Below are 72,089 nucleotides of genomic sequence, written 5' to 3'. Positions count from 1 at the left end.
TATTTTGTGAGTCACTGACTCACAAAATAGCATTTTCAACTTCCGCTATCAGGAGGGGGTCTCCCTTCCTAATAGCGAGTCACCATGCCATGTACAATTGTTTTGCGACCACATTTGCGGCTGCAAAACACTCGCAGTTTACCACCTACTTCAAGTAGGCAGTACACCATTCGCAAACGGTGTGAGTATGTGAGAAATATTTTTAAGAGCAGGCAGTGGTTCCAGGGTCCACTGCCTGCCCTTAAAAAATGAAACAGAAAAGTTTCATTTTTCTTTTTTAAATGCATCCTGTTTTCCTTTAGGAAAAATGGGCTGCATTTTAAAAAAACTGCTTTATTTAAAAGCAGTCGCAGACATGGTGGTCCGCTGACCCCAGCAGGCCACCATCCCTGGGAGTGCTAGCTATTCCTAATAGGGTCGCAAATTGCGCCTGCCTCATAGCTATTCATGAGGCATTCAATTTGCGACCCCATTAGGAATCGCAGACGGTGTCTGAGACACCTTTATACATCCCAATTTGCGAGTCCCAAATTGTGAGTCGCAAATGTGAAGCAATGTGCAGGTCGCAAATTGGTGGGTCGTACATCTGGCCCTTGGTTTTCAGCAGGCATGAGGAGATAATCACAAAGGTATACATGCTACATCAGGTGAGTGACCTGTAAGTACTACAGTAACCAATAGAGCACAGATAGCAAAAGATAAGATGAGGCAGCCCAAATGTCATACAGAGGTGGGGTGACTATTCTCTTGGCAGGCAGAAGCACCAGAGGCTGGCCCGCAGTAGCACACAGAGTGCCTAAACACAGCAATTGCTCTCAAACTCCATTTTGAATCGACCCAAAGAGCTGAACTAACTTAAAGGTATATAGAAGAGATGGCTTAAAAGGGACAACAATGTGTGGACATGGAAACAAATAGTACCAAAAGCTACACTGGGAGTCTGACACTAAAGAGACAAGTAGAATATCAAAGTAACACAACAAGAGGTCTTTACTATAGTACATTCTGTGCAGTTTATATCTATAAGAAAAGGGTTGGAAGTGGAGGTCCTTATCGCTTACCGCCGCCACCAAATGCTGGAGGCGGAAGTTCCCGATCCCTCTCTTCAACGTTAGGCTAAGTAAGGACACCATCTGAGATAGCCCTGCTCACCCCCTTAGTAGCTTGGCACGAGCAGCCTGGCTTATCTCCAAGGCACAAGTGTACAGTATGTACAACCACGCTCACAGTAACCCAATGATATCACCACAAATAGACTCCACACAAGTTTTTATAAAATGAGTATAAACTTTATATAAGAAGTTATACGATATGACCACATGATACAAAATCAACATATAAGAATGGGTAGTATTCTTTCCGGTAGGTTGGTAGGTTCTAATCCAAACCACTGCTTTAAACCAACAGTTAAGTTCACTTCTAACCGGTTCCTACACAGGTTACGCGAGTTGTATTGCTAGAATCGCACTTGTTGCAAAAGAAAACAAATACTGCAATGCGTAACAATATTCTCTTGTACTGTGCAACATAGAAACAATGCCATACGTAGTGCCACAGTCATGTACTTTGCAATTGAAGAAATAATGCAATGCGTATCACTACCAGCATACCTTATACCAGGAAGAAACAAAGCAATGCGTCACACTACAATCCAGTACGGTGCAATGAAGAAATAATGCACTGCACCACGTTATAATCAGATACTGTGCACTGAAGAAATAATGCAAGGCGCCACGTTACAATCAGGTAATCTGCAAGGAAAAAATAATGCAGTGCGTAACGCACCAAGTATGTAGTTCGTCAGGCACAAATGAGGTCAGGCATCATACGACAGTTCGATAGTTTGTTAGCAGCAATAATGCAAAGTGTAATACAACAGTTTTAGGTGCTCTGTTAACAGTGCCCCTGTTATGAGTCAAATGATGACACAAAAGTACTGTTTCCCACTCCGGCCCCAGTATTGCCCCTCCTTGGGTCAGCACGGGCCGAGATCTGAGCCGAAGCAACAGGCTCGCACCACTGACAGAAGCGAGAGGCAGAGAGAGTGTCCCTCCGGGCCCACTCCCCACCGCAGGTGGTGATCCACATTACCTGGGGGCGTGCGACTCCACTCTCCTCTCTGACTTCAGCGACTTGGGCCTTGATCCAGAACTCCGTCATGGGGTGCGGCTGACTAGGGCCGGCGGTTCTGCTCCTCCGGGGCTGCCGGTCCAGGCCGCTGCTGGTCTACTCCAAGGGCCCAATGACTTGGCCCTCCTTCCGGCGGTCTTAGTCAACACCAAGATCTGCCCTCAGCACTTTGGAGACTTTACTTCAAATTCAGTGCACACCCTACCCTGGCACTCCTCACCAGTGCCTCAGGTAGCACCTCGACATGCACACCGCGCGTCAGAGACTCGCCTCTTCTCTGGTGCTCACGATGACCTGGCGTTCTACACCAAAGCCCCGCTTGCACCTCGATACGCACCCTGCGCATCCGAGTCTCTCCTCTTCTCCCGGTGCACACGTTGTCCAGGACCTCTTCACCAACGCCCTGGCACCACAACACGTACTCTGCGCATCCAAGTCTCACCTCTTCTCTCGGTGCACATGATGACCAGGTGCTCCTCACCAAGGCCCTGGCAGCACCACGACACGCACTCTGTGCATCCGAGACTCACTTCTTCTTTCGGTGCACACGATATCCAGACGCTCCTCACCAACACCCTGGCTGCAGCACGACACGCACTCTGCGCATCTGAGTGTCACTTCTTCTCCCGATGCACACAATGACCAGGCGCTCCTCACCAATGCTCTGACTGTACCACGACACACACGCTGCGCGTCTGAGACACACTTCTTCTTTTGGTGCACACAACGACCAGGCGCTCCTCACCAACGCCCTGGCCTGAACCACGACATGCAGCCAGTGTGTCCGAGTCTCACTTCGTCTCCCCGTTCACACCACGACCAACCAGGCGCTCATCACCAACGTCTTGGCCTGCACCACGACACGCACCCAGCACAGTAAGGTAGAAAATGTATAATCATAAAAATCAAGTTTGAGGGTACAATACAGTCTTTATATAAACAAAAATAACAGAGATTGATAGTCTTTCAAATGAAAAACATCTACAAATCAATTGAGTACAATACCCATTTCTGATGGGTAAACCGTGCCAGGACCCTGAATGACTACGGCACCTTTTACTGCTTACAACGATTCATATGCCAAACTTTGATGGCGTTAAGGTTTATGGAAGATGGTTGTTCCAACGTGCTAGGTTTTAAGTAGTCTTCATTGATTGACTGGTGATACAAGTTTTGAAATTTGTTTTTTATCATTTACCTGTAAATCCAACCTAGATAAGATACATTTCCCGATAAAGGGTCTTCTCTCTACATAATAATGTTTCTGTCCTGAAGATTGTCTCTTAGATGCATAACGTAAGAAGACCGAAATGTCGACCAACATACCCATTTTCTTTTATGAAACAATAAAGTTGTATGTAATTCTTTACCTAATATGCAGGAAGAATCCCTTTTTGGAAATAAGTATCAGAAATGGGTATTGCTCTCAAGTGACTTGTAGATGTTTTTCCTTTGAAGGAGTGTCAATCTCTGTCACTTTTGTTTACGTAAAGACTGTATTGTATGCTCAAACTTGGTTTATATGATTATACAGTTTCTATTCAAAAAGAATACACTGTTTGTATATGATTTCCTCATTTATGATTACACAAAAGTTATTTACATTCGTATGTTGGAATCCACTATCCGGGGGATTCATAAGTGACATTCAAATTTATTTTTTAGAAAATTTGCATTTTCTTGAGCTAATCATTTGGTGCCTGCACCTTGCTCCTGGGTCACATGACTAGTTGTAGTTGGCAGTTGGCATTTGTGTATTCCTCCGAGAGAGGGTTTGGGTGTTGGCAGGATGGGGGTGTGGCTGTCACCTACCAAACTTGAACTTCGAATGTACTGGCTCAGTTCACATACAAAGGACACACCAGCCTATTGTACCCACATACAGATTGGGACCATGGCAATATGGCAGGGAATTACAGACACCTCTGTAGGGGAAACTCCAGAAGCTTCTCCCACTTTAAAGTGGGCACCAGGTATAGAAACAGGACTCTCAGATCCACTCTTCAATACACTCCTGGACCTATTGATACTGTAGAAGAAGGACGCTCTGCTGCTTGAGGCCTGCCCTGCTTGCTGTGAAGCAAGATTGAAACTGCTCCCTTCATCTCTGGCTGTGAAACTCCAAAGGACAGCTTACTGACCTTCTGATCTGCTCTACAGAGACACAACAAGCTCTAGAGGCCTCCCTGCAACTGTGCCCTGATGACCTGCTGCACTGTACTTGTAACCTGACCTGCCTGAGCCCCGCTGGCCTCAGTAAATGCGAGTTCCTGATCCACCAAGTGGTGCCTGCCTAGGTCGTGGCCCTTGGCTTGCATCAAAGAGAGCTCTTCCTAGCGTAACTGAAGGTTCCAGCACATCTGACAAAAAGTAACTCAAAGCACTGTAAAGTATCACTGCACAGCTGCAAGCGTCTTTGGACCTGACAGAAAAGGACACAAAGCCTTGCCACACAGCAGCAAACTTCCTCAGAACCAACGCCAAGTGACAGGAAGCCCCACGAATCCTTACCGCACAGCTGCCAGCCTCACCGGAATCGCAACAGGGAAATGCAAAGCCCCACAAAGCCTCGCCGCATGGCTGCCACCCTCATCAGAACTGTTGTAGAGTCACGCAAAGTCTGACTGAAACCAATGCTGGACAGCGTGAGTTGTGTAGGTGTCAAATTATTTATTGAATTTTACTTGGTATAGGATTTTTCGGGTGTTGTGTTCTAACTTTTCTATTGTTTTCTACTGTTTGTGTCCTGCATAAATACTGTACACATTGCCTTTAAGTTAAGCTTGACTGCATTTGTGCCAGCCTACCAAAGGGTTAAGCATAGGATTTACTGACTTTTGTGGTTCACCCTGACAAGGATTGTGGCTGTTTGGTTGAATAGGGCTCACATCCTGATCTCAACCAACAACACGATTTCTCACAAACCTCTATTATATCCACTTCATTACTGCATTATCTCATCTTCACCCAATATCTCTCCCCAAGTGTCTTTCATTCTCTTGCTGATTCTGCCACTCTTACATCAATCTTTCCCTGTAGTCTTTACCTCTCATCTTTCTCTCATCTTTCCACGCAGCTTTTCTCTTTCTCTTGTTGGTCTTGACCGTCTTGCATCCATGTATCCCTTCCCTGTCCTCCACTTCACCTTCTACCTCTCCACTCAGCCTTTTATCTTCTCTGATGGTTCTGCCATCATAAATTCACCTATCCGTTTTCTTTCTTCCCTTTCCTTTTATCTTCTCTCGCTGGTTCTGCCCCTGTTAAACAGACCACTCCCTTTCTCCTCCCTATCTCCTCTTACTTTCTCTCTGACTCTGCTCCTCTTACAGTGACTTCTACTTCCTTGATTTCCTTTTCATCTCTTGCTAAGCCTTTAACTTTCTCTTATTTTTCTGCCCATGTAAGATCCTCTTCTCCTCTCACCCCTCTCCCCTCTAACCTTGTACAATCTCTTGATCTTTCAGCCCTCTTCAATCCACATCTCATCATTCTCTCTTTCTCTCTCCACTCTGCATGTGTTCCCTTGCTGTTCTGCCTCTCTTATATCCATGCATTTTATCCATGCACTAGCTTTACCTCTCATCTTCTCCCCAACCTCTGAAGTCTTTCACTGGTTCTGGCCCATTTACATGCACCTCCCCATTTTTATCCTCCCTAAGCCTCTTATCTTTTTTCTCTGATTCTGTCCCTCCTTCACTTATCCCCCCCTTCTACGCTGCAGTCTTCTCATTTGTTCCCAGTCTCTAACCTTATCTTGGGGATTAAGCCACTTTTATACCTGTCTCTCTTCTAGCTTTGTCCTTTCTCCTTCTGGTTATACCACTCTTATATCGACCTCTCTCATCCATGCTTTATGCTTCACAGTATCTCTCCCTCTGCCACTTACCCTTTTCATCCATTCTGTCCTTCTACATCTACCTTTCCACATTCACCACACTCTCTCACTTTCACTTGTGCCCTCCTGCTGGTTCTGCCTCCCGTATATCTACTTCTACCATGTATGCACTGCCCTTCACCTCTCATCTATCCCTCTGGTTTCCTAACATTTGTTTGTTGGCCTGTCCCCATTACACCAACCTCTCCTCTTTTACACCCTCCAATCTCTTATCTTGTCTCACTGTTTCTGCTTCTCCTACATCCACCACTCCATTTCATGCACTACACTACACCTGCTATCTCCCCCATCTTTTACCTTTATCACTATTTCAGCCCCTATTACAACCACCCCATACCTCTCCTTCCTCCCCAGTGTGGAACTGTCTCTCACTGGTTCTATCCCTCTGCCATCCACTTCTCTGCTGCCACTTCCCCAGCCTCTTACCTGCTCTTAGTGGCCATGCCCTCTTACATCCACCTCTCAGCATTCCCTCTCCCAACACTTATGTTCTTCTGATGGTTCGGCCTCTCTTATATCTACCTCTTCTATCCATACACTACTTTGACCTCTCATCTTTCCCTCTAGCCTCATATTTTGTTCACTAGTTCCTCCCCCTTTATATCAACCTCTCCCTTTTCCCCAACTTCTTACTGATTCTGCCCCCTTATATCCACAACTCCCCTGCATGATCTACTCTCCATGTTTCATCCCATTCCTGCTTTTACCCTCCTTTTGCATGTTCTGCCCCTCTAACATCTGCCTCTTCCCTCCATGCTTTGCTTTTCACCACTATTTTGCATGGAGCCTCTTACCTTGCTTTAACTGTTTTCTTCCTTTACATCCACCTAACCTCTCCCACTGTCCGAAAGCCTCTTATATTTTTGCATGGATTCTACCCCTTGTGACAACACAGAGCTAGATTTATTCTTCAAAATCTGTTTATTATCAGCACACTGGAGTGGCTCCTGCTCTCCTCCTGAGCTTCAGCTGTTTAACCTCTTGTTTATTTTCAAACCCCTAACATTCTATATGTGGGCATGACTGCATGCCACATTCTAAACTCTACATGAGAACATGGCATCACTACATCATCTCCCTTTCTAACAAAACAAGGAAGTAATCTCTAATCAAAACAATCAAAATAAATAAAATGAATAATTAATTTAACATTGTTCAATGTCTGTGGTTTCTCAAGTGTCATTTTGAAAGAAACATAGGGACATATTCTCAAGGAGTTATCGCCATGTTATCAGCACTTTATCGCAGCCAACGTTGTGATAAATTAATCCCCCCATTCACAAGCTGGTGCTAACAGCCCATAGCACCAGTTTACCTGCAATAGCACAGCAAAAAACATCGCCACAGATGACCCCCGCAACTATCGTTAATGGGATGCAGAGTAGGCGTTCCCATGCAAAAAGCCGCAACAACACCACGTCGCAGCATTCTCAACGACCAGCCAGTTCAACGATAAGACCACAAAACATGAGATGAGGCGCGTTAGCAGCAGGAAATGAACACCTTCTCTGACCTGGTGTGAATTTTTTTTTATTTTTTTATTCCTCATATACCAGTAATGGGTATTCTGGATAGGGTATCTCCACCTCTCCAAGTTACGATGTGCCAACCTCAAGAAACAAATCCAGAGAATTTGATCTAGAGTAGGAGAGGAAAATAAAGTCCCCCTCCAGACTCAACTGTTTGCTAGGTCCACTCCATGCCCATTAATCTGATCCGCCCTCGGTTAGGTTTGTGTTGGAGACCGAGCACCTACAGTACCCAGGTGAAATCATAGGAATATTTCTCACCGGTTCCGCCAAGCCACTAGGGCCGCCCAGGTCTTAACAAGGCTACAAATATCACATGCGATGTCGGACTCACTGATATATATAATATATCTAAGGCAGTCAGCAAAGATTGGAGCATTCTCTTAATTCCAGGACTTACATATTTCCCGTCTAGCTAAGATCATAACATAAACTATGAATTTAGTCCTCATCTCCTTAAGCTGGTACCCTATCTCTAGGCCAAAAAGAATAGTCATGGGAGTTATAACAAAATGTATATCCAATACCTCCGTTATAAATTCTTCAATCTTAGACCAAAAAAGAGATAGTCTTGGACACCCGACAAACATGTGCAGATCATCCGCAGCGGGAGACTTACAACGTGGGCAACAATATTCAAGGTTTGTAATCTTAACCAATTTCTTGGGGGATATGTATACTCTATATAAGGTGAACAAATGATTTCGCTTTAAAGGGGCTGGTTTCACCACTGTATACAATAATTTAAAAGAATCTCCCCAAAGAGTTAGTATATTGTCAGATTGCCCAATTGCTGCTTCCCCCCATAGTTTATTGAGTTCTAATTCTGTGACTTCATCTTTCTCGTTTAGTGCCTCATACCAAAAGGACCTGGTGTGAAGTCGGACCACAGCCTAAACCACAAAAGCGAGCCTAGCCCAGAGCTCCACCTGAAGGGCAACAGATGCCATGGAGCCACTGATCATGTAGATTATGCATCCCGGACACCCATGAGGGCCAAAATACCCACCACCATCACCCCTTGGACACCCCCTCCCTGCCCCCCGGTCAAAGACATGCCACATCATTTACACGGAATCATGTACCAAATAATCCACCTCATGTCGCACAATCACATTTGGTGACATGCATCTGTCGTCCCAAAAATAGGATTCACACATTCACCTTCAAATTAACAAATGAAAATGTATTCAAATAAACACAGAACAGAAATAAAGACACATGGCTGCTCTCCTCAGGACAATCAGTAGGTCACAGCCTGCAAGACACAAATCATGATGAGAAGGTGTGTCTTGTGCACATCAAAGGACAGAGAGAGCACAAAGGAGAGAAAGAGATACAGAGGGGGAGGGAGAGTAAAAGCGGAAAGAGAGGGGGAGAGAGAAAGACTGAAAGAGAGAGGAGAGAGAAAGACGGAAAGAGAGGGGGAGAGAGAGAAAGATGGAAAGAGAGAGGGAGAGAGAAAGACGGAAAGAGAGGGGAGAGAGAGAAAGATGTACAGAGAGGGAGAAAGAGAAAGACTGAAAGAGAGAGGGAGAGAGAAAGACGGAAAGAGAGGGAGAGAGAGAGAAAGAAGGAAAGTGAGGGGGAGAGAGAGAAAGACGCACAGAGTGGGAAAGAGAGAGATAGACGTACAGAGAGGGGGGAGAGAGATAGATGGACAGAGAGGGGGAGAGAGACACAGAGAAAAGAAGAGAGGGACATGGAGAGAGAGTGTCGACACTGCACATCCAGGCCTCTTTGCTCACCTGCTGATGTCTGTGTGTCTCTAAGCATGTGCTGGTATGTAGTGCAGTGCCCCATGTCCCACATCTGAAACAGGTCCGTCATCTGGAACAGAGTCCAGATACATGAATGGCAAAGTACATACAATTGCACACAACGCCATCACCAGTACTCCCCTGCGCACCCAGGCAGCTGCACCCCAGTCCCTCCTGCCGCAGAGCATAGCATGCCTGCCCCTGTGCACCCAGGCCTCACTGCTCACCTAGCACCACCGGTGTGTCGCAATGAGGGCCCACCACGTGCCGGTGCAAGCCTGTGGCCCCCGGACATGGCACCCTCCACATCATGCAGCCCTGCTCCACATTTGATTCTGGGTCTTGATTTCGCCATGGCAGAGGACATACCAGTGCACAGGGCATCATCACAGGCTGCACACCCGCTCAGCCCTTGAGGTGCCACTAACTCTGTGATCCGGGATGCAACGCCATGTGGCGGTAGGCCAGCACTGCCTGCTGGCTCTGGCCTACACTGCGGTCCAGCAGGGCACACAAATCCTGAGCAGTCCACAACGTTTGGACGGGGCATCATCCCAGGCTGCACACCCGCTCAGCACTTAAAGTGCCCCTACCTCAGTGCACCGGAAATCACTGCCCCATGGCGGTGTGCCTGTGCCGGCCGCAATGTATCCGGTGCCACCAAGTCTGTGCCCCCAAAGTCATGGACCCTGTATGATTGGGTATCGTGTTGTGGACAACAGCATCTTCCGGCCCTGGTAATGTGACGTTGCCGGGCCCTAGGCCCTCATGCCTACATGTACCGCACATGAGGGCACCCAGATAGGGAGTGGAAATGGCGTCCACCACGTGCGCCCGGCCCTTTTTATTGTCAAGGTCACATGGCCTGTGACGAGTGTGCTGGATGGGTGTGGTGTGGGTGTAAACCAGCCGTGAGGGAGTGGCTTTGGCATGGTGACAACTAGACCTGTGATCTGCAGATCACTACCGGGAAGACCTCGGACATGTAGCGTTGCCATCCCCGCCTGTGAGCATAAGCGTAAGCAGAGTGGGCTGGCCTGGCGTGTGCCAGTCCACCGTAAGGGTGTGAACAATGACCCCGGGCCCTGGGCGTGGTTCCTTACTGGGCTGGACAAGGAAGAAACTCATGTGTGTGTACCTGCTGTTGTGTCAGCCCCACCCGGACCGTATTCGGCAATGTGTCACCATGTGACCCCTGTTCTATGACATGAGCCACATAGACATAAGGAAAGTTCAGTGAGCCTACATTCATCCATACTTCTACACTTGAAAGACCATAGACATGACACATCTGTGTGATTATGAATGTTTAATGCACACTCAGTGGAAAGTTGCATCTGGAGCAGTACAGGGCCATGCAAACCCCACATGACGATGTTGGCCTGTAGAAGGCCAGCCAGAGCCCTTCAGGGAATGAAAATCCGTGTAGGGTTTTGTAGTATACAAGAAAAAGTGGCGCCTATACTGGTAGCGGTTAGTGTGGATAAACAGATAGTAAATGCAAGAATGAAAAGTAAGTTGAACGGTGCAACATGGACAGAGGAGACCCCAAGAACCTCTGTAAGAGTTGGGAAGGGCCCAACCAAATAAACACAAAACAATTCTAGTGCACATGTTATAGTCAGTTAATCATATAGGTTTTGTTTCTTTCTTTGAGCAAACGAACAAGCAGCGTAAAACTTGAGTAATAAGACAAGATGGACACACGTAGGTCAAATCATTTAGGATGTATTAAGCCATTCTGTTCTAGAAGGGTGACATCAAGACAAAAAAATATAGTATATGACCAGCCGACACGTGTTTCGTCTAGCGAGCTGAGGCGCTCGTGACTCTTCAGGGCTGGGGGAGAAACGAGATAACATTGTATAGTAATTTTTTATAATACATATGTTGAAACCTAACAAGTTAGGATTGTGAAAAGCGCAAGAAAAACACCTCAAAGTGAGTGTAAAAACCCCTATATAAGTGTAAAAGGAACATCCAAATAAATGTGACTTCACATCGGTCATAGAGCGAACCCTAGTGAGAAAAAAAGTGAGCAAGAAACACAAATCATACAAAAAAGACTCCAGAAGGTATGTTTTTAGCCAGAGCCAAACAAAACAATTACAGTCATTGTGAGAGCCACAATGGATGTGTCATACAACAAATGGAACTAAACAAAAACAGAGTTTTGGTATAGTGGCGCGTGGGTGACCAAGTTGTAACAGCACAAGCAGTACATGAAGCGAAACAATCACTGCGATACACCTTGACTTACGGTGAAATAGGATCCAAAATAGTTTATGGTAAAGCCTTAGTTAGCTACATTAGGGCAATAGAGTAAAAATGGACTACAAACAAAATTTTGTGGCAACGCTCCTAAGATTCATGGCCATCGGTAAACTCTTTTGACAATACACTTCAAATGACGAAAGAGATAATGGAAACGAGTAGCTCAGCACATCCACAAAAGCATGCCCATGTGCCCCAAATACACACACACTTCCGATGGTTAGGAGGTAATAGTAATTCTGAAGAACATTAGAGAGCGACTATCTCAGTCGGGTCATACATGTAGAAAAAGAAGAGTATATAGGAGAAAACAGAGATAAAAAGAAATGCCGTTGGAGAACCGCAGCCTTAAGGCCCGGCGGCGCAGGGTACGCCTGAAATCCCGGGGATTCACCTGCCTTGTCAGAAACAGAGACACGGACTCTTCGTCAGGCATAGAAGATGGTATTTATTAGCTGCAGCTAGTACAGTGGTCTTAGAAGTCGTTGGTTTAACGAGGTTCAAAAGAGACTGCCACTTAACTCCATGGCGCACAGGTTTATATACGATACTTGTATGCAACACAGACCCCCACTTGTAACGGACACTACTTGCAAATCGTCAGGTAGTCAATCTGGAGGCCAACAAACAGTTTTTGATATCGACCAACAGTTACCCTCGATAACTGCGAGGAACAGGGACTATACAGATACCGCTGAAGTCGATTGCGGCCTTGAACAAAAGAAAATTTTAATTATTTCCAATTCAACTTTGGATACATATATGAAGTGGGATGACTATAATTCGTGCACACCATAACAGGATAGATAACAGGAGACACCTATTAATTGAGTTCCTAGTCGAAGTCTGCGTCTCAATCAAGAACAGATCTTTAGTCATATGAAGTGAATGATACCTGGAATTTAGGGGCGATTTGATATACCCCCTGGTTGTGAGAGATAATTGTATGTCTTGATAAAGGTGGTTAATATAATGAGAACCCACCGAAACGCGTTGACGCCACTGCTGGTATAATTCAAGTCTCCAACACCAAAGTTTATATGCTGATGTTATAGCGATACAATACCGGTGTAACTACAACGGAGCCAGAATATACAATTTGTACTCAACAATTTTATGTTGTACCTGTCCTGTCCTTTTTTCAATTGTGCAGGTCGCAATTGATTGTATTGTTTTATTTTATGTTTTTAGACGAGGGATATAGATTAGTCAGCCCTATAATTGACTTTTTTAAGGTATATTCAAAACAAAATGAATTTTTAAACGTAACATTTTTTTTGTTGTATGTACTTGTGACATTGTAAGGTTTGTTTATGTACACCTGTTCTTAGTTTTGCTTCAAGGGAATCTTTTATACTTTGGTTGGATAACCTCATTTCCCTTGATCTGTTTAAGGGGTACCTCTCTGTTCTTACAAACTTATATACGATACAATACAATGCAAAATAAAATCACACAAGAGCATGAGCTATAGGCAAACGTTATAAACAATGTTTTAGGTCCAAAGCAACTCAAGTTCCCGGTTATGTTTGTCACTCGACCCCTTAAGCAAATTACAAATGAATCCACACAATTCGATTTACAAGTATAGAAAACACAGCTGCATGTTTTAGAAAGACAGTCGTGACACAGGAGAATGCATGAGACATGTAGCGAAGGACAGCAGATAAGATAACTTAGAGGAAAGAATGGTATGAACCAACAAATAGTCCGGACGGGGATTAATCAGCTCAGACAGGAATTAGTGTACTCCGCCAGACCCTGACACTCGTTCGTAAACATAGGCAAAGAAGCCACCTGACACGTAAATGCAGAAACAACAAAAACATCGCGTTCGCCGCGCTGCCTGAGTGAGGGCAACACAAAATGGCGCGACTACAAAAATGGAGGCTGAGCACGAACGAATTCGTAATTTACAGAACCTCACCGTGCAAAATGACAACTGCTAGAAATACCCGAAGGCGATAAAGTTAGTGAGTTTCTGTAGGGAAAAAGAAAAAGGAATACCGGTGTAAGGAGGGGTGGAGGGAACATAAGGAAAAAGTATTAGCCGGATGCAGGGAACACAACGTCATTACGTCCCTACCCCACATTGGAGGGCAGGACAGTGAGAAAAGGCTTACCGGATAGCCGCTGATACTTCCAACCCGGCGTATGTCGGGTGAGTGAACAGGTTCGTTAAGTAGAATCCAGTATTCGAAATATAGTATCATAAGGCAACGTAGCGACGGGCGGGGTTCATCTGTCGTAGTGATGGTTCTCTAAAGGTAAATGGCGAGACCCAAAAGACATGAATTAATCAAGTGTCTTCTGCCAATTCACTGTTCTAGGAAGGGCATAAAAATGAAACGCCAAAGACACGGAATTATATGTGTCTTGTGGCATCCCACTGCTCAGGAGCAGGGTGGAACCAGGAGGGGGGCATAGCGCTTACCTGTGAAGCAGAGTGCCAACACGCGTATCCTCCGACAGCAGCTCTTCTAGTGTAGTGGAGAACGCTAATTGTTCGTCGGGGGAGGGATAAAGTAGCTGGGTTTGGGTGGGAGAAAAATCAAGGAGAACAGGGAGGACTAGTGCGTATAACACGCTCCACCAACGAAAACCGGAAGTGAGTGGAATACGGGGATGGAAATGGAGGAAGGACTGAGTGTGTAATCAACAAACGGTAGGACTCTGGTTACCATGGCAAGGGAAAGTGAAGAAAGCTCGGGAGGAGTCCCAATGCTGACAGGCAAGGAGTGGGTCATCATGTGATTAGTTTGCATAATTAGACGCAGATCCGCATCAGAAATGGAAATGATCACTTGCGGGGCCAAAGCCCTGCATAATCGTAAAAGCCAAGGAGTCAATCGCAAAGGAGCAAAGCACTGTATAGTGGAGCAAGAGTGAGTATAGAAATAGCATAGAAAGCATAGAGGAAGGAGGCACAAACACAAATATGTCCTACAACCATACATATCAAAGAGCGAAAAACGTAACATTCAGGAGAAGTCTTAGAATGAAATAAGAGAAAACTCCATTAGAGAAAAATCCATTACCCAAGAAGTATTGAAGTTCATGATCTGAGTTCTGTCCTTGTCGTACTGTATGTAAGCGCATTATCCTGCTTGGTTCCTGACGTCTGAGTCTCAGTTCGTGATTACCTCCTCTTATGTTCGCCTCAGTGACGTCTATTCCATAGAATTTAAATCTTTTGTAGAGATCTTGTGAGGGACATGAAGCAATATGTAGAGCCATTGGGTAGCGCACATCCTGTTGGTGGACTGCTCTCGCATGCTCACTGATGCGTTCTTTCAGTGCTCGTATGGTGCTTCCCACATACTGGCTTTTGCAGGTGCATTCTAGCACATAGATGACATACTTTGTGTTGTTATGAAGACTGTTCTATTTCTTTTTGTTGTGAACATAGAAATTCTTAGTGCCATGACAAGCCCATTTACACACTCCGCAGCAACCACATTTAAAAAATCCCTTAGAATGTGGCATGAGCTATGTAGTAACCTTGGTCGTCCGTGGTACAGTGGGGCTTAGCCTGCTTCTCAGATTCTTGCCGGTCCTGTAGGTGATTGAGGGTCTTGGGCTTAGTACCTCTCTCAGGGAAATGTCACCAAGCAGTATTTTCCAATGTTTGTGGTGACTTTTTTTCACATTCTGACTAGCCTCATTGTAATCCATTATTAGTCTAACTTGGTCATTGTTGCAGTTGTTCGATTTCTTCTTTGTCAGTGTTGTGGTTCTGTCGAGTTTGTGCACTCTTCTGGAAGCATTATTGGTCACCTGTGCTTTGTAGCCTCTGTTGGTGAATCTCTTCTCCATGTCCTGAATGCATTTCAGGAATTCCGAGTCCTCACTGCAGTTACGTCTGGCGCGAACAAATTCTCCGAAGGGTATGTTATCAGTTTGGTATAGAGGATGAGAAACTTCAGCATGCAATACTGCGTTGCAGGAGGTTTCTTTGCGGAAAAGGTGACTATGTAGGTGGTTATCCTTAGTGTATAGTTCTATGTCCAGGAAAGTGACCCTGGTGGTGCTGGATTCACATGTAAACCTCATGTCCATGTCATTGCTATTCAAGTGTTTGCAGAAATCATCAAGACTATCCTGTGTGCCAGACCAAAGGAGGAGACAATCATCAATGTATCTCCCCCAATAGATAATTGAATTAGTCCAGTGTAAGTAAGTTCTTTATTGTTTAGGTTAATTAAAACCATTACAAAAAAAGCATTAAACAAGTCTCCACAAGAAAATTAAAAGAAGAATATAAAATGACAGTACTTAAAACCAATCTAAAACGAGGGGGGCATATTGTTCATAGCAGCTGGTTGCAGCCTGTGAATTCCTCTTAGCAAGCTACCTGGCATGTTTGTTTCCGTTCTGCTAGTTTCAAGAATTTCACCAGCTTTCCATTTAACGGCGGAAGACCAGGATCGAAACAAGCAAGGACTGCTTGTCTGCATGAGAGGATGCTCAGTTCGTTAAAGGCTGTTTTTAACAGAGCTACTCTCTCCTCGTTCAGCTTCGAGCAAGTACATAGTAGATGCTCTAAATCTTCGACCCCTGTTCCGCACAGCCGGCATCTGTTCCCATGGTTTGTTCTAAGCCCCGGTGGTAAGTGTGGAATGGCAGGTAGGATCCCTGGCCTATTTTTAAAACATAGGATTGCCTTATTTTTCCACACTAAAATATTGGATATCCACCTAGCCCTTGAGAAACAAAGAGATTGCATTAGTGTGCCTACTGCCCTGGTTCAGTCGAATGTGTCCACCTTCGATGCTTCCCCATTGGGCACTCTGGACTCCTTCCCACCCCTAGAACCGCAGGATCTTGAAGTCCTGCTTAATAAGATCAAATTCGGTTCCCCTTTGGATACTTGCCCTCTGAAAATCATCAAGCAGTGCAGGGAGTCCTTCCTACCACCACTGCTAGAAATTATGAATCTAGCTATAAGAGATGGTGTCTTCCCTTTGGAATGGAAGAAAGCAGTAGTAAAACCCCTGCTAAAGAAGGCCTCCCTCGACCCGGAAGTCCTGAAAAACTTCCGTCCAATCTCGCTGCTTCCCGCCCCTGCGAAGATGCTTGAGGCACACCTGAACAAGCATCTCGCCGCTTTTGTGCAAAGCTTGGGTTGTCTTGACTCCTCCCAGCATGGATTCAGGAGGGAACATAGCACCGAGTTGGCCCTCACTGTCGTGCTCGACAACATCCGCACGACAGTGGATAGAGGCCAGACCACCCTCCTGGTCCTGTTAGACCTAACTGCGGCCTTTGATACCCTCTCCCCCTCAGTTCTTTCATCTCGCCTGAGGGATGTGGGGGTGAAGGGCGCAGCTCTAGATCTCCTGACCTCCTTCCTCACTGGGAGGGAACAACGAGTCAAGATGGGTGAGTTTCTATCTCCATCCCGGCCTGTGCTATGTGGGGTCCCACAAGAGTCGGCTCTTAGCCCGACCCTATTCAACATCTATGTGACCCCACTAGCCAATCTAATAAGAGCTTTCGTGATGGAGGTAGTCTCCTATGCTGATGACACCCAAATACTCGTCTCTCTCTCCCATTCAGATGTGCAGACCGCCTCCAAATTTAGATCTTGTATGGAGGCGGTTGGTCACTGGATGATTCAGAACTCTCTCAAACTGAATGGGGAGAAGACTGAGGTGATGGTGTTTGGTGGGAACGAAAACATCTGGTCTTCTAGCTGGTAGCCTGACTCGCTCGGAGTGTGCCCCTCCCCCACTATATCTGCAAAAAATCTTGGGGTGATGATAGATCCCGCCCTGGATATGGGCAGACAGGTGAGTAGGACCATCTCCACCTGTTGGGGCCTTATCCATACCCTGCGAAGGATCAGGAAATATCTTTCTGTGCAGTCCAGAAAGCAAATAGCTGTCGCGCTCATTGGTTCACGTCTGGACTACTGTAATGCGCTGTATGCGGGGCTAAACAAGACCCTCCTGCAGCGCTTGCAGGTAGTCCAGAATGCCACAGCCAGATTTGTCCTGGATGCTCCTAGACGCTCTTCGGCCACGCTGGCCAGAAAAGCGTTGCACTGGCTCCCTGTAGAATACCGAGTACGGTTTAAGGTCCTGTGCATGACATATAGAGCCATTGCAAGAAACAGTGACTCTGGAGTGGGTTCTATCATCTCCCACTACATCCCTGGAAGGAATTTGCGTTCCTCTGGGAAATTGCTTCTGTCAGTCCCTCGTGTACGAAGAGCTAAATGGGGTGGCAGGGCTTTTTCCACTCTAGCTCCCAAATGGTGGAATGATCTCCCTTTGGATCTTAGGTCCTTACCCTCCCTGCAGACATTTCGCAGTGCCTTAAAAACCCGCCTCTTCTTGCAGGCCTATGTGTAATGATGAATGATTCAGACTTTTGATATTATAGTTAGGCGCCTTGATACCTGCGGGTTATTGTTTTTGCGCATTATAAATTTTTATCAATCAATCAATCAATCTAGTCCAGTGTGAGCCTCTTCTCCCCCATATCCAATCTGATTCCAATGCGCCCATGTACAAATTAGCAAAAGAAGGGGAGAATTTGTATCCCATGGCTACGCCCCTTGTCTTCAGGGGATGACCAGTCCAAAGGAAGAGGAAGAGTGCAGTCCACAGTCTGATTGCTGTGTCATTGGCGATCAAATAGCATATGGCAGTGCACGTCGAGACCTAAGGTGAGTGTCGCAGAGTGCATTGGGGACAGTGGAAGGTGATGATGTAGAGGGCAGAACCAAGCTGAAGCCGGCCCTATGGCAGAGATGCATGCTACTATGTCCTTCTTACCACAAGGGCAGATTCATCTGCATCTTTGTCCTCTGCTGTTTCATGTGCCTCACGTGTGGGTGGTGTTGTTCTGTCTCCAGCACTGTGTGGCAGTGACACATCAGTGGCTGGAGGTGGATGGTCTGCTGCACTGTGTAGCACTGACACTTTGGGGGGCGGAAATGTGGATGTAGTGGTAGCAGCAGCATGCATCAGCGCCAGGCCTTGTGGCAGCAATGCCATGAGGATGGTCCTTAGGTCATTGAGGAACCCAGCTATAACTCGCTGGTGTGCAGCCGTGGCAGCCGCTCTTTCCGCATTCGCCCACTCCATGATCACCATTAACCTCTGCATGTTTCCCAACTCCTGTGTGACATCACTAGAGCCACTCAGACCGGACAGTTGTTCTAGTCTCTGAGTCAGGGATCCAGCGATATCAGCCATGGTCCATTGGGAAGCATGGAACGGACTGTGGGTGTCAGTTGGGACTGTGAGCGGTCGCTGATGGGACTTAGACACCCACGTATGGCATCTAGTTTGTCTGCCATTCGGTTGAAGCCCACCCGCACCTGTTCAGCCAGCTGCTCCTGGCACCCCAACACACGGCATTGGAAGGCCATGTGTTTGTCGTGGGCGTCCTGGGAGGCAGCTGTTGTGGTGGGTGCTGCCTGCTGTGTGGTCTGTGCAGGGGGTGGGGTCTCCTTGTAGCTCTGGGCTGCCCAGCTCCTGGAAGTGGGCTGCTTAGGCTCTCCACGAGGTGTTGGAGGGCATCTGAGTCGAAGCTGTGGTGGTCCTCTTCGTCATCAAAGAAGAGAGGGTCGGGCTGCTCTGCAGGAGGTGTTTATTCTCCCACTGCAAAGTGAAGGGGAGATGCCTTTAACAATGTGTCCACATGAATGTTGTCACATTGTACATGTTTTCATACAGACTGCATAACTGTGTACATTGTGGCTGTTTGGGCAAAACTGCCTATTTGATGGGGACAGTTGACATTTCGACGACAGACGAGTGTGTGTGTTTGTACTTGCACATTCTTGACTCACATTTCCCTGCAATGCCAAATGTGATTGGCCAGTGTCTATACCCAAGCGGCCCCAGTTGTGTCCTGTGTTCTGTTGTACATGTTTTTAGGTTTGTACCACATCGTTGTCAGTGTTGGTGTGCTCTGCATGTTATGTGTGTGTGCTGCATTTTGAGGGAGACGCCCGCAGCTCTTTATTTGCTGCACCTTATCCCTTTCATGTGGTGTGCCTTTAACTTCTGTGCTTGTACATTGCTGAGATGTAGCATACTTGGGTACATTGGTCTCTTGCTGGGAGTTGGTGGTCTGAGGCATTGTTTGTCCGCAGATGTGCTCTACTTAATTGTGCATGCGTGCCATTGTGCCCATCTCCCCCAGTCCCTGGTCGTTACTCACCCCGGTGCTGTTGTGTCCGGTCATGTTGAACAGTGTCCAGTCCCCCGACTCCTGCCACCATCTCCCCACTGATGACTGTGAGCAGCATTTCCTTCATATCGTCCAGCTCCTCCTGTGGCGCAGGACTCCCACCTCCAGTCTGCATTGCTGCCTTCCGGTTGTTGGCGAGTTTCAGCTTGGTTTTGCACTTGACATCATTCCAGAGCCTCTTGACCTCTTCCATTGTCCTCTTTAGCACTCCAACTGCACTCACCTTGTCCACAATGGACTGCCATAGTCCATTTTTGGTTATCAATGACACCGGGGAGGTGACAACTAGTTGTTGATGGTGTTCTACCACCTCCATTATCAGGATGCTGTTTTCTTGCGGACTGAACCGGTTCTTCCTATTCTTCTTCTCCTTGGCCTTCCCTCACCCCGAGGTCCCAGGCTGGTCCTCCGGGGGGCTTGTGGGGTTCTGGTTCTCTTCCGTACTTGCTCCGTGCTTCGCTGCTGTTTGGCATTTGTTTGTCTGTTTTTTTTCTACTTTTATGGTGAATGTTCTTGCCTGACGCGTGTGAATTGCAGGCCTGTCGCTGGTTTTCACTGATTTTTGTACTGCGATTGGCGTCTTTGCAGCTTTTCTTACGTTCGTGTTTCACATTTTTGTGGCGTGGCATTGATTTTAACGCCGTCATTTGTCGCGTTATCTGGTGACTATCGCATGGTACCGCCGTGTTCTGAATACTTAGTTAACACTGCGTAATTTTCACTCGATAGACTGCCATGTTGAGAGTTGCGTTAAGTTACTTTTGCGATGGTTATCGCACTTTCTTGAGAATATACCCCATAATCGCTTCCTTTTATATTCTGTTGTTCTTGTATTGGAGTAACACACTTTTTAAAATGTGGTTTATTTCTTACTACTGTTTGGTGTTGATTTTGTGCAGTGAATGCTGACTTTTTTACTTTTATTATTTCCAGTGGAGATGAGTGAAACCTGCTCATGGATTTTCGTGCCTAGTTCTGTCTCACTAAAACAAGATCTGCAAACTGATCATGTCCTGCTTGATCCTGTTTTGTTTGATTTGCATATTGTTTCATTTTTCCTTTCATTATCCCATCTCTCTTTGTTCATGTCCCTTGGGGGGTTTCAGAGGCACTTGGAGCAAACGTGTTTGTCTGGCGTGTCCAAATAACAACTCTGATGGACATTTTACTGTCCACCCATAAGATGTATTTCAGTAATCACGTAGAACCTGACATAACACTTGATTAACTAAACTTTGTGACAATTTGTCTCTTTAATTTGTTTAATTTGTTCATTGATTACAGTAAAATGGTTATATATAAGTGTATGTATACAAATCACATGTAAAATATAGCACCAAAAGAATCAAAATTTGATTTTCTATGAATGAAGTAAAATCTTTTTGCAAAAGAATATTTGAAAGTAGTTAATCAGGCTGTGTTGATTTTTGTCGTAAAGACATAAAAAAGAGGTGGTATCTATCTATCTTATATGTTAAAATAATTAAAATTACAGTTTTCATTTATTGAAATTGACGTAGGTAAAGCAATAATACCAACGCCTCCAGTAAAATTGAGAATTGACGGTCCCAGAGGTACTCTTCCTTCGCTTCTTAGCTCAGACCATACAGCATCTGGCACGAACAGAGATAAGTATTGTATTAACAACCTGGGGCATGACACCGATAACAGGACACTACCCCTGCGGATCATGCACAGTCTGTCACCTCATTAAAACAACAAAAGTTCTAAAACTTATAGACAGCTACAATTGGACCCTTAAAAGACACACAAATTGCAACACCACACATGTGATTTACATGATTACCTGTCCCTGTAATCTGTAGTACATTGGCATGACTTGTCCCAAAATAAAGTTACGCATTGGAGAACACAGAAGCAACATTAGATGTGGTAAGGCAACCACACATATGAGCAATCATTTCCTGACATCCAACCATACCACCAATGACATGAGCTGGGTGGTTCTAGAAACCCTGGACACAGAGAATAACAAGGCAGAACACCAACATTTTGTAAAAGAAGAGCACTGGGTGTACCGTCTCAAACCGTACAACCAAGGCCTCAACAACAATATACCCTGGCTTTCTTTTAGTTATTGAAACATGACAGAGTCACCATATGAACGTCTAAATATTACCGCAGCAAGAGACCAGACAGAGCAAACCAACATGGTATATTCACCTCAATATGCCAGATAATACCTCTAGCAGTTTCATCAAAACTATATAAACCTAAATATATCACATTACACTTCAGAAATGACAACTCATCATACAAAAAAACTTCAAGCCCCACTAGTTCGCAAAAAATTACAAAAAACCCACACTGTTTGAGATATTTCACTAGGCCACATTCCAACCTAAGTTTCATACTCAAAACAGGACCAAAATCACAAAATAATCAATCATACCCACTATTTTGTATTATACCCTGTTTCCAAACAAATTTCACATATACACATTTTAAGCTACATTTGCACACCTAGAATTTATAATTCCTATAACGTTTAAATGTAACTTCCACCTTGTATGTTTTTTATCATAACATGACATTGCCACTGTAAAAAGTTCAGTGATCAATACATATTCCAAGTAAAATATATCCTTTTGAAAGTTAAGCTCACTTACTAATCAACCACTATGTATTTACATATATTTTTCCAAAGTATTTCTTCTTTTGGGGTCTTTTTTCCCTTGATAACAAAGATGACGGAGAGGACGCACTGATCTTGTTAATTTGTCGGACCTAATTGTTTTCAATTAAGGTAAACTCCTGACTATCTAAGTACGCCTCAACCCCTCCCATTTACTGTTTGGGATCGAGGGAAACCGCAGCAATGTCTGACGAGCCTGCCCCTAACAAAAGTAAGAATTTTGGCTCCCTTGTAGAACTTAGCCTTTACTAAACTTCCTGTTTAGAAACTTCAACCGTAATTGAAGGTTACTTTTCAAAACTCTATGTAGGACTACCAACTTCTCCTGCATCCTAGGAGGACTGAAGCCTACTTCATAAGGTAATTTTGATTCACACCAAGGGGTATCTCGAAAGTGCATATATACACTTCTTCTAGGGGCACTTGTTGTCAGGCTAGAATATGGTTTTCAGAATTTGTCAGGAAACATGAAGCATTTACCAAAAAACGATCATCATAAATTAATCTTAACCTTTTCGATGCGTCGGTCACAGTGGGCGTTTGGTCGGACGGCCGCCATTGCAAAGCGGTTAAAAATGATTATTATCTATCCTCCTTTTCACCCTTTTACTTAAAATAACAGACAACAAGGTATAAATGTAATACAGTAATGTCTAAACTTTCCACATTTTGCTAAAGACAGAGCATCATGGAAATTGCAACAACTGCCATTATCAAAGACCATACCTGCTATATTTTAACTGTGACATTAAAAACTAGTGAAGAACTAGCTACATTTTACTACTATCAAGGTAGTAAGACTTTTCCTTCACACCCAAAACAGGAAACTTATGTTTGAAATGTGGTGAACACACATGTATATAATATTCCCTGACCTATCTGCATGTGCCATAACCACACATATTTCTAAAATTTTAATAATTTTTGATAATTTGGAACAGACCTGTAAATAGCTATACCATATGCAATTGTGTGCGTCCACCTAGGATCTTTTTGGAAGGAACTCTAACACTGTATAATACACTGTGCAAATCACCATGTTATGTACCCCATTATGATTTTTCTTCCTTTTTCCTTGTCAAGTCATAGGTAAAGACTGCACATATGACAACATAAATTGGGAGCCATTGTGCTCACTTACAAAGAAGGGTAAGTGAATGTTCTCACCCCCTTTGTAACAAGGTGTTCCAAAATTTGAAGACCACCTAACACTCTACAGTCCTGAAGAAGGCCACCTGACTCGTAAGAGCAATCTTTAGGCTGAAACATGTCAACCCCTCACTAGATACAGTGAACCAATTACCAATCCACTTATGCACCACTTTTTGTTCTAATCATGTCCCTGTCCTGACCTGATAACATTTCTTTATACGGTATAGGAGACATTATCAATCACTAGTCACGCTCCACAACTACAAACCACACAGACACTCTCCCTCCTGGTGGAGGGTGATAAATCCCCTGGAGAACCGAACACTCAAGTGATTACTACTCGATTATGACACTATCCACCTGACCATATCAGCGGAGAAAACATATGCTCGCACTTTGTTAGTGTGGTTGAGGGTCTCCGTTACAATACATGTTAGACTCTGGTACTTCACCACTAGTGATTCATTCCCCTATGATTATTAGCTCATCAATACTGGAAGCCAAATGAATCTCTGCTTCTCTCTCACTTATATTGATTTGGAGACACTCATCAATTACAAAAAACAGATATTGTCCAAAATCTAATGGCATAGAAATCACATGCCAGCTCAGACCATACAGCATCTGGCAGTTTGGACATATGTAACTCATCAACATTCCTTTCCTTGGTAGTACATTGACAAAGATGACACGCTTGGACAACTTCTTCCACTTGGTTGTCAAGTCTTGGGAACCACACTTTTTCTCATAATAGAGTTTTTGTCTCTGATGTTCCTCTGTGACATTCATGAGACAGAATAATTACATGTTTTGCAAAGTATGTGGGATCATTATTCTATTTCCTCTTAGAAGAATACCAGAAGAATGTATTGTCAACTCAGTTTGTACGTTCTTAAATGCACATATATCTCTCTTATATACTTCAGGTTGAAATTTTGTCATGACACTAATATGCTTCCATTTATTTAGCCGTCTGATTCATTTCACTTCTGTAAGAGTGTAATCGTTGTTAGATTCATGGATCAATTCTTGCTCTGAAATTGCCTTGTAGTGTAGTTCCTATTTTCCCAATAGGCTCTGCGCATTGGAATAACATAAACAGCAGTGTAGACGTAGGACTGTGGTCATCTAGGTCTCTACTGACTATGTTAAACTTAATTTAGGTTCGCGCCAGCTAGCTCAGAGGGCACTGGAAACTTTCTTGAATGAATAGTGAGGGACAATCTCCCCTGGCTCAGACAAGAAGAGATTCAGTTTCCGACAACCACATAAACATGACAACTTTGCTCCCTCAGAATAAGAGTATATCTCTAGAGTCGTGTGAAAACAATAGACAGCTATTTCACTCAGTCAGCAGTGCATACTTAGTTTCACCAGAGTGCAGAGAAATAGAGAGATGGGTGTTTTCAATAAAAAGGTGTTATTTATTGAGCAGTCTTCTTTCTCATGCAAGAGAAGTGAATTGCCACAATTGCAATACTTAAAGTAAAGTAAAGTGCGTTCAGTAAAAGTAGTATTATGAAATAATATTGTAAAAGCATTGTTATGGTTTCTTAGCCATATGATACTTTAAAATGGATAAAATATATACATACATAAATACATTGACTAACGTACTCAACTGGTGCTTCTAACTAAGCCTACCCCGGTGTACCTGACCTAAACCTAATACATGGGAAGGGACGAGTAAGTAGCAGTTTAAGTTAAGTTTAGTTAAGATTATTTTGCCAAGAATCTGCATCAAGAATTCTCTTAAGGATTTAGTCAGCTCCGTACCTTGGTAATAGAATGTGGGAGGACTGGTATCTCTTTCCTCAGGACTCGATATTCCAGCAACCCGCAAGGGTAGGCTGGAAACACCGGAGTTGGATTTTCTCGGCTGGAGAAAAGGACAGCGTCTCTCTCAGTGCGTCAAACAGGAGGGGCGGCTTCCGCGGGCCCTCGCATCAGCTGGGCTCTCGGGCAAGTAGATGGCCACTCTGCTCCAAACCACCATGTGTTTGCTTAAGGCAACTGTTGGTATTTTATACCTGAAAGGTGCCAGGTTTGACGTAAGGTTGGACATAAGATGTCACTAAGAACGAACAGTTCTTTCTGGATTTCAGGAGTTCTTGTTCAAATCAAAACAAAAGCAGGGGGGTTTTCCCGGGCTGCTGGAGGCTTGGTTTGTTTAAAGAACGCGTTGTGCTTTCTAGGAGTCGATGGGAGTAGCCGTGCTTGTGCTTTGGATTGCATGGGCTATTACTGAATACGAATCTGATTCTTATGCATTTATCAGGATATTATTGATTATAACCTCACAAGGGCATAAATCAGGAATATAGAATTAGGGTCCTAGATATGAACACGACACCCACTCCACGGATTGATGTCCATCATTACTATAAAAAAACTAAGCAATAGTAAACATTCAATGATGCATGTGTGTTTTCCGACCCACCCCAAAATACATATTTCGCATTTGAAATGGTATATGGTAAATACACGAAAATGAGAGTTGGTACTGTACGTTTTTCAAGCAGTGTCATCATTCAGTTAAATGCATATATATATCAGTTGAATGATTTGCGAAAGTTAAACATGAAATGGCTCTGAATACAGAAAAGAAGGTCGAGACCATTCCATCACATATTTATACAAAATTGCTGTATATGTGCTAGAGGCTGCGGTAAAATATTGTCTCTAGTATCCTAAAATAGAAGCTCTGTTCGCTAAGAATAGTTCTACTTTAAGCAGAGTATGTGACAAAAAAAGTAAATATTTTGAAAAATGGGCAAAAATAATTTCGCTTTCAGGGGAAAAAGTTCCAAATATTTTCCGTAGCTTTGTTTATCAAAAACTGAAGGCCGAATTCAGAGTTCAGGGAATGCTGTGTGCTCATTGCTTTTATTAAGAGTTATTCGCGTTGACTGGAGAGAACATTATTTCAGACAGACTTGCAAAAAATTGGTCTACCACATCAGGTGAAAGTTCGACCAAGTTTGAAAATACTACAACTGTGCAGTTCTCTGCGTGATTGCTATTATTGATGTTTGGATCAGCAATGCTCACAGAATAAGGCTGTACCTGTTTGGTGCTGCTTTCCTCTCGTACCTCACCGCCACTTACTCGTAGTGGAGAAGTCTCAACGAATGCCGTCATCAGAATCGGTAGCCGCTGGGAACAACACGATGCATGAGTCGTTAAAGGACCTAGCAAAGTATTGATATCCATTGGTACTGCTGATTGTAGTGTAAGACAGACGTCCAACACGCATTCTTCTCCGCATAGCAGACATCGAAGCACAGGTATGATGCAATCTTGCCAGAACGGTCTGAATGAAAGAAACCAGATTGTAATTAGATCTCTTAGCCGGGCCAATCCGAGGACCTTAGTGATACGGTCTCGGTATCGTATTGCTAGGATCATTTCTTCCATTGTTGCTAGAGTCTTGTCTGTGGATTGGCTTGCCATATCGGAGCAGAAGGAGCAAAAATAAAACTTCTGCCACGAGTCCCAAGATTAAGGGTAGCCCGCCGAAGGCAGAATGGACAAAATTCGGGAAGATGCCCAGAACTGTTTCAAAGGGTGCTAACAGTCCCGAAAAAATTGTCTTAAATACATGTGCGATGCCACTGGTATCAGACATGTTTAAGATTTGGCTTAACACTTCTACGAAATGTACGGGGCAATTTGTTGATAAAAGGGTATGTATCTCTGCTGCTGTCCTTGCAACTTGCAGATCACATGTTTTTTTTGATGACGTTAAAGGCACGGTTGTTTGTAAAAGAATAGACTTCATTCTGCTTAAAGTATTAATTCGAATAGAAGAGATATTCAACCGAGGCCATAACGCAGCCCCCATATCTGGATTGCTGTGTGGATACAATACTTGCATACAGCGAATGGCCCTGGAAGTTACGGTTGTCAGATAGGCTTTTCCTGGCAGCATGCCACAACAGCTGTGGTCACTTATTAAAATGTAACCACCGTTAGAAAGTGGTCTAAAAATGGGTCTATCTGTTTTGCAGACGTACCATGCAGATGACATGAAAGGTTGTTTGAAGACCCTTCACAGGCTCCATGCAAATTAATTCATTGACACAGAAGTGTACCGCTTAGGGATTTTTTACAATTTTTACCACTAAGAAATATCTCCTTGTTTCCTTCACTATAACATCTGTGTGTATAAGGTAAATACCAGGTTGATTTGATGTATTCTTTACCCAACCTTTCATACTGGCCTGCTGGTATATAGTTTTGGCAGTATTTAAACTGGAAAGTTGTAATTGGAATTGTAATCGTTCCATGTATTATCCATTCAATGGCAGGTCTCTCTGACATTGTCAATGGTAATCTCTCAAGTTTTTCAATGCTCAGAATTGTATAATCTGCTCCTTTTTGTGCCAAAGTGATTTGTTTATCAGTAAGGTTAATGATAGAAAATGGTACGTAGCCAGAACGCAGATTTTGCAACGTCCAGCCAAGCTGTACAATAGAACGTAATTGAGACTGACCATGTTGTAACATTAGTAAGTCCTGTTCTATTATATCAAAAGCAGATGATACAATGCTGTCCAGTGAATATATTCTGGAAGACATAGTTGTTAACCCATTGTCCACAACAGAAAGTGATTTTTCCAAATTTATACGATCAATTTCTCGTATTTTTTCTGCTGTCTCAATTTGCATTACTTTCCATGCTTCGTTGTATGCAGCGTATATACCGGCCGCTCTGAAATGTTTTTGACGCTGTTTGCTTGGTCCCATTATGAAATCACACAAGTCAGCACCGTCTTTAAGTAAAGTCAAGTGTTGCTTCATTTCAGCCAGTGTGGATTTCTGTAGCCACTCAAGGCATAGTTTCCCTACACTGTATGTTGTAACTATCCCTGGATGTTGTCTCTGGGAATATCTAGGGTCTGGTCTGGTCATTTTGAACCCCTGTGCTTTGTTCAGGAATTTATCTTGACAGTTATTCGTGTCTGTTGGCCAGATTAACCACTTTTTCCAATCAGTATGTGTTCTGTTTTGGTGTAAAATATTAGATACGTCTATCTCCACATCAGTAGTGCTGTCACTATCAGGTATGGGTTTCGGAATAGACGGTGTATTCAAGTCTTTTATCTTAGCTAGGCCAAGACAAGTAGTTTGTTGAATTGTGTCATTCAAAAATATAATTTGTTCTGGGATCATACAGGCCCTAAATAGTGCTTCTAGGCCTTTTACTTGCCAATCTTTGGAACCCCAGATTGTTTTTGTTTCAATGGTGTTTTTCCAAAATTCGAAACCTAATGTAGACATTTTGTCGTACATTTTTTCTGAATAAATCAATTTAGTATTTGTCAACATTGTTTTCATTCCTGTTCTATTTAACATTTTAAAATAAAACGTTCCTGGATCACTGTTATTAAACCCTGAGAAGTATTGGAATTTTTAAAAAAATGTTTTCGAACTGCCTTTTGGTGGAGTTGGACAGTTTTCCCACTGGTTAAAGGATAAAACATTTCTAGGCTGAGCAGTTTTATGCAAATAGTGATCACCATAATGGTTGTAGCAGTATAGCTCTTCATAATTGGATGAACCCTGTAAGTAATCATGTTCTGTAAATTTGGCTGACATTACTAAATCTGACATCATATTATTAATGTTTTCAAAGTCTCAGTCATCAGAGAAGGTACTAGGTGTCACAAAGTCACTTAATGAAATCTTGAGTTGGTGAGGGTACTTCAGGAGCTCGACCGGGCCAAAAATGTCATAATCAGTTCGGTCCCATGCTACCCCACCGGGTATTAGAATGGCTGTGATGTTCACTGATGACAGTTCTCTTTTCTCGATGTGTGTGGTTTTAGGACCAAGTTGATGTTCTGACTTGCTGTGCCCATTGTACTATATTTCCCTTCAATGAATTTTCCCAAACATAGAACCATGATGAGCCAAAGCAGGAGGAAAAGTACACCTAACACAATCCAAAATTCAATCGATGGTGAAATTAGATATGTCTCTTTTAGTTGGTGAAAAAGTTCATTTACTTTATTTTTAAAACTTTTTGTTGGAGGCGTTTCTTCATGCTCGCTTGGATCTTCAGAGAAATTGTTGAAATTGATGAAGTAGCCTGATGCAGTTCTGTCAATGGTTGGAATTGCTTCCGGATTTTCATTTGCTTTTGCATTTTTATTTGTTTCATTTGCATAGTCCGAGGCTACATCGTTGTAGACAGGTGTTTCTTGACGAACTGGTGATATCTGCGTTGCAAGAGGCACAAGTTCCATGGCATTGTTGCATAGTCCTTTTTATGCACTGTAGGTTTATCAAATGTGATTAGTCTCTCAGTTTGAACCTCTTGGATAGTTGCAAATTTTGGTATTCAGTTATTTCTTGGGAATCCACTGGGCCTACTACTTATTATCGGCCACATGATTGTGGTTTTACCAGGTCGATGGATACAACTCGGTTCTCCTTTTTACCAGCAAATGGCGGTAGTACAACTGATCTTGTTCCGTTGATAGCTAAGACAGGTACTGATTTTCTGTCAGAAGGCCCAAATTCCTTCGTTACCGCGACCTTCTCTCTGACCAGATCCCCAATCTTTGGAATCCAGACAGGTCTTGCTGGGACAGGTGGTTTTTCTTCAGTGGCTGTCGACTGTTGGTCAACTTTATGTTACTCAGGTTTTTTCTTGTTTCATTTAAATCCTGTAAAACAGCCAAACGATCTTTGATATCAAAGGTTTTTTCTTCTACCACTGAAGTCTGACTATCAAGGTCCTGAATATGCATTCTAGTTCTGAACAATAGTTCGTATGGAGTGAGACCTTTTAGAGAGTTTCTTGGCAGATTGTTAAGACTACGTTGGACACTTGTTAAATGTTTGACCCACCCATCACCCGAACCAAATACCCTCGCCGTTATAGATTGCTTTATGTCCCGGTTTTTTCTTTCCACAACCGCATTTCCCTCAGGATGGAAGGGAGAAGAATACAGCAATGCAATGCCCATGCTGTTCATGGCCTCTTTGTAAGCTCGATAGCTAAACGCAGGACCCTGATCAGAATGTAGCATGCCAATTGCGTATGTGCCGATAAAGACTCGCAAATCTTTTATAACAGTTCTGGCGTCAGCCGAGCGCTGGGGCCACATCAAGATGAATCTCGTACAGGAATCCACTGCGACCATGATATATTTATAGTTGCCATCCCTTTGTAAGGGACCACAGTGGTCCAGGTAAAGACATGCTAATGGTTTATCTGAGATTAGAAGGGGTGTCTGTGCTGGTCTTTTTACTGTTGATACTTTCAATCTTTGGCATATTTCGCATTCTAGAACATAGTTCTTAGTTTGCTTCCTAATACCCGGCCACCAATACCTCTGTTTTAATAATGATGTTGTGGAGGAAATACCAGCATGTGCAGATGCTAACCCTTCGTGTGCCGCTGAAATTAGTCCTAATCTGTGTTCCATGTTTGGAATTGCTCTATCCCCAACTCCAGGGATTCGAGCAAATGGAACATTGTTCGCATTAGTTATGTATGAGTACTTTACTGGAAAGCCTTTCGGCAGTGTTTTACTGTCATCTTTTACTGACGCACTGACAGCTTGTAGTATGTCGCTGTCTATTTTTGTTTTTGACCGGGTGATTGCAGCTACGGTAGCCGTTTGCACAGCTGGCTTCGCGGCTTCATCAGCCAATGAATTCCCTGCAACGTGAACGCCATCACGTTGATGACTCAGTCTGTGTTTCACGTGAGTCTTTTGTAGTTCTTTCTGTAAAAGAACTATTTGTTCCCAAAGCATTTTATGATTGATTGTTCCACCTTTTGCATCTTTGAAGCCATTTTGAACCCAGTTCTGCAAGTATTCATTATAAGACTGAACGCAGTAATATCAATCGCACACTATTAGTGTGGGGAATTCGCAAACGGTATTTTCAAGCGCCATCTTAAATGCTAGTAATTCAGCTCGCTGAGCTGTACAATCTCCTAGAGATTGAGTTTTAGTGACTGTTGGTCTAAATTTCCCTTCATGCCATCAACCTTTAACGATCGCGCATGCAGCACTATATGCTTGCTTACCCCCAACTGCGGGTTGTGCTGATCCGTCTGTATATATTATACAACCGTAATGTTCTATAGGCATGATTTCTGCTGGCAGAGGACATTCATATTCGTATTGGAGAAATTCTTGTTTTTAAACTAGGATCAAATTTGTATATTACGTCTGTTGCAGCAAGAGAATTAACCCATTGTATCCATCTCGGATGTAATGCTTTAGCATTTGGAATGCTTGCTTTAGTTACTGCCTCTAAGGCAGGTACAGGTGTAACGATTATTATTCGTTTACCTTGGGCTAGGGCTCTTTCTTTTGCTACAGCAGTTTGAACCGCTGTCAGAATCTTTTCTGTAGAACTGAATTTCATTTCAGCTTGAGTGTACAAATGTGATTTGTAAGCTATAGGTACCGTTTCTCCCTCATTAGAGGTCAGGTATGTGAATCTGCATCTTCATGGGATGATTCGGATTACAAGATTGCGTGTATTTTGGCGAGTTTGTAATTTTGTTTTAGTTAACATGTTTGTTTGCAATGATCTCAAAATCTCTGTGTGTTTCTGAGTCCAATTGGTTTGTTTGAAATCTGGTCTTATTAATTCATAGAAAGGTTTAACCCTCTCAGCATAACTTAGAATGTATGTTCTTCCGAAATTCAGGAAACCTAGTAATGATTGCAAATTCTTCAGCGTTTTTGGTGCTTGTGCTTGTGTACAGCACATTTCTCTAAGAAATTGTCTGCCAGACTTTTGCTTTCACTTGATAATTCATATCCTAAAAATAGGACAGTTAGATGGGCAATTCGTGACTTTTTAAAGTTGAATTTGTAACCCTCTGAAGCGAATCCAAGTATTATGGTGTTCACCCTTTTTAAGTGAGTCTCCAAGTCATCATCTGTGAGATAGATGTCATCGACATATGATAATGCTTCATCATCATATATTTGTAGTAACTCTGTTACCCTTGCTGAGAATAATCCTGGACTATTCGTGAATCCCTGTGGGAGTCAGCAAAATTGTTTTTGTGATCCAAATATTGAGAAAGCGGTCAAATACCTGCTTTCAGGTGCAATGTTTTGACAGAAGAATCCATTAGAGTTGTCTAATGTTGTTTTATATTTTTTGAGCACAATGTTATTTATTAGTGCTGCACTATGTGAGTTTTGTACTGCAAATGTTTTATAACAGGAGTTAAGGTGTCTGTAGTCCAAAACTAGACTATATGAATCGTCTGGCTTGGAGACAGGAAACAAAGGATTGTTCATTTGGGAGGTGCATGTTTCGATCACCCCTTGGTATTCAAGTTGATCTAAGATCTCTCTGACTTGTTTTTTAGCTTCTTGCTTAACTGGATGCTGCCTTTGTGCAGTGGGCTGATTTTTTAACTGGATCTGTGGTGAGGTGAGTCCTCATCCCATCCTACATGATTTTTGTATAAAGCAGGAGCTTGGGCTATTTCCCATTTTCTTGCCAATGTGTATTTTTTATGAATCGGGATGTGATTCGAGAAGGCAGGCATAATCATTTCTTCGCCATGATGGCACTCCCTGACAAACTCTGGTGGCCAGTCTTTCTCAGCTAACAGAATGTCATAGCCTTTTGAGAGTTTTTCCCAAAATAGACCTTTTATTTTTCTAGTTTTATCTCCCTCTATACGTAATGTTATTTCATATAGTTTATGCGGCACACTAACTCGTGTGCCTGCAGTTTTCACCTGAATATACTCATTCGTGTCCACTGTCTCCAGAAGATTCATCAGGATCTTGCGAGCTATGCTCACTTCTGCTGCGCTGTCTAGCATTGTCTGTGCCCACTCTCCGTTTTTCAGCTGTGTCCTCAGAATTCTCGGCATGTTTAGTTTTAATACTTGCTACCTTCTTTCTGGGAAATTGTAATTTTTTACTTTGATGAGCAGGTTCCTTGTCTTTGGACTTGACGTGTTCTTCTATGTGTTCTGACCGTCCTCCTCTTTCCGATTTCTGTGAGGAAGATCGAGAAAGATTGAGTGAGAAGGATCGAGAGGGATGTGTATCAACATCTTGATATCTATCAGGTTTTCTTATTTTATCCCTATCTCTAAGGTTGTGTCTTTTTTCAGAGGGTTCCCTTTGGGGAGACTTGTCTTCTCGGCCTGGAGATCTCTCTCTATGCTGAGGAGACCTTCCTCTGGACTGGAAACGTTTTTCCCTGGGAATGGTTTGTTTATTACCTTCCCAATTCTTTTTTGGAGTTTTTGAATTATTTTTAATAAATGTTTTTTCACGATTTTCAGTTAGTTGGGGTTTTACCGGTTTCCCACCCAAACGATCTCTTCCTAACTCTTCATAGGATTTTTCTATGATTCTGGCTAGTTCAAATGGTTGTTCTGCTATATCTGTTTCCTTCAATTTCTGGAGGTTCTTTATTAAGCATGGGCGGAAAATCCGTTACGCTTGCGGATTTTGCGGATTTTCGGTAAATTCGCAATCCGCGAGATTCGCGAATTTCCCGCAAAATCCGCAAATTCGCACGCAGCGGATTTTTTTTCTTTGCGGTGTAAGTTCGCAATTGCGAACATGTAGGTGCGGCGGGCAGCAACAATCTCGCACTCGCGAAATTACAAAAATTGCAATTCCGCACAAGAAATCTACTAGCAAGCAGCATAGACCTTCTGAAAATGATTAATTTTATCAGAATAACTCCTCAGGTTGACATTTGCCTGCACTTTTTTAGATTTGAGGCCTTTGGATTTTCTTTGGATAACTTTTGGATTAGAAATCAACTTTCTCATATAAGCTTGGTGGGGCATTAAAGTTGCTGTAATGCTGCTCTGCAGAAAAACGAGTTTTGCAAAAGTGAAAGCAGGTTCAAAAGTTCAAACTCATCATTAGTAACCGTTCCCTGTAGTGCTTCCTGACAAGGGCCCCTCCAAAGTTCAGTTGCTAGTTGCAACAATTGTTCAGTTGCTAGTTGCAACAATTGTATGACCCTGCTCTGACCCTCACAGCAGGCTCATAGAATAGCTACAAGTAGGCCACAAAGGTCCTGGAAAAAAAAATTGCACTGCAACAGAAAGCAAATTACAGATAAGGATGCAGGTGCCAGACTGGAATTTTAAAACAGTGACACATTAATAAATCAACCCCAAATTAATTCATGTCAGTTGAAGCAGGCAGGTGTGCTTGCTTTTTCCCCCCATAATCTGCAGTGATGATGAACCAGAGGGTGGCATAAGGCATTGATGTACCAGAGGGTGGCATGGGTAAAACAGATGGTGGCAGGGGTGAAACAGAGGGTGCTGGGAACCTATGATGATGAACCAGACGTAGAAACAACATAATCGTGACCGTTGCGAGCCGACATGTAAGTTCGCGAATGCGAACTGTTACAAAACCCTCGCGAACTGGCAGAAATCCTTGCGAACTGGCAGAAATCCTTGCGAACACAAAAAAAAAATCCGCAAATTCGCGAGAATTCGCGGATTTTGCGAATTGCGAGTTTGCATATTCGCAAAATTCGCGAACGCCAGATTCGCAAAATTCGCCCATGGTTATTCTTTATATCATCCCTTTCCACTTGAACTAATTCTCTATATGCCTTTGTTAATTCTTTTAGTTTAACTAGGAGTTATTCGCTTAAAATTATTTCATAGTCTGGGTGTGTTGCATAATTGCATAGGACCGGCCCCGTTGCTTCTGGTCCACCTAGTGGACCGAGCCTGGTGTTTTAGGGCGCCTTTAAACCAGAGCAGGTGCTCTTGGTATTTTAGTTGGATTTCAATCTCCTCAAAAGGAGTGTATTCATCCGGGGGTTCCTCTATTTTGTAATAGTGGAAGTCTTTTGTTGTAGCGTGTGCTGCTGGAAAATGTATCCATGAATAGAATACCTCTATCTGCCGATATTCATGTGCCTCTATCATGAATATGACTGTACCACCTCGTGCTGTCAGTCCATTTTCTATAAGTTTTAGAGTTATAGTTCTTCTTACATTGACCGGAATGATTATTGCATCTGGTTCAGTTTCATGGAGACTTGCGTCTTCCTCTAAGAGTCGAGCTGCTATTCTTGCTCGCTCCCTTTCTTCGTCATTTTCTGCCATTTAACTGACTGAAAGTTTTCTGTTGCAGATCGAGTTTCAAGGAAACAAAGATTAGGTGCACAATATTTTGGAACACTGTATCGTTCAACGTTGATCAAACCAAAAACTAATACATAGGATTCTCATCCTACTAAGTTCCGGCAGATATTAACCTTTCACCCACTCCAGACGTCTATTGGAGTTTTTACGGGGAAAGGGTTCTGTGTGAAAAAGCAGGACTGAGTTACTCTAGTGTCTTGCGTTAGATTATCGCCTTACCAAATTATGGGCGCCATGTAGTGTAGTTTCTATTTTCCCAATAGGCTCTGCGCATTGGAATAACATAAACAGCAGTGTAGACGTAGGACTGTGGTCATCTAGGTCTCTACTGACTATGTTAAACTTAATTTAGGTTTGCGCTAGCTAGCTCAGAGGTCACTGGAAACTTTCTTGAATGAATAGGGAGGGACAATCTCCCCTGGCTCAGACAAGAAGGGATTCAGTTTCCGACAACCACATAAACATGACAACTTTGCTCCCTCAGAATAAGAGTATATCTCTAGAGTCGTGTGAAAACAATAGACAGCTATTTCACTCAGTCAGGAGTGCATACTTAGTTTCACCAGAGCGCAGAGAAATAGAGAGATGGGCGTTTTCAATAAAAAGGTGTTATTTATTGAGCAGTCTTCTTTCTCATGCAAGAGAAGTGAATTGCCCCAATTGCAATACTTAAAGTAAAGTAAAGTGCATACAGTAAAAGTAGTATTATGAAATAATACTGTAAAAGCATTAATATGGTTTCTTAGCCATATGATACTTTAAAATGTATAAAATATATACGTACATAAATACATTGACTAACGTACTCAACTGGTGCTTCTAACTAAGCCTACCCTGGTGTACCTGACCTAAGCCTAATACATGGGAAGGGAGGAGTAAGTAGCAGTTTAAGTTAAGTTTAGTTAAGATTATTTTGCCAAGAATCTGCATCAAGAATTCTCTTAAGGATTTAGTCAGCTCCGTACCTTGGTAATAGAATGTGGGAGGACTGGTATCTCTTTCCTCAGGACTCGATATTCCAGCAACCCGCAAGGGTAGGCTGGAAACACCGGAGCTGGATTTTCTCAGCTGGAGAAAAGGACAGCGTCTCTCTCAGTGCGTCAAACAGGAGGGGCGGCTTCCGTGGGCACTCGCATCAGCTGGGCTCTCGGGCAAGTAGATGGCTGCTCTTCTCCAAACCACCGTGTGTTTGCTTAAGGCAACTGTTGGTATTTTATACCTGGAAGGTGCCGGGTTTGACGTAAGGTTGGACATAAGACGTCACTAAGAACTAATAGTTCTTTGTGGACTTCAGGAGTTCTTGTTCAAATCAAAACAAAAATGAACGTCCGGGAAGTGTCCCAGGAACCTAATGCACTGCGTCTATCACTCACACGAGTGTAAACCTTGCATGAACATGCGGTAGAAACAGTATTTCTCAAATCACTTTAACTTTTTTGAACTGTAGTAAACATGAATTTAAAACATTTCAATATATTTTATAACAGACATCGACTTCATTGTTTGGTTGCTCAATAATTTTTTATTGAGTGTTCTTCTCTGAGTTTGTTGAATATTCACAAAGTCGAAACACGAAGAGAACAAGTTCAATTACACATCCCAATGCATTTCGGGCATCTGTCTGCCCTTCGTCAGGGGAATCTATAAAGTAATGATAATGTGCATTACTACACAATTTAGGCAGTATATTCGCGGCTAGACAATCAAGGGGGGCAGGGTGTGTTGGAATAATGCTGCGAGGCGGTGCTTAATAGCTGACAGAACCCGATTTGTGAAAATCCCAATGAAAAACAACGTTGACTTTACACTGTGAAAACGCCTAGGAACAAACCATACAGATAGAAGAGACAAGGAAAAACCAGTGAGACCGACGAACCTGTGGGAAATGAACAAGCCGGGATACGGGGGTGCACAATAGTGTGTGTGGTGGGGAGGGACAATGAAGGTAACCGTGAAAGAGCGAGGTGAAGATACAGAAAGGTGAGAAAAGTGAGGGAGGTCGGAGAACCTCGGTGATGTAAGCTTACTAGGTGTTGGCTCAGAGACGCTTAGTCGCCCATAATGGGTGGGTTTTCCGCGTATCACTGTCTGAGAATCGAAGAACTGTACAGAAACCGGATGAGCAAAAAGTAATGAGTGGCATTAGCCTACATACCGAGCACTATGAGGAAATAGTTGTAAACAAAGACTCACCCGTTAAACTCGTGGTGCGGTGAGCGGGGGTAGAGTAGAAGGAGCGTCCCTGCAAGGGAAGATAACGCTAAGTTGGACGAGTAAAAATTGGCGTATAAGGGTGATAGTATGGTGAAACTCGGAATCGGCTCTCACCTCGAAGGGGAGCGCTGCGGTTCCGTGGTGTCGGCAGGATTTTGTGACGTGACGGTAAATGGGAGTTGCTACCTTATCCCCTAAGGTGAAGTGAAAAGCGGACTGGCTGAACGGGCGCCATGTTGGAAGTGGGGTTGACGTGGTGACGGGAGGGAAGGGAGTGACAAACACCGAAAAGTGGACACCACCGTATTTGCAGCAAAAGGTTGAAAATTGCAATACATATAGCAATACTATTTCAATCAATACAACAATGGACAATAAAGTATTTACAGCAAGAGTTAGTATTGCGATACATGTGACAGTAAAGTTTAAGTCGAAGCACTGCAGGCTTAGTCCAGACGATGCAGTATACAATGCGTTAAATAAAATGAATAGTGATAAGCATGATAAAAAAAGGCTTAAAAAAAAGGCTGCCACAGAATGTGTGCACAATCTACTATGGTTAGATGTAACAATCCATACAATTACAGTGTCCATGATGATAGGATAACGCATGTTGGGTTCAGAACACTATCTTATTGTTACAGGTAGCATGATAATTCTAATTTATCATTCAACCCAGTGGGGGTCAGGCTCTGCATGAACCAAATCCTGTACGATTCTCGCTGTAAGAGTATTAGCGCTCGACCGCGTTCGGGGTTAGGCTCAATTACCTCCAAGATGCCGAATTTTAGTTGCGCAATATTGTGTCTGCACTTAAGCCAATGTTGCGCCAATGGGGAGTTTTCATTCTGGGTGCGGATTCGGCTTTTGTGTTCTGTAATACGTGTGCGCAAGTTGCGTTCTGCCTTCCCTACATAATAAAGGTCGCAAGGACATTTGATGTAATACACAACAAAATTGCTGTTGCAAGTTGCTGTGTATTTAAGAGATATTGGTTTACCTGACCTGGGGTGGTTGATGGTTTTGCCTGTAATGGCGTTATTGCAGTTGGAACAGTTTAAACATTTGAGTAAACCTTTGTGTTGTGGATTGGTTTTGAGAAGATTATCATTGAGTATTTCTTTTAAGTTGCAAGCTCGTTTGTATGCGAACAGTGGAGGAGAGCTGAAATTACCCCCGAAATCTGGCTCGGATTGTAGTAGAGACCAGCGGTTTAGGATGATAGATTTTACTTGTTTAGATTGTGTGGAGAAGGTGGATACAAACACTTCTCGATTAGACGTTCTGGGTTCAGATCTTTTTCTCAAGAGGGTTTCACGCGTTACTTTAGAAGTACGAGTGATTGCCTGTTCAAGAATGATGTTGGGGTAGCCTCTCTGTCAGTATTTGTCCTTGAAGACCTCAATGGTCTGCATGCCAATGTTTTGATCTGAGTTGATGCGTTTGATCCGCAAAAACTGGGAGTAAGGGAGATGCTTTTTTAGTGACCACGGGTGGAAACTGTCGTAGGCAAGTGCATTGTTTCTGTCTGTGGGTTTCGAGAAGATGGAAGTTTCAATTTTACCATTAGATATGGTGATGAAAACATCCAGGAATGGAATTTGAGTTGCAGCGATATGGTGTGTGAATTGGTTTCTGGGATTTATTGTGTTCAACTGAGATATGTTGTTTTCCAATTCCTGACGTGGACCCTTCCATATGATGAGGATATCATCAATGTATCGCTTGAAAGCGAGCAAATGGTCAGTCCAATGAGGTTGTGTGAGTACGTAATCATGTTCGTAATTCATCATGAAGATGTTCGCGTAGCTGGGGGCTCCTGAAAAGCCCATGGACGTGCCATTAAGTTGTTGGAAGTATCTGCCTTTCCAGTTAAAGTAGCTGTGAAACAAACAGAAGTGTAAGATCTCCATGAGAAAAATGTGATTGGCTCGTAAAGAGTCAGTTCTGAGGAGGGCCCACTCTATGGCCTCCATCCCTTCCATAACAAAACAAAAGCAGGGGGGTTTTCCTGGGCTGCTGGAGCCTTGGTTTGTTTAAAGAACGCGTTGTGCTTTCTAGGAGTCAATGGGAGTTGCCGTGCTTGTGCTTTGGATTGCATGGGCTATTACTGAATATGAATCTGATTCTTATGCCTTTATTAGGATATTATTGATTATAACCTCACAAGGGCATAAATTGGGAATATAGAATTAGGGTCCTAGATATGAACACGACAGCCTCAAGAACCACTGATTTGATTACAAAACTGACATATTCTTCAATTTCATATGCTTGTTTCTTGCATATATTAACTGAATGTCTTGACAAATAATCGACTGGAGTGTACTCCTTTCCAGGGTTGTGAACAATCTTAAAATCGTAATCCAATAATCGTATACCCCATCTTTCAATATGAAAAGGTCTTTTTGCCTTTGGAGTTCCAAAAATGGTTGTTAGTGCTTGGTGATCAGTAGCTATCACAAACGGTTTTCCAAATAAGAATGCATGGTAATGCTTACATGGCCAGACTACTGCCAAGCTTTCCTTCTCCGGCTGTGAGTATTTCTTTTCAATATCTGTTAAGCTTTTACTGGCATGAGACACTACAAACCTCAGAGTATTTTTACCAAGCTTGTGCTGCTCTAAAATGGCACCTAGTCCCACCGGACTAGCATTTACGATTAGTTCAGTGCTCAGATATGGGTCAAATATTTTAAATTTGCCACTGATGCTATATCATCCTTGATTTTTGTGAACAAATGTTCACACTTCACATCCCTGTTAAACATGCTTTCTTTTTTTGTTAATTCTCAATTAAGCATAATATTTGTTATAACGTAAGCAATAACTAACCATGTCCAAAAAAGAACCTAACTCTGTTATATCTTTTGGACTGGTTGCTGACTTTAGGGAAGACACTTTCATGGGGTCTGGTCTCATCCCTTTTCCTCAAAGTATGTGACCATAAAATGGTTATTCTGGTTTGCCAATCTCTCATTTATCTGGATTTAGCATCAATCCAGCTTTCATGAGCTCTTGCTATACTTCCCTTAATGCTTGGCCATCTTCACTTTCTGTTTTTTCAAACACAAGAATGTAATCACTGTAGTTCATTGAGTTTTTAACAGGCCTGATGACATTTTGTATGATATCTTGAAAGATTTCTGCCACTGAACATATCCCAAAGTAAAGTCTTTTTTAGCAAAATAGCCCCAAATACATTGGGAAAGTTGTGCTATATCTTGAGAATTTATCAATTTCTAATTGATGATGATGTCCCTTACAAAGATTTAACTTTGAAAAAACTGTTGCTTCATTTCAAATACTAATCATGTCATTCAAATATGGTCCTGGGTGCCTTTGTCTCTCAATTGCAGTGTTTGGAACTCTCATATCTATACAGATTCGAATTTCCCTTGTATTTTCCCTAGGTACTACTACTAGTGGGGAAATCCAAGGCGTTGGACCAGTCTCTCATTCTATAATATCTTGTTTAAGCAATACATTTATTTCTGCTTTCACTTTGTCATGCATATGAATTGGAACTCACCTATGTATCTGTGCCACAGGTTTCACATTTTAATTTATGTGCAGAATGATAGTCTTGTTTTTAAGTTTGCCCAGACCCTTAGTCAAAAGTCCCATTCATAGAGCAGTTACATTACTTAATAAACAAGGATCAGAAGTTTCTCCCTTTAGAATATTCACTTCCTCTTTGATTTCCTATAGATTCTCTTCAAATTTTCCTAAACAAGTGACAATATTTTTTGCTCCCCACTATAACACATTGACATTCGATGAAACGAGTGCTGGTTTCTCCTGCATATTATCATTCTCATTACAAACATAATGTTACATGTTGTTCTACTGTTTTGAGATCCCACTAATATGTCGACAGACTTCATTTTCTTAATATTTTCTTTCTTTAGCATACTAATTGTCTCATATTTATTTTACTCAGCCATTCAGTACAATTGTTCCTGGTCATATTAATCTAGGGAAGAGTCATCAAAGCTTTCCATTGGCCTAATGTGTTTAATATTCCTTTAGGCTTTAGTTTCCATGTTCTTTCATTGTCTCTTCATTTTAACCAGCTCACACTTGCAAAATTATTCATTCTTCTACGTTCTTTAATTTGCTGCCCTAATGTTGGACATGTAGTTGAATGTGGAAACTGTTGTCCACATACATAACAGGTTCTTCTGTCTTTCCTTATGATCAGTTTTGCTGTCAGCTTTGTTACCAGTTTTGTTATCAGCGTTGTTGTCTTTCTTAGTTCCTTCACCTTTATTATCTTTTCTGACTATTTGTCTAACTTGTTCTAAAGCATTTATCCTTCATTGCTCCATGTTGGTGGCATGTTTTTTGGCTTCTGTTTCAGTTCGTGCCAGGCGAAGAATTGTTTGTACGTCATATGTTTTCTCCAATAATTATTTCCGGAATTCTATTGAATTCACAGAACGTAGTCATAGATTCATCAATGATCCTATTGTCTTGCTGGGAAGCTATGTAGAAATTATTTCTCTTGAAATCTAAACTTCTTTTTGGATTGAACCTTTCCTTTAGGCATTTCATAAGCCCTTATTATGTATTCTTTTTCATGCCAGGAAATGTAACAATGTAACAATTATATCCTCCACTTCATCATCTACTAAATTAACTAGTACATCTCATCAGTGTGCTTCTTACATATGGCTTTCAAAAACAATTCAAATCTCTTTTTTCATTTTTCCCATCTTTGAGCAACAGTTTGCTGATCCGTAAAGTCCAAGGGTAAAGATCTACTAAATATCATACGGTAAACATTTTCTTGCTCATGAATGTATGGATCATTCATATATGTATTTGCTGTTGTACTTATTGAACTTTCACCTTCTTCCAGCATTGTGTTGTATATTTATATTTTTTTATTATTTAAAACATTTTTTAAAAATGTCTTTTATTTTTCTTAATATTAATAATCACTTCTCAGCATTTTAGATGACATTTCCAGCCGTTTTTGGTGAATTTTTCTTATTTTCTGAGATTTGCCTGAACTTAATATGGCTGCCAGGCGTTTTCTAATAAATGTCCCAATAGCTTGCCTGATTCAAAGATGGCTACCAAGATTTTGAAATCACACGTTGAAGCAGCCGCGGTGCATCCATTGGGGCATAGGGGCATAGCCCCACAAGCCCATGGACGCTGCTGCAAGAAAAAATAAACCCACACTTTTGTCATGAAAATTTTTGTAAGCGCCGAGCGAGCGCCACCGGGAATCCAGGAAGCACACAGGTTATCCGGGAGTGCAGGGGGGCTGATCTGGACTGCTGCGCATCTGGAGGGACAGTCCACGTGACGCACTCACTCAGCTGCAGCAGCAGACATCCAACCAAGGTATGCGCAAGTGATGCTTGGGGCAGAAACTAGCCAGAGCATGCGCATCAGTGTTTGCCCATAGAGAGTCTTTTTCTGACACAAGACACCGGTTACCATCCATCGAGAGACGTCGGGAGGGTCAGACGACCTTAGAATCTTTATCCTCATCAAAATTATCACAATACTCCTATGTGGGGATCGATCTAGCCCTAACTTCTACTTCTAGATGCTCATAACCTGAGAGCCAGTATACACAGCGCCGATATACTTGAAGTCATTTATTATTAACACCAGATACATATTCGATTCCAATATCAACGGAAGTCTCCACGTCGCTATCTACTTCATTGAAGGAGATCACACTTCTAACATACAAACCTTGTATCGGCACTTTCCCTACAACTACGTTGGGTCTACAAGATTGAAGAATTATATACTTAGGAATTTTGATCAGCTCCCCTACTCATCTTGAGCTGTTTTAAGTCAAAGACGGGTCTCACCTGATGAAGGCTAACGAGTCGAAACGCGCGTAGTGTATCTACCGCTTTGCCTACATCAAGTTTATTCATCTTCTCCTTTCTAATTTTATGTCTTGTTATATGTGTGCCTTTGTACCCGTGATGTAAAACTCTTATTGATTTAGAAATGCATCAAAAGGCTTCTTAAAAATATTTATCAGCAATCTTCTACAAAATTCATATTTAAAAAAATATACATTTTTTATAAAATCAAACAAAAATAATACATTTTGAATAAAAGTAAAACCATGTGGTCAATGATAATTTGTGTATAGTGGGTTCCTATATCATTATTCCTTAATGTTTTGTGTGCACTAGTTATAGACCTTTTTCAAACTAGAATTTTTTTCCCTATGTATAACTAGCGTATTTCATATATAGGGGTCCCCTACTTCCTAAATTGCCCATAGAGAGTGGCCAGGGGGGTGCTTGTTTAACCGGGCCGCTGCCCCCGGCTTTACAAAGGCGACACAGGGCGAGCAGTCAGTGAGCCCCCCTAGCCAATCCTGGCGCTGCTTGCAGTGCCAGGATTGGCCGGTCACCACGTAGCAGGGCAGGGCAATCCATTATTGGATGCCGCGCGTGGGTGGTGACACACACACTGCATAATGGCCAATCACTGTGTGTGACTTCATGTAGCCATGTAGGGATTTGCCATTTTGCAGCGCGCAGCACTGCTGTCGTCATATCCTCTCTCTACTCGCCGCCAGTCGCCTCGTGTGTGGACCATGTGCATGTCATGAGCCAGCCTGTATGTCCTTTTGACTCGACTCGAGTACTTACTTGATGATCAAGTATTTTAATTTAACTACTGTACACATGATGACTATTTGCGTGCACAGCAGTAATGTCTAAACAACAACTGTAGTTCCAAATCTTTCCCCAGTTTCTGAGAGGGCTGTGTAACTTAAGCCTGTACAACACTACGTTCGATGTATGTGCAGGTTCACCCTACTCTCCGTTAAAAACTGGGACATTTGATTTTAGGAGGAAGTCTGCAGAGGTTCCGTTACTGCCTTCATGGCCGGCTTTGATTCTCTTCGAGACCAGCTCGGCCTTTCATCCTTCCTCGGTTGCCGTTAGGGTACCAAGAGATGGTTCCTTTTGTGAAGTTTATACAGTTTTATGGATCTTACCAGCCTTGCCTGGGCCCCTGGGGGCCCTATTGGAACCACAGACACAGGGGGGCCTTCGGGGTTGCCAGCTCCTAGAATTAACGCTCGGAAAGTTGGCGGAAATTAACAACTTTAAAGACAAATAACGCTGAGAGTTTGTTTGCTTTGAGAGCCTGGAAGGGATTGCAGTCGGTACTTGAATACCATTTTTGTAAAAGTATTTGCAATTTTCAGTATGACAACTGTGCCGCTGTTTGTTTTAATTATAGTAAAGGAACTGTTTAGAGAACGCTAAAATAATTTTGAACTAATTTCTTTAATAAAGGCATTATTTGAAGTTTATGTTCAAAACGAGGGAAATCCCGATTGTTATCTGGATTTACCAATATTTTTACTGCCTTTCACATAAACATATTGCCTATGGGTAAAATATAGGGCAAGTAGCAAGGGCACGAGGCATTGTAGACCCCCCTTGTGCCCACTTACCCCCCCACACCCCTCCTGTCCCCTTTGTCCATACCCCCCAGCCTCTTGGCATTGCCCCCTTCCAGAGCCCCCCCTGCCTCTTGTGACTTTCGGGACATCTAGTCACCACACACCTGCCTCTTTTCCATTTTGGAAATATGTCTGTCTAATCGAGTAGTATGTCTGCCTGGTTTAGACCCCGTTGGTGGCGACTACAGCAAGAAACGTGGGTGCAGCAAGGCTGGAGTAGAGTGCAGCTCCAGTTGCCGGGGCGGATCTGTTGCTTCCGTGTGACACTTTACGATCCGAGGAATGTCGTTCAGGAAAGGGAAAAAAACATTTCTCCGATATATGCATTTTTTAAAGGCTGCTCGTGACAGTGAAGGAAAGTGGGACAGGGCCCAAGTGAATACGAGAAATAAATATTGGATATGATGGAGCGAGCTTCAGAAATTTTTTTATTCTGACTCGTGAAGTTTATTCCCTGTAATATGAGTTAATCTATTAATGAATTGTTGCATGATTTATTTTTACTAATTCAACCTAGAATAAGATTGCACACTCATGAACATATGGGACTAATGATATATGTGCTCTTGTTGCATTTGCGAGTTCGTCATGTAACACATGATTAATATTGTCTTGTTTGTCCTACTGTCTTTGTCATTATTAATGCGGCTGAACATTTTATGGCATGTGCTTTCATTATATGTGCTTATATGTTTGTCCTATGTCGTGACTGTCTGTCTGTGTATTATTCAATCATCTTTTTACTCTTTCAGATACTTAAAGACTTCAGCTGGACATTATGAAGAATGGTAGATATTAAATGTGCTGCTTTATTTGTTTGCTTTTGCTAGATGTCATTTATTAATGGGTTAATTATTAGCAATGGTAGGGTGGGTAACAGAAGGGTTTATTTTACTTAAATTAATCATCTTTTGTGTTTGTTTAAATACTAGCTTGAGTGAAAAGTTTTGGGCCTAGTGCTAATGAAAAGTTGGTTGGCCTGACATAAGGAGCAGAGCGCGACGTGATGATATAAAAACTTCCACAGAAATGTGCAGAAGCTCAAACAAAGAACGTTTAGTGCATCTAAACTTCGAAAGCTAAAGCGTCAAGGCCAAAGAAGCGTGTAGAGGCAGCTTGGCTAAAATCCTGGAGGAAGCGAAAATGAACTTTCGTTAAAAGTTGCGACTTCGGGAAGCCAATGTTGCTTCATGTCAATGGACAATGACATAATGATGTCACAGAGCTTGATGCGTTGGGCTCAAGGTGGTGTGATTGATGTCAACCAATTAGGTTGCTGCTTTTCTTTAAAAAACTAACATATTAGTTAGATTAGCGAGTGAGAAAGGTATAAAAAATTAGGCCTCTTGAGGGGAGCGGGGCTGACTGTTTCCTGAGGGCGAAGTGCTGTCTGTTTTCCTTTGGACACGTAAGCATAATAGATTGATTCCTTTTCAGGTTAGAAAGCTAACATAGGGAATAGGTTTAATGTTTTCTTTATTTCATTTTTCTGTGCAAATTTGAAGTGCTAGACTCTTTGAGCCAATGATTTAATGACTAAACTGATTTAATAAAATGCTTGGAATAAATAAATGAGTTAATAAAGATTTTGAAAACTTTAACTTTTAAAAATAAAAGACTTAAAACGTCAAGCTGGACTTGATTATTGAGTTGTTACCATTAGTTTAAATCCATTGGCCTCAGTGGTCTAATTAAATGTTCTTTGATAATTCATGAATAAAAATGTTATACTGCAGTTGTAAATATGTACAAATGAGTTCAATAGTGTAGAAAATTAGGCCACATGATTCAGCTTCATGATCTTCTGTCTTAGTGCATGGGCCTGGGTTATTGATTAGTTTGGTGAGTATTAGGTAGTGAATGGTGATGCTTAGGAGACAGAATTTCTATAGTGACGCTGGATCAATTCTTTTGGTAGCAGAGGATGGTTACTATGGTAACATAATTGTTACATGCAAATTACATAGGATAAATGTCTAAAAATTGTTGTTAGGTTTGTTCACTTGTTGTATGTAGTCGTAAGGATTTTTCCAGCAGTGTGAAAAATTCCTGGTTATTTTCCGGCAAAGGGTAGTGTGACTAGAAGAGGGGACACCTTTGAAATTTTACCGTCTGCTGAGGAACGAGGGCTGTACTGGACCCTTAATTTGCTTTACGACTTGCGGAACCCGCTTCGCGGGTCCCGCTGCGCTCCTGTGTCACTGGGAAGCCTGACTGTGCTGTGTGGGTTGGACCAGGGCTGCGAGCGTGCGGGGCAGGACTTCCAAGACCAGAAGCCTCTGCACACCGCGCCTCTCGACACCTGGCCACTCTCCCTGTCCACCATGCCCCGCCTGCAATCCTACAAAAGGTTTGAGTGGAGAAACCGACGTGGGACACCTTTGAAATTTGACCGTCTGCTGCTGAGGAACGAGGGCTGTACTGGACCCTTAATTTGCTTTACGACTTGCGGAACCCGCTTCGCGGGTCCCGCTGCGCTCCTGTGTCACTGGGAAGCCTGACTGTGCTGCGTGGGTTGGACCAGGGCTGCGAGCGTGCGGGGCAGGACTTCCAAGACCAGAAGCATCTGCACACCGCGCCTCTCGACACCTGGCCGCTCTCCCTGTCCACCACGCCCCGCCTGCAATCCTACAAAAGGTTTGAGTGGAGAAACCGATGTGGGACACCTTTGAAATTTGACCGTCTGCTGCTGAGGAACGAGGGCTGTACTGGACCCTTAATTTGCTTTACCACTTGCGGAACCCGCTTCGCGGGTCCCGCTGCGCGGGTCCCGCTGCGCTCCTGTGTCACTGGGAAGCCTGACTGTGCTGGGTGGGCTGGACCAGGGCTGCGAGCGTGCGGGGCAGGACTTCCAAGACCAGAAGCCTCTGCACACCGCGCCTCTCGACACCTGGCCGCTCTCCCTGTCCACCACGCCCCGCCTACAACCCAACGGTCTACCTATTTAAGGCAAGGCCATCACCCGCTAAGCGGGAGCGTGCGGGAGCGTCCCGGGAGAAGACCGGGACAAGGGCGGGACCGTCCGTTATTTTCCGGCAAAGGGTAGTGTGACTAGAAGAGGGGACACCTTTGAAATTTGACCGTCTGCTGAGGAACGAGGGCTGTACTGGACCCTTAATTTGCTTTACGACTTGCGGAACCCGCTTCGCGGGTCCCGCTGCGCTCCTGTGTCACTGGGAAGCCTGACTGTGCTGCGTGGGTTGGACCAGGGCTGCGAGCGTGCGGGGCAGGACTTCCAAGACCAGAAGCCTCTGCACACCGCGCCTCTCGACACCTGGCCACTCTCCCTGTCCACCATGCCCCGCCTGCAATCCTACAAAAGGTTTGAGTGGAGAAACCGACGTGGGACACCTTTGAAATTTGACCGTCTGCTGCTGAGGAACGAGGGCTGTACTGGACCCTTAATTTGCTTTACGACTTGCGGAACCCGCTTCGCGGGTCCCGCTGCGCTCCTGTGTCACTGGGAAGCCTGACTGTGCTGCGTGGGTTGGACCAGGGCTGCGAGCGTGCGGGGCAGGACTTCCAAGACCAGAAGCATCTGCACACCGCGCCTCTCGACACCTGGCCGCTCTCCCTGTCCACCACGCCCCGCCTGCAATCCTACAAAAGGTTTGAGTGGAGAAACCGACGTGGGACACCTTTGAAATTTGACCGTCTGCTGCTGAGGAACGAGGGCTGTACTGGACCCTTAATTTGCTTTACCACTTGCGGAACCCGCTTCGCGGGTCCCGCTGCGCGGGTCCCGCTGCGCTCCTGTGTCACTGGGAAGCCTGACTGTGCTGGGTGGGTTGGACCAGGGCTGCGAGCGTGCGGGGCAGGACTTCCAAGACCAGAAGCCTCTGCACACCGCGCCTCTCGACACCTGGCCGCTCTCCCTGTCCACCACGCCCCGCCTACAACCCAACGGTCTACCTATTTAAGGCAAGGCCATCACCCGCTAAGCGGGAGCGTCCCGGGAGAAGACCGGGACAAGGGCGGGACCGTCTGTGGCCGTCCGGGGCCGCTGGAGGCCGGGCAGGGCCAGGTTATTGTTAATTGTTCCTTTATTTCTGTCCACTGTTTTATAGTTTGTCAGTAGTGTACTAAGTGTGTAATCTGGGCCAGATATTATAGTTTGTACAGTCTGGATATGAGCCATTCCGCACCCCCAGGCGTGGGTGTCTCTGTACTCGGCCCACTCGACAAATTTTTTAAGAAATCTACCAAGGAAGTAGATATGGATCTACTCCTTGCTGAGAGAAGAGCTGAGCGCCGACGCTCAATTGAGCATCTAAAGAAAATTCCGCTGCCCACCCTATCAGACCCAAACGTCACCCCAGTAACGGCTGCTCAAGGGTTGAGCTCCATTGAAGATGATGACACTGATATCAATCAAACCCCTAGTATATTTAGGTTTCCAATTATTTCCCCACCGTGTGCTAGTGCTATCAGCGGAGGTCATTTAGATTGTCCTCCTATAGATCATTCTAGCCTTATTGATTTAAACAACCCTAATATCCAGATCACGGAATCCGAATCTCGTCCTACGCTGTCCAACCAGTCATTGGTCTGCATAGATCCTGGCGAGAATCTGTTTCCATTGAGTGTGTGTGACGCTGGAACCAAGCCTGACAAGGCTGAGAGGTTTGTGTGTTCCCCACCTAGGAAAAAAAGGAGAAAGGGTGGGGTAAAAAGGAAAGGCAAAAGTCTACAATCACCTCCCCCGTCACTACCCAAACCAAACTCTGAGATACCGATCCCACCCAATGCTGAGTTACCGTTGCCTGACCTACACGATTTGGTTACCCCTGAAACTGTTATAGAAGGGCTTAATCAGGTGACCTATGCCATCATAGAGAAGCTTATCAAATCATACATGTTACCCTTGTTGGAGCGTGTTAGGACAATGGGCGTCAAAATGGATCGCCTACTGGCGTCCGTTGAGCCAACACATCCCTCTAGCTCTGATAAGGACTCGGGAACATCCATTAAACCACATGGTACAACCCACGTTGCTGGCAATATAAATACTATCTCTACTATCTCTAGCCAACAACCTAAAAGTACTACTAATGTAGGCACTACTTCAAATAAAGCATCGGTCTTGGCTGGTAAAACCCCTAGTGCAGTTAGAACTGCCAAAGCGAATCCTGGGGTGGTCGCTAACAAACCACCTTCCAAGGGAGTAGTGCCTCAGGTAAAGAATGGGGTGGGCAAATCCGCAAACACTAACACTAACATTAAATACCACAAATCCCTACCTCGGAGGAACAATGTAGACTTGCCTCCGGATTCTATGAATTATGTTATTGTAATGACGGGTGTGCCACCAGTCTCGGAGGGGGATCGGGAAAATAACGAAAGCCTAAAAAACAAAGTCATCTTCTGGCTGAAAACAAATAGACCCCTACCAGTTCATCTCAACGGGGATATTGTTTCGGTCAGAAGATGCCAATGGGTGGGGGTACGCCCCAAGGATATAGAGGGGGATATAGTGATCATCAACTTTAGGGACCACAGAGTAGTATCCCATCTCTCAGATTGGTATGTGGGAAGAAATGAGGGAGGGATCTCCACGAGGAACCTCAGTTATTTTTATCCTGAGACCCTGATTAATCCAACAGATCAACCTCCTGTTAAAAACACCAAAAGTTCCCTCAAATGGTCCAATTTTACACCCAGTTTTTATGGACCCCAATTTAACCCTGAGGCACAGTTCCGCTCCTACACACAATCTAGCTACAATTGTTCCCTACAAACTCCGGGCTGGGCTAAGGTTAAGCCCCATCCTCCTGGTCCCCCAGCCTTACCGGACTTTCCACTCTATAATAAGACTCTGTACCCTTTGGTTCCCCCCACCCCTGTTTTCCCACAGATTCAACAGCCCCCAAGTTTTTACCCAGCATATCAATACCCAAATAGGTTCACCCAGCCCAATGAGTATTGGAACATCCCGCTGAGAAACCTCTATGACCCACTATCTGGGCTGTCGACTAATGACTGACCAGCTTTTTCAACAAGGGATGATGAGTCTAATTCTGATTGTATGGGTGTTGGAGCTGTCCTGGGTAACCCATTAAACACTGTTAAAAGATTTGATGACCAACCTCATTATTGTGGGAAAGGGTGTATGGTTTACTCAGGAGAGACTGATATATTGGCTATGGTACCCACCTTATTGTCTTCCATGGATGTCACCTCTGTGGGCGCTAATCCAGAGCCAATCACCCAGGTTGGGTCATTGTGTATGCTAATGGAAGGTACGAATACAGTTGCCCCCGAGCATGAAGAACCCCTTCCCCAGCCCAACGAATCCCACCTTCTAGACGTAACTAAATCGTGCGATCGAGCTCGTATAAAGGGTACTACTCTGGGATGTTGGAATTTAGCGGGAATTGAATCTCGTATATGCATTCCTGATTGGGTTGATTTCATTTGTCAAGGCGATGTCTGGTCTTTTCAGGAGACCTGGACAACCTCACCAGTGTTTCTTTCAGGTTTCTTGAACTTTAACAAACCAGCCATCAGAGGTCATAGAGGTCGGGCCATGGGTGGCCTCACAATTTGGGTTCGCCAATTTGAAGGTGTGACTGTTAAGGAAATCTTTATTGACTGTCCAGATATATTGATAGCTAGTATTAAAACAAAAAGTGGGATGGATATTCTGCTGGTCAATGTATATGCTAGAGGAATCACGGGTGGCAGAGTTTCAACCACCCTTCTCTGTTTGGATGACTTCCTAAGCTCTACCTCAAAAGTTGGTCATGTGGTTGTTATGGGTGACCTAAATACTTGTTTTGAACCTTTAAGCAAAGATGATGGTTTGTTAACTGAAGCAGAGGATTTGATTTGGGAGGTCCCTCAACTTGATATACCCCCGATCAATAAGTGGTCTCAAGCAGCCACATATATTAAAGGTCTTTGTCTGAACTGGGGGCTACGTGCCCTTAACGGACGAGTAAGCTCGGACAGGATGGGTAATCACACATTTTTCAATGGTAGATATAGCAGTCGTATTGACTACATCCTAGTAGACATCAAAATGTGGCCTGTGGTATCGGATATGGTAGTTAAGCCACGTCCAGAAAGTGATCACGAACCACTGATAGCGGAACTGAAGGATTTTAGTTTTGCAGGGCCGGTTGAACGTCAGCCTAACCCCGTACAGGAGGCTGTCGTACTTGCAAATGACATGAGGAGGGTTCGCTGGCCAAAGGTTTCTGTGGATGTGGAAGCACGTAAAAAGATCAGAGCCCTGGTTTCCAACTCACTGATAGAAATTGATAAGTGTGAACATCAGGAAATGCTCAACACAAATATCACAGACATTCATGCTAGCTTGTTTTTGTCATTAAAATCACTGTTTATAAAGTATGTTGCAAATAATGGTAGAGGGAAGGTTAGGAAACCCGCTAATTGGTTCAACGATGTTTGCCGACAGACCCATGCAGATCTATTTAAAGCTTTAAAATCAAAGAACCCAGCCCTAATCAAAGCTAGTAGGAAGGCTTTCAACGTTGCTAAACGCTCTGCCAAAGCCGCTTGGGATGACGAGCGTTGGACATCACTGGCTGAGGCCTGTGGCTCTAGGAATCTACAGCAGTTTTGGCACCTTCTCAGATGGGGTCAGTCACAGGATGACTGCCCAAGCCCCGCATCCGTTGAACAACAGAAATGGGTGTCCCATTTTGAGGAACAATTTAGGTGCCGCAGTAATACGCAAGATTCCATCAGTTGGCCACTACCGCTAGACACACTTGTGTTCTCGGCTAGAGAAGTCGAAACAGTCCTGAAAGCTATCCCTAGGGGAAAAGCGCCTGGTCCCGACTGCATACCAGCGGACATATTCCAAGAGGACCTCGATCTATGGGTACCATATTTAGTGCGTTTGGTAAATGCACTGGCCATGGGTGCTAGGGTACCTGATTCCTGGGCTGGTGCAGAAATATTGCCTATTTTTAAGAAGGGTGACCGGTCGGTTCCATCCAACTACCGGCCGATCAGTCTAATTGACGCGGTACAGAAGATCATAACCCGTCTTGTTCTTTCCAGGATTCAGGCATGGATAGAGGAGCATGACATCCTCACACCTCTCCAAGCTGGGTTTAGACCCCACGTGAGTACCCTGGATCAGGCATTCCGTTTCATGCTTTTGCATTGGAAGACGGTCACCTTGGGGAAAGGCAACCTATACGCGGCCTTCGTGGATTTAAGGTCAGCTTTTGACCTTGTCCCGAGGGCCGGGTTATGGAAATGCCTACTAGATATGGGCATGCCCTCCATCCTGGTACGACTTATAGTGACCCTACATGCACACACCTTTGCTTTTGTGCGATGGGGTAAACCGGGTGAGGTGACGGAGAACTTTCCAGTGGCCAAAGGTGTCAGGCAAGGCTGTGTGCTGGCACCCACCTTGTTCTCTCTATATATTAATAGAGTTACCAAGTATTACGACAATTTTTCCACGGATGCCCCAAGTTTGGCTGGAATGAAAATCCCCTTGCTCATGTTCGCTGACGATACACTCCTGATCTCACGAACCAGACAGGGTTTGCAGAAAGCCCTGTCGAGGTTCGAGAGTTTCTGCAGCGAACATGAGCTAGAGGTGAACGTGTCCAAAACCAAATTTATGGTTTTAAGATGGCATAAACAAATAAACACCAGGGTTTCCATGGGGGATATCCCCCTGGAGCAGACAAAGCATTTCACCTACTTGGGAGTTACCTTTAGTGAGACTCTGAGCTGGTCCCATCAGGTTGAGCTCATGACCTTGAAGCATCAGCAGTTGGGTGGGGCACTGATTAAGGAACATAAAGGTTCATTTACAAGGCCAATGTCCCCGCTTATAAGGGTATATGGCGGTAAGGTTTTACCAGCAGTCCTATATGGAGCAGAACTCTGGGGTGGTAGCAATTTGGACCCGCTAAGACATGCCCAAAATAAATTCTTAAGGATGGCAACAGGTCTGCCACAGTCAACACCACTAATTCCCCTTCTTTATGATTTAGGGTGCCAACCGGTGGAGGATCAAGCAAGACTCCGCCCTCTAACATTCTGGCGTCGTCTATGGACAACGCCGGAACTTCATCACTATGCAAAAGCATGCTTGGAGGTTAGAAACAGCTATGGAGCCACGAACATTGGCTGGTTCAGAGACCTCAAGGCCACCCTAATAGCTCTGGGGCATGGAGACCTGTGGTCCTCCCCAGAGTCAGCCAATTTCCCTTCTAAAAAGGATTTCAAACAGTGTTATTGGGATTGGGTGACACATAACAGGAATTCAAAAATGAGCTCGAGTAGCCTTACTGGTCTGTTCATCGTCTATAAGGATACGCCCAAGTTGGAAAGGTATTGGGATATTATAACAAAACCCATGGACCGCAAACTATTTTTTCAATTCAGATGCGGATCACTTCCTCTTGGGGATTTCACTAAAAAATGGGGAGCTGAATGGACGGGGCACTGTCCCAAGTGCCAAGGTATTGGGGAAAGCATGAATCACTTTTTGTATGTGTGTCCACTATATTCTGCCCCAAGAGCCAAATGGCTTAGGCCGGTATGTAGAAATCTAGGTACCAGCTCGGCTGGGGAAGCAAGTAGAATGTTAAAGACTAATTTGGACCCTTTAATTGTTGTGGGGGTTGCTAAATTTTTGGGGTGGGCCTGGTTGCTTAGAAGCAGGTTCATTAAAAGTAATTTAACGGGGACCTAAAAGTTGTGACTGTTTTACATCCAGGCCTGTATTCTGCTGTAACCTTGTTGCATTCGAGCGTTACTGTAAATTTTTGTAAATATGTACAAGTAGCCGATTAGCTTGTCATTGATTTAATACATGTTTTAACTGTTTTTATATGTATAAACTGTATTTTATGTCTTTTATGATGAACTAATCGAATAAAGACTTCTTGAACTGACTAGAAGAGTTACACAGTGCATTTGTTCTGTTTCAAAATTGTGGTATAGAATATATCACGTGTTGTGGACGTACAACACAAGTTTAGGGACCTTAGATGTGACTGGTTGAATGTAATAGTGAGGATTGCCTATGAAATCGTAGCATTAAGTATAGGGACCTTGTGAGCCTGTTTTAAAACTTTTTGTGAAAAGATTAGTAGGATTTATTCAAGCTTGAGAGAAGGGTGAGATAGTGTTGTCTATTCTTATTAACGTTTGACGTTTTCTGTGGTTGGTTCAAGTCCTGCCAAGATTTCGTGTGTGAATGATTAGGGTTTTCGTATGTATGTGTGAAAGAATGATCGTATAGAAATAGCGTTGTCTATTTTATGCAAAGAGTGAGTTCTAAATGATTGTAAAACTATCACTTTGTTAGCGAAACAGACAAGTGGTTTGTTTATTTGTGGTTACTAATTAAAATTCATTGGAAAGTTTTGCTTAAAATGCGCTGTGAAAAAGTTTTGTGAAGGAGGGGTGAGTTTACGGAGTAACACACAGAGAAGCTGCAGCGGCAGCATACGTCATTTCGGTTCGCGCTGTGATTGGCTAACATACGTCACAGAAAGCGCACTGATTGGCTCACGTGACAGTGACGAGCTGGTACCAGATTGGACGGTTCTGAATACTGTATTTCTATTGGAAGAGCAAGGTGGTGACGTGGCTTAACCTGATTGGTTTGTTGGTGTCTTTCGCGCACGGATTGGCTAGAATAGCGGAACACCAAGAGAACATTTTGAAGCCTTCGAAATAAACAATTTTGATTTAAAACATGAGTTATTGGAACGATAGTGAGATAAAGAATCCTTCATGGTTTCAAAAAGTGAAAAATTATTTTAAACCTGACAAGAAAATTGAAACGCGTGGTGGTAAATTACTTCATAAGTATAAAACACCTGCAGCCTATATGGAAGGCGAATATGGCTATCATACTGTAATTTGGTTTGATAATTGAATGCATTACACTAGAAATGATGGCGTATTAGCCTGGCCAGAAGATGGGTCATTTAATATGAAAGTTTTACGAAACTTGAGAGGAAAAATGATGGATCTTGTGCCGAAGCCTAGACCTACACAATTTGAGGCATTGGTTGAATGGGAGGTTGAGATGATGGAACTTGAGCGTGAAAGCAAATGCCTGACACCTAGAAATTCAAAGTACATTCTAAATAGAGAAACACATGAAGACAAAGTGAGACGCTGGAGAAAGGCAGACATGTATGATGGTCTGTATCCAGTGAGAATAATGATTACCGAAGATCTAGAACAAAAGAAAGCTGGAAAAAGACTTGATGAGGAATTAGATGATGCAGTTTTAGAAGACATTTATACTACTAAACGCAAACCACCACCTTATCAAGTAAGTTCTCAGACTACCCCGAGAGTTTCTACAGGAACCTCTCCAAGTGCACCTCCTAGAGAAGCTGAAGAAGGTTCTCCCAGATTTTTAAAATTACCTGAAAGAGTAGGGTCAGTAAATAATTCTAGTACTCCTAGAGAAAATAGATTTCCCCAACAGGAAAATAATTTTGTGAGAAATCAGGAAAAAATACCTGCTGACATGCAAGAAATTTCTAGTTACAATAAAGCAAAGGAAGATTTAATTCAACAGTTGACAAAAAGCATGGAAGCAGTAACAGTACCAGTAACTATTGGTCCTGTTGTACCAGTTTTTGATCAAGGAGACAATAGACATTCAGCTTTGACAGTTCCATTAAATGCAGAAATTCAAAAAATAGCTGAGAGATTTTATTCGGAACTTTCAGAGATCCATAGAGAAAAATCTATGATGCCAAATTTAACATTAAATGGAAGTCTGTCGGGTTCGCAAACACCATCTGTGGCAGAATCAGATTCAGGTCTGTCAGAGAAAAGTCTAAATAGAATAGATTTATCTCAAAATGGATTGTCCCCTGAAGCTCCTGATTATAGAAAGCTTGATGTTGCAAAATTAAAAGCTGATTTAGAAGAATTAATTATTGGCACAATTGGTACTGACAATTTGAAGTTGTATCAGGATGATGAATTGCTTTCTATCTGTAAAAGTATTCAGTGGAAAACGAAAAACAGGTATGAACAACTGGAAGAAATGGCTGCTGAATTGGAAATTGATTTGAGTAAACAGAAACATTTGCAGAAACATTACAGAGTGGATTTTTCTGAAAGAGACATTGATAATCTAAATGCTGCTGGAAGAATGGCCCATATAAAAGAATTAATAAGTTTTCTCAGAAAATTAGGCGAATTAGGTAAATGGAGAATAAAATGGTCAAAGAATAAAGAACAGGATAAAAGGTTAAGAAACAATGTGGTTTCAGAATTTCCAATGAGGGAAATAGCGGGAGGAGGGTATGTACATGTTCCTTGGTCCAGACAGGATATTCTTCTGTTTACCAATGATTTCCCACGTTAGAGAGAAAAGCCAGTTGAATGGTATCGTCAGGTAGACAGATTTATAAAAGTGTCAAAAGTTCTGTGGATTGAACTGGATGGATTCTTTCATATTGTTGTCCCATCAGATCTTTGGACAGAATGCAAAATTTCTGTGGATTGGCCAAAAGAAGAACCTCCACGAGACCCGGTCACAGGTGCCCCAGCAAAAGATGTCATGGACATTTATAATAAAGTAATTTATTGGCTGAAAGGGAAAATTCCCCCGAAAGAAGTGGATTGGTTTAAGATTGACAGAACAAACCAGGAACCAAAAGAATCAGTTCATTCATTTTATGAAAGGTTACTGTTAGTGTTCAAACAGTACAGTGGCTACGAAAAATTAAGTGAAAAGGACATGAGCCACTTTATATACAGATTTGTATATGGCCTGAGACCTGAAATTGGCGATATGATTAGAAATGGAATTGTGTGCTGGCAATCACTTTCAGTTGATGATATCCTGAGAAAGGCAAAATATTGCAGTGATGAGAGATGCAAAGCAGAAAATTCTCAAGGAAAAGGCGATGTGGGCACAAGTGAAGGTAGCAGAGCAGCAACAACAGCAGTTAGCTTGTATGCAGCAGCAGAATCAAGGGAAATTCAAGAACAATTTCAACAATAATAATAAACCAAAATTTAATGTAAATGTTGAAGAGCTAAAACAAAAGCTCCCATGTTTTAATTGCGGTGAGATTGGACACTGGAAGCGCGAGTGTAAAAACCCGCCCAGAAATTTTAAAAATAAATGTGGATCACGTGGATCACGAGTTAGTTATTATCCCCCCTTTTAAAAATTAGCGAGTGAGAAAGGTATAAAAATTAGGCCTCTTGAGGGGAGCGGGCTGACTGTTTCCTGAGGGCGAAGTGCTGTCCGTTTTCCTTTGGACACGTAAGCATAATAGATTGATTCCTTTTCAGGTCAGAAAGCTAACATAGGGAATAGGTTTAATGTTTTCTTTATTTCATTTTTCTGTGCAAATTTGAAGTGCCAGACTCTTTGAGCCAATGATTTAATGACTAAACTGATTTAATAAAATGCTTGGAATAAATAAATGAGTTAATAAAGATTTTGAAAACTTTAACTTTTAAAAATAAAAGACTTAAAACGTCAAGCTGGACTTGATTATTGAGTTGTTACCATTAGTTTAAATCCGTTGGCCTCAGTGGTCTAATTAAATGTTCTTTGATAATTCATGAATAAAAATGTTATACTGCAGTTGTAAATATGTACAAATGAGTTCAATAGTGTAGAAAATTAGGCCACATGAATCAGCTTCATGATCTTCTGTCTTAGTGCATGGGCCTGGGTTATTGATTAGTTTGGTGAGTATTAGGTAGTGAATGGTGATGCTTAGGAGACAGAATTTCTATAGTGACGCTGGATCAATTCTTTTGGTAGCAGAGTATGGTTACAATGGTAACATAATTGTTACATGCAAATTACATAGGATAAATGTCTAAAAATTGTTGTTAGGTTTGTTCACTTGTTGTATGTAGTCGTAAGGATTTTTCCAGCAGTGTGAAAAATTCCTGGTTATTTGCCGGCAAAGGGTAGTGTGACTAGAAGAGTTACACAGTGCATTTGTTCTGTTTCAAAATTGTGGTATAGAATATATCACGTGTTGTGGACGTACAACACAAGTTTAGGGACCTTAGATGTGACTGGTTGAATGTAATAGTGAGGATTGCCTATGAAATCGTAGCATTAAGTATAGGGACCTTGTGAGCCTGTTTTAAAACTTTTTGTGAAAAGATTAGTAGGATTTATTCAAGCTTGAGAGAAGGGTGAGATAGTGTTGTCTATTCTTATTAACGTTTGACGTTTTCTGTGGTTGGTTCAAGTCCTGCCAAGATTTCGTGTGTGAATGATTAGGGTTTTCGTATGTATGTGTGAAAGAATGATCGTATAGAAATAGCGTCGTCTATTTTATGCAAAGAGTGAGTTCTAAATGATTGTAAAACTATCACTTTGTTAGCGAAACAGACAAGTGGTTTGTTTATTTGTGGTTACTAATTAAAATTCATTGGAAAGTTTTGCTTAAAATGGCGCTGTGAAAAAGTTTTGTGAAGGAGGGGTGAGTTTACGGAGTAACACACAGAGAAGCTGCAGCGGCAGCATACGTCATTTCGGTTCGCGCTGTGATTGGCTAACATACGTCACAGAAAGCGCACTGATTGGCTCACGTGACAGTGACGAGCTGGTACCAGATTGGACGGTTCTGAATACTGTATTTCTATTGGAAGAGCAAGGTGGTGACGTGGCTTAACCTGATTGGTTTGTTGGTGTCTTTCGCGCACGGATTGGCTAGAATAGCGGAACACCAAGAGAACATTTTGAAGCCTTCGGAATAAACAATTTTGATTTAAAACATGAGTTATTGGAACGATAGTGAGATAAAGAATCCTTCATGGTTTCAAAAAGTGAAAAATTATTTTAAACCTGACAAGAAAATTGAAACGCGTGGTGGTAAATTACTTCATAAGTATAAAACACCTGCAGCCTATATGGAAGGCGAATATGGCTATCATACTGTAATTTGGTTTGATAATTGAATGCATTACACTAGAAATGATGGCGTATTAGCCTGGCCAGAAGATGGGTCATTTAATATGAAAGTTTTACGAAACTTGAGAGGAAAAATGATGGATCTTGTGCCGAAGCCTAGACCTACACAATTTGAGGCATTGGTTGAATGGGAGGTTGAGATGATGGCACTTGAGCGTGAAAGCAAATGCCTGACACCTAGAAATTCAAAGTACATTCTAAATAGAGAAACACATGAAGACAAAGTGAGACGCTGGAGAAAGGCAGACATGTATGATGGTCTGTATCCAGTGAGAATAATGATTACCGAAGATCTAGAACAAAAGAAAGCTGGAAAAAGACTTGATGAGGAATTAGATGATGCAGTTTTAGAAGACATTTATACTACTAAACGCAAACCACCACCTTATCAAGTAAGTTCTCAGACTACCCCGAGAGTTTCTACAGGAACCTCTCCAAGTGCACCTCCTAGAGAAGCTGAAGAAGGTTCTCCCAGATTTTTAAAATTTCCTGAAAGAGTAGGGTCAGTAAATAATTCTGGTACTCCTAGAGAAAATAGATTTCCCCAACAGGAAAATAATTTTGTGAGAAATCAGGAAAAAATACCTGCTGACATGCAAGAAATTTCTAGTTACAATAAAGCAAAGGAAGATTTAATTCAACAGTTGACAAAAAGCATGGAAGCAGTAACAGTACCAGTAACTATTGGTCCTGTTGTACCAGTTTTTGATCAAGGAGACAATAGACATTCTGCTTTGACAGTTCCATTAAATGCAGAAATTCAAAAAGTAGCTGAGAGATTTTATTCGGAACTTTCAGAGATTCATAGAGAAAAATCTATGATGCCAAATTTAACATTAAATGGAAGTCTGTCGGGTTCGCAAACACCATCTGTGGCAGAATCAGATTCAGGTCTGTCAGAGAAAAGTCTAAATAGAATAGATTTATCTCAAAATGGATTGTCCCCTGAAGCTCCTGATTATAGAAAGCTTTATGTTGCAAAATTAAAAGCTGATTTAGAAGAATTAATCATTGGCACAATTGGTACTGACAATTTGAAGTTGTTTCAGGATGATGAATTGCTTTTTATCTGTAAAAGTATTCAGTGGAAAACGAAAAACAGGTATGAACAACTGGAAGAAATGGCTGCTGAATTGGAAATTGATTTGAGTAAACAGAAACATTTACAGAAACATTACAGAGTGGATTTTTCTGAAAGAGACATTGATAATCTAAATGCTGCTGGAAGAATGGCCCATATAAAATAATTACAAAGTTTTCTCAGAAAATTAGGCGAATTAGGTAAATGGAGAATAAAATGGTCAAAGAATAAAGAACAGGATAAAAGGTTAAGAAACAATGTGGTTTCAGAATTTCCAATGAGGGAAATAGCGGGAGGAGGGTATGTACATGTTCCTTGGTCAAGACAGGATAGTCTTCTGTTTACCAATGATTTCCCACGTTTGAGAGAAAAGCCAGTTGAATGGTATCGTCAGGTAGACAGATTTATAAAAGTGTCAAAAGTTCTGTGGATTGATCTGGATGGATTCTTTGATATTGTTGTCCCATCAGATCTTTGGACAGAATGCAAAATTTCTGTGGATTGGCCAAAAGAAGAACCTCCCCGAGACCCGGTCACAGGTGCCCCAGCAAAAGATGTCATGGACATTTATAATGAAGTAATTTATTGGCTGAAAGGGAAAATTCCCCCGAAAGAAGTGGATTGGTTTAAGATTGACAGAACAAACCAGGAACCAAAAGAATCAGTTCATTCATTTTATGAAAGGTTACTGTTAGTGTTCAAACAGTACAGTGTCTATTTAAAACAACAAGGGGACCCCAATTAGTATCAGCGAGGGACCTCGGGGAGCTTATCGTACAAACACAACAGTGGTCCCTAGCAAGGAGACACAATAATAACCAACATAAATATAGACCCAGTCAGTTCTATATTGTAGAAGACATGCCCAGCCGGACAGAGGTCTTCAAGTTTTATATTTCAATAAACGTTTTGCGAAACAATAATACACCTTCAACAATTCACTTTCGTGGGGCACAAGCCTGTACCAACCCACGACAGTACATAGACACAGACAACATACACAGAAGGGCTTACAAGGCAAGGTCAAAAAAGTCTCTGTAAAGTTTCAAAATTAAACAGAGAGATTCCAGTAGGTACCATTACATACTTTCGTGTAGTAAATCATTGTACTGGTATATGGTACACAAGGTCGACGATGTTTCGGACCCCCTTACTAAATGCTGGGGTCCATCATCAGGACAGAACAGTAGTTGCCTTATTAAAATTTGAGCCTCTTTAGCCTAAAGGGGGGAAGGGGAACACAAATTACAATAAGTTGGAGTTTAACCACACACATAGGGTTGGTGACATTGTGTGGTGGTTAATAAACATATTTACCAGGTCAAGTGATATTTATTATTATTATTATTATTATTGGGACATTTATTGAGCGCTGCGCTTACGCACACCGGCGTGTCCACGCGCTAAAAGTGGGGAGTAGGCAGATGACAGGGAGCACAAAAGCAGCCCGGGCCATTATTTGCTATAGAGATAGGTTTTTAATTTTGCCCGGAATCTGGCCTCATCTGGTTCCAAACGCAGGTCCGTTGGCAGTTTGTTCCAGGTAGTTGCCGCCAAGTGTCTGAAAGACCTGCCTCCCATGCGGGCCTTCTTAATTCTTGGGGTCTTCAATAGGCCACCCCCTGTTGATCTCAGCGCCCGTGTTGGTATGTACGCTTTGATCAAATTCGTCAGGGGGGCGGGTGCCCTGCCATTCAGAATACGATGACAGGTACAGAGAGCTTTGTACTCCACTCTTCTCCTTACGGGGAGCCAGTGTAGCTGCTGGAGGGCCGCCTTGGAGGGCGCCCTTTTTGGCAGTCTGAGTATCAAACGTGCTGCCGCATTCTGCAGCACTTGCAGCCGGGCCATGCTTTTTTCTGGCGCCCCCAGGTATAACAGGTTCCCGTAGTCCGCCCTAGCTGTTACCAGGGCATGAACCAGGGTTTGACGTGCTGCCAGCGGGAGTAAGTCCAGGACCTTTCTCAGCTTCTTCAGGATCCCGAAGCAGACTCCCACCACCCGATAAATCTGGGGGCCAAAAGTGAGCCCTACGTCAAACCACACCCCCAAATTACGCGCCTCTAGGCACGGAGTGGGGGTGGGGCCAAGGCAGGAGGGCCACCATGCCGGCGACCAGGCAGACTGGGCTCTCCCTACCACCAGCACCTCTGTCTTGCTGCCGTTCAGCTTCAAGCAATTATTGGCCATCCATTCGGCAAGATCTTGCATACACGAACGGAAGCCATCGGCAGCAAGACAGGGCGCCTGCGACAGGGAGATCACCAGCTGCGTGTCGTCGGCATAGGAGACCAGTTGGAGGCCATGACTCTCCACGATCGATGCAACCGGAGCAACGTACAAATTAAAGAGGGTAGGGCTCAAGGACGAGCCCTGCGGCACGCCTTGGCCCAGGGGCACCCCCCTAGAATAGCAGTCTCCCTGCCTGACTTGAAAACTTCTCTCCTTGAGGAAGTCTTGGATCCATCTCAGCGCGGTGCCAGAGATGCCACCTCTGTTCAGACACTGTAGCAAGATGTTATGTGCTACAGTGTCGAACGCCGCGCTGAGGTCCAACAAGATCAGAGCCATAGTTTGGCCTGCATCCACGCCCTCTCTCAGATGTTCCGTCGCCATGAGGAGGGCGGACTCGGTGGAATGACGTGGCCTAAAACCAAACTGCGTCGCATGGAGCAATCCCCTTTCCTCTACGTGCTTCATAATTTGGGTATTAACCACCTTTTCCGCCACTTTTGACAGAAAAGGCAGGAGGGAGATGGGCCTCAGATTTTCCAATACCTCGAAGCCTAAGTGGGGTTTCTTCCTGAGCGGGAGCACCACCGCCTGTTTCCATCCGACCGGCAGCTTCCCTGACTCAAAAGACACGTCGAGGATATGCCTTATATAAGGCTCCAAGACTACCAGGCTGTCTGCCAAGCGTTTTGGCGACACCGGATCCCACGGGGATCCTGTTTTTACAGAGCGGCACACCGCTAATAGTTCCTCAGGAGGAGGGGTGCAATAGCGTATGATATGCCCTGCCGTCTCTATATGCCCCATTGTTTCCTCTAGGTCCAGCCCTAAAGGCCGAGTAGGGAAGGTTGAATAAATCTTCTCAACTTTAGCGGAGAAGTAGTCTGCAATTCGGTCGCAAGACTCCGTAGAGCAGCTCTCCGGCTCTATAGATGCATTCACCGACGTCAGGGATTTATAGATGCCAAAAAGTTCCTTGGCAGAGTTTTCCGCCCCCTGAATTTGTTCAGCAAAGTAGGCTGCCTTCGACTTTTTTATCAGCCTGTGGTGAATGCGCCTTTTTTCCAGAAATAGATCCCTGGCCTGGTTGTCATAGGCCACCCTCCAGACTTTTTCTGCCCGCCTACAGTCTGTCTTTGTCAGTCTCAGCTCCGCGCTGAACCAAGGAGCTGAGCGATCTTTCCGAGCGCCTGTAGTAGTAGTGCGGCAGAGTGGGGCGGTCTGGTCAAGCGCTGCCGTAATGCGCTGATTCAGATTGAGGACAGCTGTTTCTATGTCCTCGCCCCCTGGCAGACCATCCCTTGTTAAGGCTTGGTTAAAAGCTGCCACCGAGAATTTAGCCCACTTCCTCCTAAGATAGTTAGAGGGTACCTGGCTGGTTTTGTTGGAGTTTCTACTCTGTATGGAAAATGCCACCAGGAAGTGGTCGGTCCAGGGAAAGGGTTCAACACCTGACACTTCCACACCTTCCCAATTAGCATAGACCGGGTCCAGGAGGTGTCCCAGTCGATGCGTAGGCGACTTAAGTTTCAGGTCCAGTTGCAGGGCAAGCATGTCCCGACCAAAATCCTCAACCCCTGTGGCCTCAGGACAGTTGAGGTGCAGGTTAAGATCTCCTAAGAGGAGAAATTTATCCCTGCGCAGGGTCGCCTCCATGAGGCTTTCTAGCAGACTCTCCCTAAACTTAGTACAGGCCCCCGGGGGCCGATATACCAAACAGCCCTTAAGCGTCCTGGCCCCATTAATTTTAACCGAGAAGACATTTACATTCTAGTGTCAGCAAGCACGTGACTGAATGTTATAAAACTACGTTCACAGTGACTAGGTGAGTGGCAATTACCCATTTGTGAAGGGTGAAAGATTCTCAATTTTTAGGATCAGGGGGTGGCTATGTAGTCAGATTAAAACCGGCGCATTGGTGCCTCAGGATTGTGAGGTGAAGTTTATAAACGGCGCAGTGCAACAATTCAATTGCAGGTAAGGTGAAAGGTGAAGTTCTCAGAAACGAGCGGCGCAGTGAAATAGTTCAGTTGAAAGTTAAGGTACATAGAGCTTACCAAAAGGCATAAGGTTAAAGTGCTCACAGGCGAGCTTGAGTTGAAAACGATGGGACAGGACCGGTAATGAAGTTAGTCATCGGTATGACTTGGTGAATCTGAAAATTGGGGGGGGAAAAAATGGCAGTAGTTATAAAAGGAACGGCCAACCTCGGTGCCGGTATTCATTGCAGGGTTTAGAGGCTTACCGGGATTACAAGGATAGTGTGTCAAGGTCCGGGGGCGGAGCGGGCAAATTACCACAATACCGCTTGCACCTGTGAAATGTTCGATAATTCAGAACATTGGAACGAAAGCAGGAAATTAAACAAAACATGTCTGGTAACGCCGGGCGGTGGCTTACCTTGCGGTCCGGGAGATAGTGGGAGCGCCGAGTCGCGCTTAGGTCCTGGATCCAGGGGGTGGCCTGCGGGGAAGGGAGGGGTGATGGCCTGGTTAGGCAAGTTGGGCAGGATAATTTAAAAGGCATCAGAGCGAGAAAGTGCGCGACTGGTCTTACCGGGTTAGTCGGCTGCACCGGGTTTCCTGGTCGGAGGTGTCATGTGACCGGAGTCATTTTAAAGAGGTTGGCCATTGGTTGGGTGGGGGGCATGAAAATGAATGACGGACCAACCGCGGGCGGCCATCTTAAGTGAGGCCATAGACAGAAGAGTAAATAAGGAGTAGAAAGGAAGTGAAAAAAAGTGACTGTTGTGAGCAAGTAATAATTGTGCAAAAACATTATTTACATAGAGTACATTAGTTCAACCAGGGCACTTCAAAAGACTCCTTTCAGAGGGAATATAAAGTTCATTCACTTCAGTTCTTTAAAGAGAGGTCCATCAGTGTAGGATCAGATTAAAGTAGTCCAATCCTCTTGCTGGTTAAGGCCAGAGTTCAAACTGTCTGTCCTTATGATCCATTTGAGCTCCTCCTTGTTGAGCAGAAGATTGAGGTCTCCGCCTCTTGGGGGCAATGTTACTTGATTAATCACCGTCCAGCGAATGTCATTTTCAGAGTGCTGTTTGTCAATGAAGTGCTCCACCAATGGGGCATTGGGAGTCCTGCAGCGTATCCTGCTCCGGTGTTGGGCGATACGTAACTTGATTTTTTATTTTGTTTGTCCCACATAAATGAGGTCACAGGGGCAGAAAATTGCATATACAATATTACAGCTGTTGCAGTTTGTAAATGTTCTTAGCACATTTTTAGTTTCCTTGTACACAAATTCTTTGCCTTCAGTAGTAAGATCACATACCACACACGTTCCACATTTGGCATGACCCTTAAGAGGTGTTGTGGCCCAATGGTCATCTAGCGTTCTTTTTGGTGGGGTGGTGGATGGCAGGGCTGCCCTCACAAGGTGGTCTTTGATGTTTTTGCTTTTTTTGAAAGCAAAAAGGGGACGTTCCCAGTTTAGTTGCCCCGAGTTAGGAATATGCCAGTTTTTTTTGATTGTTTTCGTGATTTTATTGGAGATATTGGAGAAGGTCGTGACACAAACCAACTTGTTTGTGGCGGGTTTGGGTTTTTGTAGCAGAAGGGTCTCTCGTGGGCAGTACCAAGCACGTTTCATAGAGTTTTTTATGAGGCGGCGGGGGTAGCCTCTTTGTTGTAATTTAGTGGCTAGAATGCTCGCTTCAGAAAAGTAATCTTTTTTGTAAAAGTTATTCCTTCTCAGGCGGAGGAACTGCGAGTATGGTAAGCTATCTTTCAGAGCCCTAGGGTGGCAACAACCCCACCCTTATTATCAAGCCAGCAGACAAGGGTGGTGGAATTGTACTACAAAATATCGATAACTATAAAAGTGAGCTCTTACGCCAAGTATCAAACACTGATCACTACTGTAGACTCCCCACTAATCCCACGAAAGAAATCCAAGCCCTAATCAGATCCATCACTACTGAGGCTTTGGACAATGGATACCTGACAAAACATGAGTATGACTTTCTCAACACTCTCACCCCTAGGACGCCAGTTATCTACACTTTGCCCAAAATACACAAGAGTCTGGAACAACCTCCAGGCCGCCCGATCGTTTCGGGTTGTGGCTCTGTCTTGGAACCATTGGGCCACTATGTTAATTTTTTCTTAAAAGACTTTGTCCCAGCGACTAGGTGCTACATAAAAGATAGCACTCACATGATAAATCTTGTTGAGAACTATCCTTTTAATCATAACACTCAGACCCTGTGCACTCTCGATGTCGAATCGTTATATACAAACATTCCCCAGAGAGAGGCATTGCTTGTAATGGAAAGCATCCTTGATCAAAGAACCCGTCCACACAGAGTCCCCACTTTGTTCATAATTCAGCTTCTTGAAATCTGCCTTACTCAAAACTTTTTTACATATGACAATGAGTATTACCAGCAGGTCCGTGGCACGTCCATGGGAGCTATTTTTGCTCCAACCCTGGCGATCCTGTACATGGATTGGCTGGAATGTAACACAATCCTTGTTGACAGCAATCCTTTCCACCAAGGCATTCTTACATGGAGACGTTATATAGACGATGTCTTCATGATATGGGGTAATAACACTGACACCTTTCCAGCCCTACTACATTGGCTTAATAACAACTGCAGTGGCTTGACATTCACTCTTACTCATAGCAAAACATCTATCGCCTTCTTGGATCTAAACATCCAACACCAGGATGGACTACTATATACCTCACTATACCGTAAGCCAACAGAGAGAAACACGCTTCTGAGCTACAATAGCTGCCACCCTAGGGCTCTGAAAGATAGCTTACCATACTCGCAGTTCCTCCGCCTGAGAAGGAATAACTTTTACAAAAAAGATTACTTTTCTGAAGCGAGCATTCTAGCCACTAAATTACAACAAAGAGGCTACCCCCGCCGCCTCATAAAAAACTCTATGAAACGTGCTTGGTACTGCCCACGAGAGACCCTTCTGCTACAAAAACCCAAACCCGCCACAAACAAGTTGGTTTGTGTCACGACCTTCTCCAATATCTCCAATAAAATCACGAAAACAATCAAAAAAAACTGGCATATTCTTAACTCGGGGCAACTAAACTGGGAACGTCCCCTTTTTGCTTTCAAAAAAAGCAAAAACATCAAAGACCACCTTGTGAGGGCAGCCCTGCCATCCACCACCCCACCAAAAAGAACGCTAGATGACCATTGGGCCACAACACCTCTTAAGGGTCATGCCAAATGTGGAACGTGTGTGGTATGTGATCTTACTATTGAAGGCAAAGAATTTGTGTACAAGGAAACTAAAAATGTGCTAAGAACATTTACAAACTGCAACAGCTGTAATATTGTATATGCAATTTTCTGCCCCTGTGACCTCATTTATGTGGGACAAACAAAACAAAAAATCAAGTTACGTATCGCCCAACACCGGAGCAGGATACGCTGCAGGACTCCCAATGCCCCATTGGTGGAGCACTTCATTGACAAACAGCACTCTGAAAATGACATTCGCTGTACGGTGATTAATCAAGTAACATTGCCCTCGAGAGGCGGAGACCTCAATCTTCTGCTCAACAAGGAGGAGCTCAAATGGATCATAAGGACAGACAGTTTGAACTCTGGCCTTAACCAGCAAGAGGATTGGACTACTTTAATCTGATCCTACACTGATGGACCTCTCTTTAAAGAACTGAAGTGAATGAACTTTATATTCCCTCTGAAAGGAGTCTTTTGAAGTGCCCTGGTTGAACTAATGTACTCTATGTAAATAATGTTTTTGCACAATTATTACTTGCTCACAACAGTCACTTTTTTTCACTTCCTTTCTACTCCTTATTTACTCTTCTGTCTATGGCCTCACTTAAGATGGCCGCCCGCGGTTGGTCCGTCATTCATTTTCATGCCCCCCACCCAACCAATGGCCAACCTCTTTAAAATGACTCCGGTCACATGACACCTCCGACCAGGAAACCCGGTGCAGCCGACTAACCCGGTAAGACCAGTCGCGCACTTTCTCGCTCTGATGCCTTTTAAATTATCCTGCCCAACTTGCCTAACCAGGCCATCACCCCTCCCTTCCCCGCAGGCCACCCCCTGGATCCAGGACCTAAGCGCGACTCGGCGCTCCCACTATCTCCCGGACCGCAAGGTAAGCCACCGCCCGGCGTTACCAGACATGCTTTGTTTAATTTCCTGCTTTCGTTCCCCTGTTCTGAATTATCGAACATTTCACAGGTGCAAGCGGTATTGTGGTAATTTGCCCGCTCCGCCCCCGGACCTTGACACACTATCCTTGTAATCCCAGTAAGCCTCTAAACCCTGCAATGAATACCGGCACCGAGGTTGGCCGTTCCTTTTATAACTGCTGCCATTTTCCCCCCCCCCAATTTTCAGATTCACCAAGTCATACCGATGACTAACTTCATTACCGGTCCTGTCCCATCGTTTTCAACTCAAGCTCGCCTGTGAGCTCTTTAACCTTATGCCTTTTGGTAAGCTCTATGTACCTTAACTTTCAACTGAACTATTTCACTGCGCCGCTCGTTTCTGAGAACTTCACCTTTCACCTTACCTGCAATTGAATTGTTGCACTGCGCCGTTTATAAACTTCACCTCACAATCCTGAGGCACCAATGCGCCGTTTTTAATCTGACTACATAGCCACCCCCTGATCCTAAAAATTGAGAATCTTTCACCCTTCACAAATGGGTAATTGCCACTCACCTAGTCACTGTGAACGTAGTTTTATAACATTCAGTCACGTGCTTGCTGACACTAGAATGTAAATATCACTTGACCTGGTAAATATGTTTATTAACCACCACACAATGTCACCAACCCTATGTGTGTGGTTAAACTCCAACTTATTGTAATTTGTGTTCCCCTTCCTCCCTTTAGGCTAAAGAGGCTCAAATTTTAATAAGGCAACTACTGTTCTGTCCTGATGATGGACCCCAGCATTTAGTAAGGGGGTCCGAAACGTCGTCGACCTTGTGTACCATATACCAGTACAATGATTTACTACACGAAAGTATGTAATGGTACCTACTGGAATCTCTCTGTTTAATTTTGAAACTTTACAGAGACTTTTTTGACCTTGCCTTGTAAGCCCTTCTGTGTATGTTGTCTGTGTCTATGTACTGTCGTGGGTTGGTACAGGCTTGTGCCCCACGAAAGTGAATTGTTGAAGGTGTATTATTGAAATATAAAACTTGAAGACCTCTGTCCGGCTGGGCATGTCTTCTACAATATAGAACTGACTGGGTCTATATTTATGTTGGTTATTATTGTGTCTCCTTGCTAGGGACCACTGTTGTGTTTGTACAAACAGTACAGTGGCTACGAAAAATTAAGTGAAAAGGACATGAGCCACTTTATATACAGATTTGTATATGGCCTGAGACCTGAAATTGGCGATATGATTAGAAATGGAATTGTGTGCTGGCAATCACTTTCAGTTGATGATATCCTGAGAAAGGCAAAATATTGCAGTGATGAGATAGATGCAAAGCAGAAAAATCTCAAGGAAAAGGCGATGTGGGCACAAGTGAAGGTAGCAGAGCAGCAACAACAGCAGTTAGCTTCTATGCAGCAGCAGAATCAAGGGAAATTCAAGAACAATTTCAACAATATTAATAAACCAAAATTTAATGTAAATGTTGAAGAGCTAAAACAAAAGCTCCCATGTTTTAATTGCGGTGAGATTGGACACTGGAAACGCAAGTGTAAAAACCCGCCCAGAAATTTTAAAAATAAATGTGGATCACGTGGATCACGAGTTAGTTATTATCCCCCCTTTTAAAAATTAGCGAGTGAAAAAGGTATAAAAATTAGGCCTCTTGAGGGGAGCGGGGCTGACTGTTTCCTGAGGGCGAAGTGCTGTCCGTTTTCCTTTGGACACGTAAGCATAATAGATTGATTCCTTTTCAGGTCAGAAAGCTAACATAGGGAATAGGTTTAATGTTTTCTTTATTTCATTTTTCTGTGCCAATTTGAAGTGCCAGACTCTTTGAGCCAATGATTTAATGACTAAACTGATTTAATAAAATGCTTGGAATAAATAAATGAGTTAATAAAGATTTTGAAAACTTTAACTTTTAAAAATAAAAGACTTAAAACGTCAAGCTGGACTTGATTATTGAGTTGTTACCATTAGTTTAAATCCGTTGGCCTCAGTGGTCTAATTAAATGTTCTTTGATAATTCATGAATAAAAATGTTATACTGCAGTTGTAAATATGTACAAATGAGTTCAATAGTGTAGAAAATTAGGCCACATGATTCAGCTTCATGATCTTCTGTCTTAGTGCATGGGCCTGGGTTATTGATTAGTTTGGTGAGTATTAGGTAGTGAATGGTGATGCTTAGGAGACAGAATTTCTATAGTGACGCTGGATCAGATAAGAGGAAGGGAAAGGCAAGATCTGCCCCTCAGCACCTG

This window comes from Lissotriton vulgaris, chromosome 2_1, assembly GCF_964263255.1.
Source record: "Lissotriton vulgaris chromosome 2_1, aLisVul1.2, whole genome shotgun sequence".
NCBI lineage: Eukaryota > Metazoa > Chordata > Amphibia > Caudata > Salamandridae > Lissotriton > Lissotriton vulgaris.
Note: the sequence above shows the minus strand (reverse complement) of the source record.